We start from the raw sequence: 72,089 nt of genomic DNA, 5'->3' as shown, positions 1-72,089 counted from the left end.
TACGCCCAGCGTACTCAGTCGGATGCAACTTGTCTGACCGATACTCGAGTGCCACCAGTCGACGTACGCCCCGCGTAACTCGAGTACGCCCCGCGTATTGAGTACGCCCTGCGTAATTTTAGGTTACGCCCCGCGTAATCCCAGACCCTCAGCCTATAAATAGAACTCGGATTCAGCCATTTTCTCTTGTTCAAACTCTTCCCTCTCTCTATGTTTTGCCTCGATTTGCGTGCCAATCATATCCCGAAGCCCCGGTATCATTACCGAGCCCCGAAGCAAGATCCGAAGCCCCGAGGATCCCGAAGAGCGTTATTCCCGAGCTGAAACGCTGCCCGCGAGGAGCCCGGTTTTGTGAAGATCTTCCAGATCTACGGAGAAACACCTTTTCTGCAAGCCGTAGTGCTGCCCGATCATCTTCTGATCAAGTGAGTGTGTAGTTATTTTCATTCCAACGCAATATTATGAAGTATTTCCTATAAAATACGTGTTATGTGTATATATTTGGTTGTTATACGTGTTAGTGTATATTCACTCTCTTCTATCTTATAGATCTGATGTATTCTCTATGAAATACGTGTTATGTGTGTATGCCTCATCTGTTATGTGGAATATGTATTGCTTAAAGCATGTTATACAGGTTTTTAAACAATGTATAAAAATGTATATTTTTATCTACTAATATGTTGGGTAGAACATGGGTAGGTAATTGGTGTGTAATAAACAGATGAGAGGCCTCGGTGTTATTGGTGTTATTCTAGTCATTCAGCAGAGTATGGATGACGACCACAGACTATTCTAGACTGTCCTGTGGAACACTAGCAGGCTCATTACCTGTAGGTGTTGTGAACGACGTGTTCACCGGTGTACTCTATCCCCCACATGGTTGCCTTTAGGACACTTATTGTTGAGGAAACCCCTCTGCAGTGATGTCCGTCCCGATGAAAAATCCTGAAATAGGTTCCTTATAATAGACGTTATTTTTAGGAACGTAAGATGAGGATAACGGGAATGGATAATCGGGTTTATTGTTGATTGTTGAAATTAAATATAATTATTGTGGGTTGAAAACCCTATATGCTCACCAGGCTCCCAAGCCTGACCCACTCAGTTGATTTATTTTACAGGAAGTGGCGCAAGAGCTTAAGATGGGCGAACATCAAGTTGTTTTGTTTACAAGTCTGTATATGTATATATTTGTTGAATGACTTGTAATGCTATCGTTTATGCTTTATGATCTGTATCGGAACATGACATCCCGACTTTTGATTATGAAATGAAATCATATTTCTTTATGAAATGTTTTGATAAATATCTATTTTATCATGTTTTGTTTTTGGGAACAAATTCCGCATCTCTTTTAAAATTAAAAGGATTTACTCTGAAAATTATTTTAAAAAGCATAAATGAAATCGGTCTTTTCTGACCGAGATTTTGGGGATGTCACAGTTGGTATCAGAGCATTAGTTTAAGCGAACTAGGAATTTGTAGGATTTCTAAACTTAAACTTAGCATTCTAAGTGGAGATTGCGAGGTGTGTGTCTGTTGGATTTTAGACACAAGCACTAGTTTATTTTAGGAAAGTTGCCTAAAATGCTTTTATGTGCTAAATGTTATATGTTGTCATATATGATATTATTTGTTCGGATCTACAGTTTATTGCCAACCGGATCTGAAGGTTTATGTGTTTAGGATTCTAAGCATATATGTACGATATTAGAACTAGCATGTAATCGTTTGGAGTAATAAGGTGAATCTATTCGGTGTATAGATCAAAATGGTGAGAACAAGAAGCGGAGTTGGAAATGCTGATGAAAACAGGAATCAACCGCCTGTAAATCAACAAGTACCTGTCGTAGCTGCTGCACCTGAGCCGATAACAATGGCTGGTGTACAAATGATGATTCAAATGATGTTGGATCGTCAGATGGAAGAAACAAGACGCCTGCTTAGGCAGAATCGTGAAGAACCGTCAATTCAAGCGGAAGAGCCCGAGGAGAATGGAGGGCAGTCTGAAGGAGAAAACTTTAGTGGGATCATTGGTCAAGACGAACAACTAGTGGTTAGACGCAATAACCAGTATGGAGGAAATGATGGTCGTGGGTGCAAGTATAAGGATTTCATGGCATCCAAACCACCATGCCTATCCGGAAGCCCGACGCGGGTGCAAGTTATGGACTGGGTCTCTGAAATGGAGACTATGTTTGAAAGTTGCGAATGCAGCAACAAGCAGAAGACCGCTCTTGCGATCCCTCTGCTAAAATCTGGCGTGTTGAGTTGGTGGAAGCTGTTAGCTGACTCTATGCCCAAGGGAGAAGCAAGTAAAATGTCTTGGGAAGACTTTGTGGAACAACTGAAGCTACAATACTGCTCCGAGCAGGACCTTCTGGAAATCAGTAATGAGTTTCAGAATTTGAAGAAAGGGAAATTGAGCGTTACTGAATATGCTACAAGTTTCACGGAAAAGATGAAGTTTATCCCATATTTGGTGCCAACAGAACTCTCTAAGGTCAACAAGTTTGCCCTTGGACTACCAACGGACTATGGTCCAATGGTTAAGCAAGCAACCACATTGAAAGCCGCCATCTGGGCTGCTAGAAATGTTGAGACCCAGATCAAGGAAAAAGGTCTGGAAAGGTCAGAGGTTGGTGAGAAAAGGAAAATCGATGGATTCTCAGCGTCCAACAAGAAAAGTAAATTCTCGAAGTCTAGTTCGAGAGGAAGTGGAGGAAAGGTAGAGGCGAAATGGTGCGACAAGTGCAAGAAGAAGCATCATGGGAAGTGTGGCGGGGAAACCACATGCTTCAAATGTGGAAAGCCAGGGCATTATGCCAACAACTGCACCTTCACCAAGAATGTTTGTTATGGTTACGGTGAGGAGGGGCACATCTCAAGAGATTGTACGAAAAAGAAGGAAGCAGCAAGACCCAACATTCCGCCAATGCCAAAGGCGAGAGCATTCCAGATGACACTGGAAGCTGCTAAAGATGAAGCTGATGTCGCTTCTGGTACCTTTCTCGTTAACAATTTGGATGCCCAAATTTTATTTGATTCTGGAGCCAACTACTCCTTTATATCACATGATTTTGGTAGAAAACTAGCTTTGCCTATTGTGAGACTAGATAATGCTTTATTAGTTGAAGTTGCTAGTGGCAAGTTTGTACCTGTTAGCCATCGTATGAAAAACATTTTAATTGATTTGAATGGGAGTAAGTTCCACGAGGAATTATTACCTATAGAACTTAATGGTTTCGACATTGTTTTGGGAATGGATTGACTTAGTGCCAATGATGCCGAAATTTTATGCAAGAAGAAAATAGTGAAAGTGAATCCGCCTGGAAAGGAATCGTTTATGGTGTATGGAAATAAACGCAGAGTAAATTCTGGAATCATTTATCTAATGAAAGCCAGAAAATGTTTGACCAAGGGGTGTACATCATACTTAGCATTCGTGATCGATCCTAAGAAGGAAAAGAAGGTGATGCAGAATATTCCTGTTGTGTGTGATTATCCGGAAGTATTTCCCGAAGATCTTCCTGGATTACCGCCCGATCGACAAGTAGAATTTCGTATTGACTTGTTGCCCGGAACAACGCCAATTGCAAAAGCACCTTATCGATTAGCACCGACGGAGATGAAGGAGCTGATGATGCAACTTCAGGAGTTATTGGACAAAGGTTTCATTAGACCTTGTTCATCACCCTGGGGAGCTCCGGTGTTATTCATAAAGAAGAAAGATGGAAGCATGAGGATGTGCATTGATTACCGAGAGCTGAATAAGGCAACAATAAAGAATAGATATCCGTTGTCGAGGATTGATGACCTATTCAATCAACTACAAGGTTCAAGTTATTTTTCAAAGATCGATCTAAGGTCAGGATATCATCAGCTAAAGGTGAAAGAGCAGGGTATAGAGAAGACTGCGTTCAGAACTAGATATGGACACTGCGAGTTCTTGGTTATGTCGTTTGGACTAACCAATGCTCCGACAGCATTCATGGATTTAATGAATAGGGTTTGTAATCCGTTCCTTGATAAATCCGTGATAGTGTTCATAGACGACATTCTGATTTATTCAAAAAGCCAGGAGGAGCATGGCAGACACTTGCGAGAAGTGTTAGAAGTCTTGAAGAAAGAGAAGCTGTATGCTAAGTTCTTCAAATGTGATTTTTGGATTCGTGAAGTCCAATTCTTGGGTCACGTGGTCAACCAAGAAGGGATAATGGTTGATCCAGCAAAGATTGAAGCTGTAATGAAGTGGGAACAACCGAAAAGTCCCACGGAGATTCGAAGCTTTTTAGGATTAGCCGGATATTACCGAAGGTTTATCCAAGGCTTTTCTTCGATTGCTACTCCATCGACAGCTTTGACCCACAAAGGAGCTGCTTATGCTTGGAGTGAGAAGCATAAAGAAGCATTCGAGAAGCTAAAGAAGAAACTATGCGAGGCACCGATACTTTCTCTACCCGATGGAGTTGAAGACTTTGCTGTTTATAGCGATGCGTCTGGGGTTGGATTGGGTTGTGTTTTAACCCAAAGAGAAAAGGTGATAGCATATGCGTCTCGACAACTGAAAGAGCATGAAAAGAACTACCCGACTCATGATTTGGAGTTGGCAGCGGTAGTTTTCGCTCTGAAAATATGGAGGCATTACCTCTATGGAACGAAGTGCAAGCTTTTCACTGATCATAAGAGTCTCCAATATCTCTTCAATCAGAAGGAATTGAATATGAGGCAACGACGTTGGCTAGAATTACTTAAAGACTGCGACTGTAAGATACTTTACCACCCTGGTAAAGCCAATGTTGTCGCTGATGCTCTCAGTCGGAAAGTCAATCTTGAAAGGAGAAGGCCAAGAGCGTTGAGAATTGAAGTTGTCTTGACTATTTTGGAAAGTATAAAGAAAGCTCAAAGCGAAGCTTCTGAGAAGAATGACCGAAAGGAGGAACGTTTGGGCAAAACGTTGGTGTTCGGTGTAAACAGTCACGGACTGAAGGTGTTCCAAGATCGGATTTGGATACCTAAGACAGGAGGAGTCAGAGATCTTCTGATGGAAGAAGCTCACAAGACCATGTACTCGATTAATCCCGGTAGCACTAAAATGTATAGGGACCTGAAACCCTACTACTGGTGGCCGACAATGAAGCTTGACATTGCGAAGTATGTGGCGGAGTGTGTGACTTGTGCGAGAGTCAAGATACAACATCAGAAACCGTACGGGAGTTTAGAACCATTTCCTGTGCCTATGGGTAAGTGGGAAGACATTACTATGGATTTTGTCACTAAACTGCCCAGAACAAAGAATGGTCACGACATGATTTGGGTGGTCGTCGATCGATTCACTAAGAGTGCGCATTTCATAGCAGCCAGGGAGAAATGGTCTATGGAAAAGCTTGCGAATTCTTGTGTGAAGGAAATTGTAAGACTTCACGGTGTTCCACTAACAATTGTGTCGGATTGTGATAGTCGTTTCACCTCAAGATTTTGGAAAAGTCTACAAGAGGAATTGGGTACCAAGTTGTGTTTATGTACAGCTCACCATCCGCAGACTGATGGTTAGAGCGAACGGACAATACAAACACTTGAAGATATGTTGAGAGCGTGTACCTTGGAATTCCTAGGTAATTGGGATGAACATTTACCTTTGGTAGAATTTTCCTATAATAATAGTTTTCACTCGAGCATAAAGATGGAACCTTATCAAGCTTTTTATGGACAGAAGTGTCGTACGCCGTCTTGTTGGCTTGAGGCTGGGGAAAAGCAGTTTATGGGGCCGGAGATAGTCCATCAAACTGTTGAAAAGTTGAAAATAATTAGAGAGAAAATGTTAGCAGCTCAGGATCGTCAAAAGAGTTATGCTGACAAAAAGCGAAGACCGATGACTTTTGAAGTTGGAGATTCGGTTTTGCTTAAAGTCTCACCGTGGAAGGGACTTATAAGATTTGGAAAAAGGGGAAAGTTAAGTCCAAGGTTTATCGGACCGTTTAAAGTTCTTCAGAGGATTGGGAACCAAGCTTACAAGCTCGAACTACCAGCAGAACTGAATGGAATTCATAACACTTTCCATGTCTGTTATTTGAGGAATTTCACGGGAGAAGTTCCCGACATAATTCCACTTTCAGAGTTGAGGATCGATGAGAACAAAAGGTTGATTGAGGAACCAGAGGCAATTGTTGACCGAAAGACTAAGAAATTGCGATGTAAGATGGTGGAGTTAGTGCTTGTCCGATGGAAACACACGAATGGGCCAAATCTCACCTGGGAGACGGAGAGTGACATGAGGAGTCGCTATTCGCATTTGTTTGCTGGTGTGTGATTCCGGGGACAGAATCATTCTAAGGTGGAGAGAATTGTAACGCCCGTGTTTCTGGGCTTTCCATTTTTAGCAATGTAATAGTCTAGGTTAACCTTTGTAACTAAATTTGAAATGATAAAAATGTATTATTTGTGAATTATGTGAATTATGTGTTTATTGTCTTGATTTTTATAATTTAATGAATTAAGAATAAAATAAGCGTCAAAATTATAGTGTGAGATAAGCCCGACATCTTTGCATAAAGTTTTAGTGGTTGAAACAAGGATTCCGGAGATATAAGGAATGCCAAAATCCGAGTTATAACGAAGAAGTTATGATCTGTCGAAGTTTTGCGATAGAACCGGCACGACGCTGAGTGACGTAAAATATGAATTTAAGATAGAGCGATATTTAGCCTTAGCGATCTAAACGAAAGTCGTAGATTTCGTTAAACCGAGAGCGTGCATAAAAGGAATGCCCAAATCTGACTTCGTATGAGGAAGTTATGATTTTCTGAAGTTTCGACGTGGCAGTATGCAGCCCGAATACTCGATTTGAGATCGAGCGGTTTTTAGCCTAAACAATCTAAATGAGAATCGAAGATCTCGTTGTTAGTAGCGAAACGATGACAAGTTAGGCGAGAACGGACGTCAGACGAAGAAGTTATGAATTTATAACGAAGTGTTTCTGTCCCGGCCTTCTAAAAATAAATAATAAAAATAAAATCAAAATTAGCCAACGGAGTCTAAATGAAAGTTGTAGAGTATGGTCTGACCTTCGCGTGGATATAAAGAACGTTGAAAACGGAGCTCGTATGCGAAAGTTACGCGATTTAGAAGTTCGACGAGTCAATTACGCCCCGCGTACTCAGTCGGATGCAACTTGTCTGACCGATACTCGAGTGCCACCAGTCGACGCACGCAGTGACGTCAAAGTACGCCCCGTGTAACTCGAGTACGCCCCGCGTACTGAGTACGCCCCGCGTAATTTTAGATTACGCCCCGCGTAATCCTAGACCCTCAGCCTATAAATAGAACTCGAATTCAGCCATTTTCTCTTGTTCAAACTCTTCCCTCTCTCTATGTTTTGCCTCGATTTGTGTGCCAGTCATATCCCGAAGCCCCGGTATCATTCCCGAGCCCCGAAGCAAGATCCGATGCCCCGAGGATCCCGAAGAGCGTTATTCCCGAGCCGAAACGCTGCCCGCGAGGAGCCCGGTTTTGTGAAGATCTTCCAGATCTACGGAGAAACACCTTTTCTACAAGCCGTAGTGCTGCCCGATCATCTTCTGATCAAGTGTTATTTTCATTCCAACGCAATATTATGAAGTATTTCCTATAAAATATGTGTTATGTGTATATATTTGGTTGTTATACGTGTGAGTGTATATTCACTCTCTTCTATCTTATAGATCTGATGTATTCTCTATGAAATACGTGTTATGTGTGTATGCCTCATCTGTTATGTGGAATATGTATTGCTTAAAGCATGTTATACAGGTTTTTAAACAATCTATAAAAATGTATATTTTTATCTACTAATATGTTGGGTAGAACATGGGTAGGTAATTGGTGTGTAATAAACAGATGAGAGGCCTCGGTGTTATTGGTGTTATTCTAGTCATTCAGCAGAGTATGGATGACGACCACAGACTATTCTAGACTGTCCCATGGAACACTAGCAGGCTCATTACCTGTAGGTGTTGTGAACGACGTGTTCACCGGTGTACTCTATCCCCCACATGGTTGCCTTTAGGACACTTATTGTTGAGGAAGCCCCTCTGCAGTGATGTCCGTCCCGATGAAAAATCCTGAAATAGGTTCCTTATAATAGACATTATTTTTAGGAACGTAAGGTGAGAATAACGGGAATGGGTAATCGGGTTTATTGTTGATTGTTGAAATTAAATATAATTATTGTGGGTTGAAAACCCTATATGCTCACCAGGCTCCCAAGCCTGACCCACTCAGTTGATTTATTTTAGAGGAAGTGGCGCAAGAGCTTAAGATGGGCGAACATCAAGTTGTTTTGCTTACAAGTCTGTATATGTATATATTTGTTGAATGACTTGTAATGCTATCGTTTATGCTTTATGATCTGTATCGGAACATGACATCCCGACTTTTGATTATGAAATGAAATCATATTTCTTTATGAAATGTTTTGATAAATATCTATTTTATCATGTTTTGTTTTTGGGAACAAATTCCGCATCTCTTTTAAGATTAAAAGGATTTACTCTGAAAATTATTTTAAAAAGCATAAATGAAATCGGTCTTTTCTGGCCGAGATTTTGGGGATGTCACACGCTTCATTCAGGGCCACCAATAATCAGGATGAAGATCCCTATACATCTTCGTAGCCTCGGGATGAATGGAGAACCTCGACTTGTGGGCCTCCTCCATCAACACCTGGTATACACTGTCCTAATATGGCACCTAAACCCGCTGATGCAGAGTCAACAATCCCCGACTATTATAATTGAAGGAAGCCACCTGTCCCACAATGCACTCACTCTTCTGGTGCTCTTCCTTCATAGCCTCTGCCTGAGCCTCTAGAATCCATTCCAACAATGGAGTAATCATGGTCATCCTCAAACATATATCTCTGATCGGAGCCGCGACGACCATGAGGTTGAGAGCATCGACCACCACATTGGCCTTCCTTCGGTGATAAACGATCTCACAATCATAATCCTTCACCACATCAAACCATCAACGTTGCCTCATGTTCAGATTCGGTTGATCCGTCAGATACCTCAAGCTCTTGTGATCCATTTAAATAGTACAACAAACCCCATAGAGGTAATGCCGCCAAATCTTGAGGGTGAAAACCACGACCCCCAACTCTAAATCATGCGTCGGATAATTCTCCTCATGAGACTTCAACTGCCTCGCAACGTAAGCAATCACATGACCTCGTTGCATCAATATTGCCCCCAAACCGGAGATCGAAGGATCACAATAAACCAAAAAGTCATCAACACCCTCAGGCAGGGTCAAAATCGGCGCCTCACAAAACCACTTCCAAAAAGTCTCAAAAGCTGCCTGCTACTCAGGCCCCCAACGAAATGTCACCGACTTCTTGGTTAGTCGGGTCAATGGAACAACGATCTTGGAGAAATCCTGGATGAATCTTCGATAACAATAAGCCAGATAAAGAAAAATTTGAATCTCAGATGAAGACCTTGGAACCTCCCACTACATCACGTCCTCGACCTTGGCTGGATCAACTAGAATACCTATCTGGTGGACATGGTGCCCAAAACACTGCACCTCACTCCACCAGAACTCACACTTGGAGAAATTTGAGAAAAGTCTCTCCATCCTCAATATCTCTAGCACTTCCCTCAAGTGCTCCTCATGCTACTCTTGAGTCTTGAAATAAACCAAAATTTCATTAATAAATACTATCACAGATCGATCCAGCATTGACATGCACATGCGGTTCATGAGATAAATGAACACAAATGGAGCATTGGTGAGGCCAAAAGACATCACCACAAACTCATAATGACCATATTGATTTTGGATAGCTGTCTTCTACACATCCTCATCCCAGATCAGCATCTGATGATAACCGATTGCAAATCAATCTTGGAGAACCAATATTCATCCTAAAGCCGATTGAAAAGATCATTGATCCTAGGAAGGGGATAACGGTTCTTCACCGTTATCTTATTTAACTTCTGATAGTCGATACACATACAATGATACCCATCATTCTTCTTCACAAACAGAATCAGTGCTACCTAAGGCGAACTTCTCGATCTAATAAATCCCTTGTTTAATAGCTCCTGCAGCTGTGTAGATAATTCCTGCATCTCAGTTGGAGCCAACCAATATAGTGCTTTGGTCATCCGAGCCGCACCTAGAACCATATCAATCCTGAACTCCACCTGTCTCTCCGGAGGTACCCCTGGAAAATCCTCCGGGAATACATTTGGGTACGTCCGCACAATTGTTACATCATCCACGGTCACCTTACCTTTATCTTGTTTATCCATGACATAAGCGACAAAACCTGAACAACCTTGTTGAAGATAGGGTATGGCCCTCGCTGAAGAACACAAAATCGGCCCACGTTGCGGTCTCTCACCATGAATCACCGATTCTCCCCCACTTGAGGTCTGAACTAGAACTAACTGCTGCTCACAGTGGATCACTGCCCCATTAGGGCTCAACCAATCCATGCCCATGATAACCTTGTTCCTACGCAGAGGAATGGGAACCAAATTAACTGGATACTGCTCGTTAAATAACTGAAGAGTACAACCCCGATGAAACCTCACAACCAGAACCATCACACATCAACAATCTCAACAACAAGAGGGCAAACCAGCTCCCCTGGAGCTTTATCATATCTCTTGCTAAGCACAAGAGATACAAAAGATCGGGTAGCCCCGAATTAAATAATACCAAAGTAGAGATACCTTTCACAAGGAACGATCCTAAAATAAAATACATAGACATAAGCAAGCAATTTAATATAAATAAATTGATAAGGAGAAGATACATACCCATCACGACATCGAGAGCTGCACGTGCCTCCTCGGGAGTCAAGTGGAAAGCCCTGTTGTTTGCCATAGGTGCATCTACCCAACCCTGGTGGTCGTTAGTAATCCGAAGAGTCGCAGGAGCAGGTGCTAACACCGGTCCTGCTGCAGCCAAACTTGGACAATGGGCCTTCTTGTGGCCCCTCTAACTGGAATGAATGAAAATCAGGTTTGATCCCTGGGTGGTGGTAGCAGTACAATCGCTGCTATAATAACCCATCCCGTCACACTTGAAGTAGCCAGAACCACCACCACCGCCACTCCTGTACGATCCCTTCTGCATCTTGCCACATTTCCCGCGGTGAACATGACCCTGCTGGCCTCTCGATCTAGAGTATGTCACCTTGGGCTTCTTTCCCAAACTCCCTGATACCAAAACCTCATACGACTGCCTTTTCCTCTCGATCTCAAGATCTATCTCCCTCTCCACGGCTCGCTCAATCATATCCTCCAGCTTCTTGCAGGTGGACCGACTCACAAACTGCGGAATGTCACTCCTCAACATCTCATGATAATGTGCCTTCTTCATCTCCTCGTTCGCCACATATTGTGAAACTTGAAGTGCCCTCTTCCTGAACATCACTGTGATCTCAGCCACCGTCTCTGTAGTCTGGCGAAGATCCTAGAACTCCCGTGCCAACTGTTGCACCTCGATCACCGGTGTAAAATCAGCTTTGAACCGAGTCAAGAAATCATCCATGTCATCACATCAAATGCATCATCACCCATTGCACGCCATACCTCCTCCCACCAGTCTCGTGCCCTGTCCTTCAAAAGGAAGGAAGCTAATCTGACCTTGTCCCCCTTGGGACAACGACTGTGTAACAGCCCGAAATTCAGGTAAGATTTATAACCCTTCTATTTTGAGAGTTGGAAAGATGATTCCTTTAAAGTTGTGTGTTGGTTGTGAGTACGCTGGGCATAATGAGGCGTATGCCACGCGTACTCACGCGCTTATTTTGAACGCGGACTCAAATGGGTACGCTAGGCGTACCTAGGGTTATGCTGGGCGTAGTGTGCCCAGATGCAAGCCCTAATTTCTGGCTTGTGCACTATAAAAGGAACGTTTAGTCGTTTTCCCTAGCCACCATACCCCCTTGAGTGAGCCCTTAGAGTGCAGAAATCCGTGTTTTAGCTTGTGTGTGTGTGTTTTTGAGCTTGAAGGTACCTTTTTGAGGTGAAGAAAGAGAAGAGGAAACCATTGTTGGAGCTAGAAGTGGAAGCACAAGAGTAGATCCGAGTTCTACAATGGTTGGAGATCCCTTTTGAGGCGGAGGCTAGATCCTATTTTCACGGAGTCCGAGATTTTTGAGTTACCGAGTTACACGATGTAGCACCTGGTTCCCAGTACGTACTCCTAGCTATTTATTTTCTTTATACATATATATATACATATATATATATATATATATATATATATATATATATATATATATATATATATATATATATATATATATATATATATATATATATATATTGCCTTGGACTCGGCGAGTTGATGGGACAACTCGCCGAGTAGGAGTGGGACAAGGTGCAGGAGTTGGACTCTGGACTCGGCGAGTCGGTCCCCGGACTCGGCGAGTAGGCCCTGGTTGGGCAAAAACCCTAATCCGGGTGTTTGCACCCTATTTAAACACTCTATCTTAGCCTCCTTTGTCCCTAACACTACCAGAGAGCATTAGAGTGAGACCCTATCCCCCATATTGTTCTTAAGAGAGTTTTTGTGGCCTTGTGAAGGAGTTTGGAGCTTAGAAGAAGAAAGAGGTGGTTGAAGAAGTGCAAGGAAAGGAGTAGATCCGAACTCTACTCAGGGAGAAGCTTCCATTCAGGTAGAAAAGTCTCTAGCATGATCTTTAGATCATTAGTTACCATTTTTGTCCCAAATGGGTGGTTTTCAAGCCTTAAAACACCAAGCTCCATGTGTGGTGCTTAATGATCCGAAAGGACTTCTGATATGGACTTATTGGATGAATTAGTAGCATAAAGTTCCTGATGTGTGAGAAACAAACTAGTTTTAATCCTACTAACTTAGACACAAAATAAACACACGAAAGGCAGTGTACCTATCGATTAGTAATATAGTTCAAGCAAGTAGGGTATCGAACACAGGGAACGGTAAACAATTAAAATAAATGCTAATATTATCTAAATAAAACAAATAACAAAGAGGGTGGTTTCTCTAGTTTTACAAGACTAGAAACTTAATTAGAATAACCAACACACAAATTAACTAACTAGCAACTAAAACAATTAATTACCAACTAAATTCAATAGTAAAGAGGACTTCTGTTTAGGTACGACTCATTTGTTCCCATGGATGATTTTAATGTATCAGATTAATTCTTCATTGGCTACCGATTAAGATAATTAGGTTCATGTTCGCTATTCCTAATTCTTAGAAAACAAATTAACTCAAGCAATGACCAGTTGTCTAAATTAACGGGTTTCCTAGATTATTGATTCGGGTTAAGTAAGACTTGTAGTGGTTAACGAAATTGGCCCTTCAATTAACCTCTTGTCGATGTTCATCCAACAAGCTTACACATTAACTTACCTATCTTCTAGTTAATTCTAGTTTCACGTTCGTTATTCCTAAACATACAACTATGTGGTCACAATAAATCATATGAAATTAATAACTAAGAGATGTTCATACAACTTAATTACCGATTTATTAATAGAAGAATAGTTATTGTCAACACATAAGGTTCTTTAACAAGCTTAACAAAACATAATTACCAATCAAAATTAATCCTACTCAAATAATCAATCCATGTTCACAAAATTGTCTACCCTAACAGAAGAATAAGTTTTTAGCTTATGATTGCAGTAAACATAAACTCAAAAACGAAATCAAAGTATGTAAACATGATTCAAATCAACAAGTTACTAAGAATAAACCAAAATTGTCTTGATTCTCTTCACAATTGAATGTAGGGTTGATTCTTCAGTTCCTCACGACCTAGCAGCACTTCCAATCGTTTCTCAGCCTCCTAGGGTTTCTCTCCATGCTATGATATCGATCTGAAAGTCCCTTTATATAGATTTTCACAAAACAGAGGCTACTCGGCGAGTCCAGTGACCTACTCGGCGAGTCCGTCACTTAAAACCCGTGTACGGCAAGTCAGCGCGTCCAGAATCGCGAAAGTTCGATACAATTCGCTGAGTAATCGACCCTACTCGCCGAGTACGTTTCGAATCAGCATTTTCTCAAAACACGAAAGTCGTCCGAAATTGTGTCTACTTTTCAGAAAATTTTGAATCTCGTCAATCGGAGTTACGGTTCATGAGATATGGCCAAAAAACTGACGAGGGGTCAAGCTGTCCAGCAACATCCTTCTTTCTTCAAAATCCAAGATCCAAGCTTCCAATAGCTAGTTCCGCTTCATTTTCCTTTCGAGCATGTCTTTGTTGCTGAGAATGAAACATTTAATCTAATTAAGCATCTTTTGTTCATTAAATGAGACAAAATCAACATAAAGTATTAAGATCATGCATGAATTTTATAACTAAATATGCCCATATCAAGATACCCCACACTTGACTTTTGCTTGCCCCCAAGCAAAACTGAATTTTAACACATTAGAATCATATAAAACAATCCCAATCGAACCCAGCCATTATGCCAAGACCGCAAAGCAAGCATTTGTGTCTAAAATTTTCCTAATAACCCCCCATATTCCAAATACTCACAATCCTCATAAACATTCGCCCACTTTTTCCGAACAATGCTCATTTTATGCATCCCTCCGAATCCATCCTCAGAAAACCTCTTAAACTCAAGGTATTTTTGGTTGAGCAACCCAAGCATACATAATCTAGACAATTACAATTTATGATACCACATTGGAGCTCTTTGGAATTCTTCACTTCTTTGACATTTGCTCCTTAATTTCTTTGAATTCACCACCTTGTTGTTTGATTTTTCGTATCTTCAACTTTTTGAAGTTCTTCGGAATTTTCGATCTTCTAATTTCATACTTATTTTTGATGCTCCAAAAATTCTTCAAACTTTTCTCGTAATTCTCTCTCTCTCTCTCTTTTTAACATGTAACTCACTTTTTTTTTTCACTCAAAACCCTACATGCTTAAGCAGGGGCACTCAACTTCAACCTTTATTGGTTAACGATAATAATTTTCCTGGATACATTTCTGGTACACGATGCTAAACATATTGCATCCTTCAAACTAAGCGAGGTCGTATTTTTGTCCCATGATTTCACTGGAATAAGGAAGCCACAAATGCACTAGAAGGTATATAGGCTCAACTAAACATTTGGGTTTTCATGCAATCATCAAATATAATACTAGCGTGATCCCTAATTGCTTTACCAAAGTTTTCTAAATTAATCCTAGCAAATTTTATGCAAAATTTTAAAACTTAACTAGTGTAACCAACCAACCCCCTACCCCACACTTAATTTATGCAATGTCCCCATTGCATATCATGCATGATAAAGAACAATAAAAATAAGGAGAGAATTGGAACAAACTCCCCTGGGATAGTAGTGGTGAGGTTGATATCTATTCTCTTCAGCTCCATCTTCAATTGACTTTAGACATGGGAACAACTCATCCATGTCTTGGGTGTCAAAATCTCGTGTGGTACAGTCTTTATAAAAGCTCCAAATATAAGGGAAAAACTCTTGGAAATGCTCGGAAAATGATCTTCAAAGAATAGAACCAATGCCCATATCAAATGTCATCAAATCTTCAGCTCAAAAGTAAGAAGAATGAGCGACTCGTCGAGTAAGTATGTAGACTTGCCGAGTTGAAGCGTAAATGGCAGAAGAATCATGAATTTTCACATGGACTCGGCGAGTCCATAAGATGCACTCGGCGAGTAGACCGCTGTGTGACAAAATTTTTATTCTGCCCAAGTCCGTTTCTGATGTATGGGGGTTATATAAACTAATAATTTCCCTCATTTTTCTTTAGGTAATAAACACTATATAACCCTTCTATCAATTGGACTCATAGCTTGACTCAAAACTTCGTTTCCTCTCTCGCCTAGACTCGATTTCTCGCTTCATCAGCCTTGACTCTAGACCCTCACATGCATCCTTACACTCAAACTGAAAAGATCAAAAACAAAAACCAAGTAATAGAAAAACACATTAAAATAAAATAAAAAATCCTAAATTATCCTTAAACACTAGAAGTTTAGAAAGAAAAAGAAAAGAAAACTCTAATGACGGGTTGCCTCCCACAAGCGCTTCTTTTTGTGCGCGTCTTTAGCTGGACTCTCAACTTAATAAATTTCTAATAAACTCAATGCCCATCCATCCATTGCATTGAGTATTTTCTTTGGTGGACCAATTTGTAAAATTCGACTCTTTGCTTCAAAAATTGGCCAAACGAGCTTGAATTGATAAAACCCAAGAATATTGACAAGGGTTGGAACTGGTTGGATACTAATCATAAATGGATCGTGATTTATAAATTTCTCCAAAGTTGGAATCGTCACCCCATGCTTCGAAACACAAACCAAAAATACAGGGGGCCATGTCGTGTTAATGGTCAAGCCACGGGTTGGTTCCTGCAATTCAGCTTGTTCTTGTTCTTCATCTGACCCTTCTGCCAGCAACCTTTCCAGCTCCTCCAAATCTTTTTTTGGATTAAATTCTTCATCTTGTAACTCAGATGTCCCTTCTGTGTTGGGAAAGATGTTATCTAACCATCTTCCAAATTTCTTCAAATCTTCATCTGAGTCATACTCCTCATCTCCTTGCTCAATTTCCTGTACTGCTTCCTCAAGAAAAGCATCAAAAGCATCGAGATTTGGAAAATACATAATAAATAAAAATCAAAATAAAAAATTAAACTAAATAAAAAAATTAATCAACAAATAAAATAAAAAATGATAACAATTAGCAAATAAAATTAACTATTTAGAATCGTTCCCCAGCAACGGCGCCAAAAACTTGATGTGTGAGAAACAAACTAGTTTTAATCCTACTAACTTAGACACAAAATAAACACACGAAAGGCAGTGTACCTATCGATTAGTAATATAGTTCAAGCAAGTAGGGTATCGAACACAGGGAACGGTAAACAATTAAAATAAATGCTAATATTATCTAAATAAAACAAATAACAAAGAGGGTGGTTTCTCTAGTTTTACAAGACTAGAAACTTAATTAGAATAACCAACACACAAATTAACTAACTAGCAACTAAAACAATTAATTACCAACTAAATTCAATAGTAAAGAGGACTTCTGTTTAGGTACGACTCATTTGTTCCCATGGATGATTTTAATGTATCGGATTAATTCTTCATTGGCTACCGATTAAGATAATTAGGTTCATGTTCGCTATTCCTAATTCTTAGAAAACAAATTAACTCAAGCAATGACCAGTTGTCTAAATTAACGGGTTTCCTAGATTATTGATTCGGGTTAAGTAAGACTTGTAGTGGTTAACGAAATTGGCCCTTCAATTAACCTCTTATCGATGTTCATCCAACAAGCTTACACATTAACTTACCTATCTTCTAGGTAATTCTAGTTTCACGTTCGTTATTCCTAGACATACAACTATGTGGTCACAATAAATCATATGAAATTAATTGTAACGCCCGTGTTTCTGGGCTTGCCATTTTTAGCAATGTAATAGTCTAGGTTAACCTTTGTAACTCAACTTGAAATAATAAGAATGTATTATTTGTGAATTATTTGAATTATGTGATTTATGTGTGTATTTTCTTAATTTTTATAATTTAATGAATTAAGAATAAAATAAGCGTCAAAATTAAAGTGTGAGATAAGCTTGATATCTTTGCATAAAGTTGTAGTGGTTGAAACAAGGATTCCGGAGATATAAGGAATGCCAAAATCCGAGTTATAACGAAGAAGTTATGACCTGTCGAAGTTTCGAGACAGAACCGGCACGACGCCGAGTGACGTAAAACTAGCTTTGCCTTCATGACGTGTGGCTGCAGAGGTAAGTTGCAAACCATCTATGCCGTGCGTCAATTCCGAGGTGGAGCCGTTCGTTGGTGGAACACTCTTGGGAAGACTTTGAGCCCTAATGAGCCACTGCAATTGTCATGGGCAGAGTTCTTGGTGCAGTTTAAGCGCAAGTTCTGCTCGGCTCAAAATCTGTTGGAGTTGGAGAACAAGTTCCTGACATTGACTAAGGGCAGTATGTCAGTTGATGAATACACCAATAACTTCACCGATAAGATGGAGTTTGCCTTGCGTATCGTTCCAGACGAGCTGACGAAGGTGGACCGGTATGCGAAGGGACTCCCATGGGAGTATGAGGTGCCAGTACGTCAGGCACATACTTTAGAGGCAGCTATCTGGGCTGCCAAGTCTGTTGAGAACATGATAAAGGGGAGAACCACCAACAAGGTTGAGGTTGGTGAGAAGAGGAAGTTTGAGGGAACATCTGGTTCCGGCAAGAAAAGCAAATTTTCGAAATCTGATTCGAAAAGGTTTGGTGGGGGTAAAGGAGGGGAAGTGAAGTGGTGTGAAAAGTGTAAGAAAAAGCACTTCGGGAAATGTAGCGAGGATGTAACTTGCTACAAGTGTGGAAAGGTTGGACATTTTGCCAATGAATGTCCGAACAACAAAAGGATGTGTTTTGGTTGTAATGAAGAGGGGCATATTTTGAAAGACTGTCCGAAGAAGAAGGAGGCAGCTAAGCCCAACATTCCACCAAAGCCGAAGGCGAGAGCATTCCAGATGACACTGGAAGCTGCTAAGGATGAAGCTGATGTCGCTTCAGGTACCTTTCTCGTTAACAATTTTCCTGCCCAAATTTTATTTGATTCTGGAGCCAACTACTCCTTTATATCGCATGAATTTGGTAGAAAACTAGCTTTGCCTGTTGATAGACTAGATAATGCTTTATTAGTCGAAGTTGCTAGTGGCAAGTTTGTACCTGTTAGCCATCGTATGAAAAACATCTTAATCGACTTGAATGGGAATAAGTTCCACGAGGAATTATTACCTATCGAACTTAATGGTTTCGACATCGTGTTGGGAATGGATTGGCTCAGCGCCAATGATGCCGAAATTTTATGCAAAAAGAAGATAGTTAAAGTAAACCCGCCTGGAAATGAATCGTTTATGGTGTATGGGGACAAGCGCCGAGTGAATTCTGGAATCATTTCCCTAATGAAAGCCAGAAAGTGTTTGACCAAGGGATGTACATCATATTTAGCATTCGTGATTGATGCTAAGAAGGAAAAGAAGGTGATGCAGAGTATTCCTGTGGTGTGTGATTATCCGGAAGTATTTCCCGAAGATCTTCCTGGATTACCACCTGATCGACAAGTGGAATTCCGTATTGACTTGTTACCAGGAACCACGCCAATAGCAAAAGCACCTTATCGATTAACACCAACGGAGATGAAGGAGCTGATGATGCAACTTCAAGAGTTGTTGGACAAAGGTTTCATTAGACCTAGTTCATCGCCCTGGGGAGCTCCGGTGTTATTCGTGAAGAAGAAAGATGGAAGTATGAGAATGTGTATTGATTACAGAGAGCTGAACAAGGCAACAATAAAGAATAGATATCCGTTGCCAAGGATTGATGACCTATTTGATCAATTGCAAGGTTCGAGCTATTTCTCGAAGATCGATCTTAGGTCAGGATATCATCAGCTGAAAGTAAGAGAGCAGGATATAGAGAAGACTGCGTTCAGAACTAGATATGGACACTACGAGTTCTTGGTTATGTCGTTTGGACTAACCAATGCTCCGGCAGCATTCATGGATTTAATGAATAGGGTTTGTAATCCGTTCCTTGATAAATCTGTGATAGTGTTCATCGACGACATTCTGATTTACTCAAAAAGCCAGGAGGAGCATGGCAGACACTTGCGAGAAGTGTTAGAAGTTTTGAAGAAGGAGAAGCTGTATGCTAAGTTCTCCAAATGTGATTTTTGGATTCGTGAAGTCCAATTCTTGGGTCACGTGGTCAACCAGGAAGGGATAATGGTTGATCCAGCAAAGATTGAAGCTGTAATGAAGTGGGAACAACCGAAAAGTTCCACGGAGATTCGAAGCTTTTTAGGATTAGCCGGATATTACCGAAGGTTTATCCAAAGCTTTTCTTCGATTGCTACTCCATTGACAGCTTTGACCCACAAAGGAGCTGCTTATGCTTGGAGTGAGAAGCATAAAGAAGCATTCGAGAAGCTAAAGAAGAAACTATGCGAGGCACCGATACTTTCTCTACCCGATGGAGTTGAAGACTTTGCTGTTTATAGCGATGCGTCTGGGGTTGGATTGGGTTGTGTTTTAACCCAAAGAGAAAAGGTGATAGCATATGCGTCTCGACAACTGAAAGAGCATGAAAAGAACTACCCGACTCATGATTTGGAGTTGGCAGCGGTAGTTTTCGCTCTGAAGATATGGAGGCATTACCTCTATGGCACTAAGTGCAAACTTTTCACTGATCATAAGAGTCTCCAATATCTCTTTAATCAGAAGGAATTGAATATGAGGCAACGACGCTGGCTGGAATTACTCAAGGACTACGACTGCGAGATACTTTACCACCCCGGTAAGGCTAATGTTGTTGCTGATGCTCTCAGTCGGAAAGTCAATCTTGAAAGGAAAAGGCCAAGAGCGTTGAGAATTGAAGTTGTCTCGACCATTGTGGAAAGTATAAAGAAAGCTCAAGAGGAAGCTTCCGAGAAAAATGACCGAAAGGAGGAACGTTTGGGTAAAACGTTGGCGTTTGGTACAAACAGTCATGGACTAAAGGTATTCCAAGATCGTATTTGGGTACCTAAGTCAGGAGGAATTAGAGATCTTCTGATGGAAGAAGCTCACAAGACCATGTATTCGATTCATCCCGGTAGCACTAAAATGTATAGGGACCTGAAACCCTACTACTGGTGGCCGACGATGAAGCTTGATGTTGCAAAGTATGTGGCCGAGTGTGTGACTTGTGCGAGAGTCAAGACACAACATCAGAAACCGTACGGGAGTTTAGAACCTTTACCTGTGCCTATGGGTAAGTGGGAAGACATTGCCATGGATTTTGTCACTAAACTGCCCAGAACAAAGAATGGTCACGACATGATTTGGGTGGTCATTGATCGATTCACTAAGAGTGCGCATTTCATAGCAGCCAAGGGGAAATGGTCTATGGAAAAGCTTGCGAATTCTTACGTAAAGGAAATTGTGAGGCTTCACGGTGTTCCGTTAACAATTGTGTCGGATCGTGATAGTCGTTTCACCTCGCGATTTTGGAAAAGTCTACAAGAAGAATTGGGTACCAAGTTGTGTTTAAGTACAGCTTACCATCCGCAGACCGATGGTCAGAGCGAACGAACGATACAAACACTTGAAGATATGCTGAGAGCATGTACCTTGGAATTCCTAGGTAATTGGGATGAACATTTACCGTTGGTAGAATTTTCCTATAACAATAGTTTTCACTCGAGCATTAAGATGGCACCTTACCAAGCTTTGTATGGACAAAAGTGTCATACGCCGTCTTGTTGGCTTGAGGCTGGGGAAAAGCAGTTTATGGGACCGGAGATGGTTCATCAGACTGCTGAAAAGTTGAAAATAATTAGGGAAAGAATGTTAGCAGCTCAAGATCGTCAAAAGAGTTATGCTGACAAAAAGCGAAGACCGATGACTTTTGAAGTTGGGGATTCGGTTTTGCTTAAAGTCTCGCCGTGGAAGGGACTTATAAGATTTGGTAAAAGGGGAAAGTTGAGTCCAAGGTTTATTGGACCGTTTAAAGTTCTTCAGAGGATTGGGAACCAAGCTTACAAGCTCGAACTACCAGAAGAACTAAATGGAATTCATAACACTTTCCATGTGTGTTATTTGAGGAAGTTCACGGGAGAAGTTCCCGACATTATTCCACTTTCAGAGTTGAGGATTGATGAGAACAAAAGGTTGATTGAGGAACCAGAGGCAATTGTTGACCGAAAGACTAAGAAATTGCGACGTAAGATGGTGGAGTTAGTGCTTGTCCGATGGAAACACACGAATGGGCCAAACCTCACCTGGGAGACGGAGAGTGACATGAGGAGTCGCTATCCGCATTTGTTTGTTGATGTGTGATTCCGGGGACGGAATCATTCTAAGGTGGAGAGAATTGTAACGCCCGTGTTTCTGGGCTTGCCATTTTTAGCAATGTAATAGTCTAGGTTAACCTTTGTAACTCAACTTGAAATAATAAGAATGTATTATTTGTGAATTATTTGAATTATGTGATTTATGTGTGTATTTTCTTAATTTTTATAATTTAATGAATTAAGAATAAAATAAGCGTCAAAATTAAAGTGTGAGATAAGCTTGATATCTTTGCATAAAGTTGTAGTGGTTGAAACAAGGATTCCGGAGATATAAGGAATGCCAAAATCCGAGTTATAACGAAGAAGTTATGACCTGTCGAAGTTTCGAGACAGAACCGGCACGACGCCGAGTGACGTAAAATATTAATTTAAGATAGAACGATATTTAGCCTTAGCGATCTAAACGAAAGTCGTAGATTTCGTTAAACCGAGAGCGTGCATAAAAGGAACGCCCAAATCTGACTTCGTATGAGGAAGTTATGATTTTCTGAAGTTTCGACGTAGCAGTATACAGCCCGAATACTCGATTTGAGATCGAGCGGTTTTTAGCCGAAACAATCTAAATGAGACTTGAAGATCTTGTTGTTAGTAGCAAAACGATGAAAAGTTAGGCGAGAACGGACGTCAGACGAAGAAGTTATGAATTTATAACGAAGTTTTTCTGTCCCGGCCTTCTAAAAATAAATAATAAAAATAAAAGTCAAAATTAGCCGACGGAGTCTAAATGAAAGTTGTAGAGTATGGTCTGACCTTCGCGTGGATATAAAGAACGTCAAAAACGGAGCTCGTATGCGAAAGTTACGCAATTTAGAAGTTTGACAAGTCAATTACGCCCCGCGTAATTTGAGTACGCCCCGCGTACTCAGTCGGATGCAACTTGTCTGACCAATACTCGAGTGCCACCAGTCGACGCACGCAGTGACGTCAAAGTACGCCCCGCGTAGCCTGAGTACGCCCCGCGTACTGAGTACGCCCCGCGTAATTTGAGTACGCCCCGCGTAATCCCAGACCCAGCAGCCTATAAATAGAACTCGAATTCAGCCATTTTCTCTTGTTCAAACACTTCCCTCTCTCTAAGTTTTGCCTCGTTTTGCGTGCCGTTTATACCCCGAAGCCCCGGTAATATTCTCGAGCCCCGAAGCAAGATCCGAAGCCCCGAGAATCCCGAAGAGCATTATTCCCGAGCCGAAACGCTGCCCGCGAGGAGCCCGGTTTTGTGAAGATCTTCGAGATCTACGGAGAAACACCTCTTCTGCAAGCCGTAGTGCTGCCCGATCATCTTCTGATCAAGTGAGTGTGTAGTTACTTTCATTCCAACACAATATTATGAAGTATTTCCTATAAAATACGTGTTATGTGTACATATTTGGTTGTTATACGTGTGAGTGTATATTCACTCTCTTCTATCTTATAGATCTGAAGTATTCTCTATGAAATACGTGTTATGTGTGTATGCCTCATCTGTTATGTGAAAAATGTTTTGATTGAGCAGGCTATACAGGTTTTGAAACTACGTATAAAAATGTATATTTTATCTACTAATATGTTGGGTAGAATATGGGTAGATAGTTGGTGTGTAATAAACAGATGAGAGGCCTCGATGTTGTTTTGATCCAGTCATCTAGCGGAATTTAGATGACGACCACAGACTTTTCTAGATAGTCCAGTGGAACGCTAGCAGGCTCATAACCTGTAGGTGTTAATGAACTTGGGTGTTCATTCGCTGTATTCCATCCCCCCCATGGTTGCCTTATTTGACTTATATTGCTGAGGAACCCCCGAAGCATGTGTAGTCGCCCCGATGAAATATTCTTAGACTAGGTCCCTTGTGATAGTATTTTAGGGACATAAAGTGAGAATAACGGGAATGGGTAACTGGGTTATTGTTGGTTGATAATAATTAATTTAATTATTTATTGTGGGTTGAAAACCCTATATGCTCACCAGGCTCCCAAGCTTGACCCACTCAGTTGATTTATTTTACAGGAAGTGGCGCAAGAGCTTAAGATGGGCGAACATCAAGTTGTTTTGTTTACAAGTCTGTATATGTATATATTTGTTGAAAGACTTGTAATGCTATCGTTTATGCTTTATGATCTGTATCGGAACATGACATCCCGACTTTTGATTATGAAATGAAATCATATTTCTTTATGAAATGTTTTGATAAATATCTATTTTATCATGTTTTGTTTTTGGGAACAAATTCCGCATCTCTTTTAAAATTAAAAGGATTTACTCTGAAAATTATTTTAAAAAGCATAAATGAAATCGGTCTTTTCGGGCCGAGATTTTGGGGATGTCACATTAATAACTAAGAGATGTTCATACAACTTAATTACTGATTTATTAATAGAAGAATAGTTATTGTCAACACATAAGGTTCTTTAACAAGCTTAACAAAACATAATTACCAATCAAAATTAATCCTACTCAAATAATCAATCCATGTTCACAAAATTGTCTACCCTAACAGAAGAATAAGTTTTTAGCTTATGATTGCAGTAAACATAAACTCAAAAACGAAATCAAAGTATGTAAACATGATTCAAATCAACAAGTTACTAAGAATAAACCAAAATTGTCTTGATTCTCTTCACAATTGAATGTAGGGTTGATTCTTCAGTTCCTCACGACCTAGCAGCACTTCCAATCGTTTCTCAGCCTCCTACGGTTTCTCTCCAATGGTATGATATGATCTGAAAGTCCCTTTATATAGATTTTCACAAAACAGAGGCTACTCGGCAAGTCCAGTGACCTACTCGGCGAGTCCGTCACTTAAAACCCGTGTAAGGCAAGTCAGCGCGTCCAGAATCGCGAAAGTTCGATACAACTCGCTGATTAATCGACCCTACTCGCCGAGTACGTTTCGAATCCGCATTTTCTCAAAACTCGAAAGTCGTCCAAAATTGTGTCTACTTTTCAGAACATTTTGAATCTCATCAATTGGAGTTACGGTTCATGAGATATGGCCAAAAAACTGACGAGGGGTCAAGCTGTCCAACAACATCCTTCTTTCTTCAAAATCCAAGATCCAGGCTTCCAATAGCTAGTTCCGCTTCATTTTCCTTTCGAGCATGTATTTGTTGCTAAAAATGAAACATTTAATCTAATTAAGCATCTTTTGTTCATTAAATGAGACAAAATCAACATAAAGTATTAAGATCATGCATGAATTTTATAACTAAATATGCCCATATCAGTTCCTGTGGTTTAAGTGATTGAGGTCCCCATTGAGTCTATGACCTCTTGAGGAGTTTGGTTTTGACCTTTTGAGCTTATAGGGCCATGCATTCCCGTAAAGTTTGCAACTTTACGTGATAAGCATGCTCAAGGAACATGGATCTATGGTTTTGAAGCGTTGCATGTCTCAGATTTGGCCTATATGGGAAATGGGTCATAGGGACTCGGCGAGTCCCAAGGAGGAACTCGGCGAGTTCCATGAAGATGGCCTTAGACTCGGCGAGTTGGATGAACAACTCGGCGAGCCCTATGAAGATTTCCTGGAACTCGGCGAGTTGTTCTTCAAACTCGGCAAATCGGGTCACGAGTCAGTTCAATCATCCCAAGTCACGAGTGAAGGGTGATTCAGTGAGTGGGAAGAAGGACTCGTTGAGTAGGACCGGGTTACAAGGAAAAGGAGTCGGCGAGTCTAGTCAAATGGACATTGACTTTGACCAAGGGGTTTACCTTGGGCCAAGGGAGGGTCAGTCTTTTGACCTAAGGGTATTTATGGGTGTCTAACCTATGTTTATGGTTTATAGCCGGAGGATTTGCGATCCAGCAGTTAGACGCTTAGCAAGCAGACTTCAGCAGCTACTTTCAAGGTGAGTTACCTTCTAGTAGGGTGGGTATAAGGCCACAATTCCGGCCCACCAGTAGGTGACGTCTGATAGATGATTGTCTTTGTGATATCATCTAGGTTTGATACTACCTTATATGTTATATGCTAGCATGATATGTTGTATGTGATAGTAGTAAAGTTCGGTTGTTAGGACCGAAGGGTAGTCAATCACCCCAGACACGTCTGACAGTATGTGCTTATATGTTGCATGCTGGCTTGTTATGTTATATGCGATAGAGGGAGTAGGAGGGGATCAGTCCCCGAGTTCGGTTGATAGGACCGAAGGGTAGTTCAGGAACCTAGATGTGTATGATAATATGTTATGTTATGATATATGTGATAGTAGCAGTAAGGGGTGAAATATTCCCCAAGGTTCGGTCGTTAGGACCAAAGGGTAGTCAGCACCCCAGAATGGCTTGACATGGGTAGTCAGCACCCCAGAATGGCTTGACACGGGTAGGTCGGCACCCCAGAATGGCTGTACCGGGTAGGTTGGGCACCCTAGAAATGCCTGGCAATATGTATGATATGTGATTGCATGGTATGTGGTATGATGGGGGAACTCACTAAGCTTCGTGCTTACAGTTTTCAGTTTTGGTGTCAGGTACCTCTTCTTCGAAGGGGAAGGAGCTAGCGTGGTAGCAGCACATCACACACACGCTTTGTATTCCGTGCTATGAGATCTTCCTGGGATTTGCACTCTGATTTTATTATGTTTTTATAAACTGGTTTCTAGAAACGCACATCTTTTATGAAATGATATGATCGGTGAATGTTTTGTTCTACTGTTTTGCTAAGTATGTGTATTTAAAAATGAAAATTTTGGCTCGTATTTCGGGATGTTGCAAGTTGGTATCAGAGCCCTGGTTTGAGGGATTCTGACACACCTTCGGGGGTTTCTGGACTCAAATCGAGGGATTAAAATAATTTGAAAAAAAATGTGTTTTCTAAGAGTACTTTTTAAGAAGAAACGAAGTGTGTGATGTGCGCGACTGGCCGAGCTCAAGTAAGTATTCCCCAATGTACCTATACAAGTTTATATATGTTTATCAGTTCCTGTGAAACAGCATGCTAGAATAGGACTAAGGATCTAGGAGTGATGCCTTATGTGCCTGCTTTATGTGCCTTAGTATATGAAATTGCATGCTAGGATTGAGTAGACAGCAGTAGGATAGCATGTTTTGGTTATGCTTGATAGCATGAGCTTAGCATTGTATGCTAGTACAGTTTCCCATTATGAGGATGGAATTGCTTGAGTAGCCTCCTATGTCTAAATGTTGCTTGCTTTGTGTTTTGCGGGACTCTAAGTGATGGGAGTTAGCCATTAGGTGAAGGCATCACGTCACATGCGAACAAGGTTGAATAATCTCAGAGTGCTAAACTTAGCCCTATTGCGCATCTCTTGTCTGAGTCTAACCATTGTAGGGTCGAGTCTTTTTCTTGAAGGATTATCTGAGCCTCGCCGCATGTGATGGTATTCAGGTGATGGCTAATTGGCATCACAAGGAGGCTTTCAGCAGCTGAGGAATGGATCGGGTATAGTCATAGGACTCCCTTGGGCAAGCCTAGGATGGGAGTAGCAGAAATTATTAGCAGTAATAGGGACTTGGTGGAGTCAAGGCAGTACTTGAGGAAAGTACAGATAGATGTGGAAGGTAGTATGGGCCTGTACTACTGGAAGTAGAGGATCCGTACTCGAATCAAGGAAGGCTGAGATGAGACCAGGAAACTTGTGGTAGTAGTGATCCCTCGAGATATATCAGTGTTCCTGACATTTTTATGTTGTGTTTCAGAATGGTGGTGTTGCGCTCTAGACCAGCAATTGGCAGTTCAGGAGAGCGATTGGGTTCGGGATCCGGTTCCGAGCCGGTAGATGAGGGGCTATGTGATTTCATCGCATCAGAGATCACCAGGGGCATCCTTGAGTCGACCCCCATTATCTTCGGGTCGATCAAGGAAGGGATAGTTGAGTTGATGGAGGATCGCCTCCGAGCATTCAGGAGCGACATGGCATCTGGCCAGTCGGGATCCCACACACTGTCCTTTAAGGACTTCAGGGGCAGTGGTGCGCCGGATTTTCACGGGGCGAAGGACCCCATAGCTGCCAGGCGATGGATCGCCGACATTGAGTCTACACAGATGATTAGCTTCTGCCCTGAGGGGTTGAAGGTGAGGTTTGCGGCAGGGTGTTTACGAGCTCGAGCTAGGGATTGGTGGGAGTCCGTGAGTGACTCGTTGGGAGCCTCGGCTGTCGAGGCTATGACCTGGTCGGACTTCGCGACCAGGTTCAGGATAGAGTTTGCACCGGCTGTCGAGCTTCAGCAGCTGGACAGGGAGTTCTTGGATATGAGGCAAACGAGGGAGACTGTGGCGGAGATCACCGCCAAGTTCCGGGAGAGGGCATTGTTGGTGCCCCAGTATGCGGGTGATGAGGACATGAGGAGGACCCGCTACCATGACATGCTCCGAGCGGATATTCGAGAGCATGTCAGTTTTTCAGCTTGCCCTACCTTAGACTATATGATTGCCATGGCGAGGGAGAGAGAGATAGATCTGGAGCACATCCGGAAGAGGAAGACAGAGGAGGGACAGACAGGAGGGGCTTCGGGGAAGAAGCCCAAGGGATCAGATGGTAAGCCGAAAGGCCAGTTAGGACCGTGCCGTTGCAGGAAATGCGGCAGGCCTCATGAGGGGGCATGTAGACTGGGATCGTCAGGCTGCTATAAGTGTGGCAAGTCGGGGCGGTGATAGATTGCGCACAACAGCTAGTGCGGATCAGGACCCCAAGTGGGGGAGAGTTTGCGATCCATGGCGAGAGGCCACATCGTGGACCCACAGTATGTTCAGCAGTGAGAGCTAGGTGCTACCTTCAGCAGGGTTGCACAGGGTATGTTGCGTATGTTGTGGATACCCAGGAGGCGGGTAAGGCGATGGTGAACGAGGTTCCAGTGGTGCAAGACTATGTTGATGTGTTCCCGGAGGAGCTTCCTGGAATACTTCCGGAGCGACAGGTAGGGTTCAGGATCGACCTAGTCCCTGGTGCGGCTCCGATAGCCAAGGTACCGTATCGGTTGGCTCCTCCTGAGATGCAGGAGTTGCCTACACAGCTACAAGAGCTGTTAGACAAGGGATTCATTAGACCGAGCAGTTCACCCTGGGGAGCCTCGATCCTGTTTGTGAAAAATAAGGACGGGTCGCATCGGATGTGTATAGATTATCGGGAGCTGAATAAGGTAACGGTGAAGAACCGTTACCCGCTTCCGAGGATTGATGACCTCTTTGATCAGTTACAGGGGGCATCTTGGTTCTCCAAGATTGATATGCGTTCAGGTTATCATCAGATGAGGTTCAGAGAGGAGGATGTGCAGAAGACCGCGTTTCGAACGTGTTACGGCCATTATGAGTTCGTGGTGATGTCGTTCGTTCTCACCAATGCTCCTACTGCGTTCATGGACCTCATAAACCGCGTGTGCAGACCGATGCTGGATCGGTCTGTGATAGTTTTCATCGATGATATCTTGGTTTATTCCAAGACGCAGGAGGAGCATGAGGAGCATTTGATAGAGGTTTTGGAGACTCTGAGGAGGGAGAGCTTGTACGCCAAGTTCTCTAAATGTGAGTTTTGGTTGCGCGAGGTGCAGTTTCTTGGGCACCTCGTCAACCAGAACGGGATTTCAGTAGACCCGGCCAAGGTGGACGCCGTGATGAGATGGGAGGTTCCAAAGTCTCCATCCAATATTCGGAGTTTCCTAGGATTAGCAGGCTACTATCGGAGTTTCATTCAGTATTTCTCCAAGATAGCCGTGCCCCTGACACGGTTGACTAGGAAGGTCGTGGTCTTTCGATGGGGGCCCGAACAGCAGTCAACATTCGAGATTTTGAGGCAGAGATTGTGCGAGGCACCAATCTTAGCCCTACCCAAGAGCGTAGAGGATTTTGTGGTATACAACGATGCGTCCATTTCGGGGTTGGGCGCGGTGCTGAAGCAGAGAGGGCACGTTATAGCCTACGCTTCGAGACACCTGAAGCCTCACGAGGCGAACTACCCGACGCATGATTTAGAGTTGGGGGCGGTGGTCTTCGCCCTCAAGATTTGGAGACATTACCTCTTTGGAGTTCGGTGTACCATTTACACGGACCACAAGAGTTTGAGGTACCTCATGAATCAGCTGAATCTGAACACGAGGCAACGTCGGTGGTTGGATGTGGTGAAGGATTATGATTGTGAGATCCTTTACCACCCGAGGAAGGCCAATGTGGTGGCCGATGAGCTTAGCCGCAAGGCGGCACCGATCAGGGATAATTGCATGCGGATGACAGTGGTGACTCCACTTTCGGAACAGATTCGGGAGGCCCTGCAAGAAGCCCTGAAGGAGGAACATCGGAAGAGTGAGCGCATAGTGGGTCAGGTTTCCTCCTTCGACTATGATAGCAGGGGATTATTGACATTACACCGCAGGGTATGGGTGCCATACCTCGGAGGCATGCGCCAGGTCTAGATGGAGGAGGCGCACAAATCTCGATTCTCCATTCACCTCGGGGCGACGAAGATGTATAGCGATCTTCGTCTGGACTATTGGTGGCCCTGCATGAAGTGGGATGTGGCCTGGTACGTCGAGCGGTGCTTGACCTGCAGGAAGGTCAAGGCTGAGCATCAGAGACCGCACGACAAGATGCAACCGTTGGATATTCCGTTGTGAAAATGGGAAGATATTACGATGGATTTTATCACAAAGCTTCCCAGGACTGCGCGAGGAGTGGGTTCTATATGGTTCATCGTGGATCTATTGACCAAGAGCGCCCATTTTATTCCGATTCAGGAGAGCATCTTGGCCGAGAAGTTGGCCAAAATCTATATCAGGGAGATAGTGGCGCGACACGGGGTGCCAGTATCAGTGATTTCAGATAGAGATGTGCGTTTTACTTCCAGGTTTGGAAGAAGTTTCATGATGAGTTGGGCACTTGTATGCATTTTAGCACTGCCTTTCACCCGCAGACGGATGGCCAGAGTGAGCGGACCATCCAGACACTTGAGGATATGTTGCGGGCATGCGTGCTGGATTTCGGTGGTAGTTGGGATACTTATCTTCCTTTAGCTGAGTTCTCATACAACAACAGCTACCACGCGAGTATTAACCATCCTCCATTCAAGATGTTATACGGACGGAGATGTAGGACCCCGATATGTTCGGGAGAGGTTGTCCAGAGGGTCATGGGAAGCACTGAAGTGGTGCTCCAAACGATAGAGAAGATTCAAAAGGTTTTGGTTGCGCGAGGTGCAGTTGTTGGGTTATGAGCATTCTAACACTCCTAAGTGTACATGCAACCCTAAATACCTTGGATCTATGTTTTCTCTATTATACATGCAAATATGAACATCCAAGGTATTATCCTAATCTAGCATACAAAACTATCAATATAACAAGATAGAATACATACCTCTTTGATGTAGAATGTCTTCATGAAGCTTGAGTGCCTAGTTCCCCAAGTGTGACACCTCAAATGGTTCACACAACACCATAAACACTTGGAATAACTTAGAGAGAATTCTACACTTCATGAAATCGGCTAGCCCTCTCTAGAATAATCTAGTGGCCGATTTTTGTCAAGAATAATATCTTTATATAGTGTTACAATTAGGGCAAACCCTAATTGTCATGACTTTCCATTTCCTTGGATCCATGGGTTCAAATACACCATGGAGCATCCATGGAGCATCATATGGGTTTTGGTCCAACTAGATAATCCATGGAGCATTAGCCCACTATACAAGTATGGATGATTTACACAATCAACCCATATATTTAATTAGTCTTCTTTTGATCACTTAATTAATCCTAGATTAATTCTTTATCAATACTAATTAAATAATCTTATTATTCTTATTATTAATATACTAGAACTTATAATATATTAATAACCATAAGTGTCTTATTTCTCTCATTTTAGTCAATCCAAGTGCATGATGCCATGCAACCCAAATGGACCATGCCGGGTCGGGTCAAGTCTTACCAATTATAGTTATGGACTTTGACATTAATCCAACAATCTCCCACTTGGATAAGTCTAAAACTATTATTGCGTATGACTTCAGGAACCAACTGGCAATCGTAGCTCTCAAAATCTTCTGTCGAACTCTGACCTTGTCGATAAACGCTGACCTTTGTCAATGACTTGTCCATTAGATAAGGGATCATATATTCCTCCATTCTAGATATCATATGGACCGAGACATGGATTATAATCATTCTCTCTGTCCATTTGTTGTTTCCCGATTTCCGACTTATGATGACTAACTAATTGAACAAATTAAATCAGTCCTGGCCCGGCCGAGCACTTCCATTTGTCATCATCAAATCATCGAGGGGCCCACAGATATCGCTTTTATCCCGAAGGTAAAAGGAATGGATAAACTTCAACTCATATGGCTTGTTCTACTACTTGTTGAATCATACGCAAAGACACGTTTTATAACATCGAGTTACCAATGCGTTTTCGTGCAATCAATGTATTATCAACTCATAGTAACAACTCATATCTCTAGGTTTGAAGAATATAAGATATTATCGTCTCATGATCACTCGTGATAAAATCCATGAAGTGATTCCAATGAGCGCGGGTTGAATCCAATACTCAGAACTTATGAGCACTCATGAGTGTTGTAGCCCTTCGTCCAACACCTTAGACCTCTACAAGCCAACCCATGACAGTCTTAATTCATATCTACTTCCAACATATGACCGACTGTGGATGGTTTGAATAACTTAGTCATTTCGGAAGAATAATCTAGTTTATTCGGGAAGTCAAAACATGCAAAGTGAAACACAATAATAATTGAATCAACTATGGTATCAAAACCTATGAACATAAATAAAACACCTTTTATTTATCACCATATTATTCATTGTATATTGTTTCAGCTATCAACTTTATTCTTGAATTTAAAACAATAGTTGTCCCATGCTCCAAGCATGTACACTATGTTTTCTAAACACTAGTCATGCCACACACCAAGTATGCATACTATGTTTGTCTATGATCGTTACTTTGTGAACTAGATCAATTGAACATAACTTCAATGATTCTCTTTTCACACTCCCAAATCCTTACTGTAAATACAAGAATTCCAAATTCATGTCATTTACTGAAATCTGTTAGATTCTAAACTTATATGCATTGATCCTCTTGTAATGATTATGCACAAAGTCAGAAAGACTTGGCAACAATCATTACAGAGTATTCCAAAGGAGATCAATTCCTTGGAAACATCCTTCTTGCATTAAGTTTCCTTAATCTTACATAGATTAAAAATTCTAACTTTGAAACATTTCCATATTCCATTTTGACTATCACTTCTGAAAAAGAGTTGCCTCCTTACAGATTATGTCAATATGGTCCTTCCAGAATTATCACTATACTTCTAACTATCCTTGAGCAACCAATCTTTGGTAAACCATAGATTGTCCTCGACAATTGTTTAATCCTTTTAGTCATATCCAGTTCTAAACCTTTTCCCTTCTTAATGCCCCAGGCATTTTGAAAATTTTAGAAAGGATGAATATAGCACATGTAATCGATCCTATATCCGAAGCATATGGGACACGATTCATGATGTCTCACATAAAGACTAAACCAATCTTTTGCTATAACATTTCCATTTCTATTTGCCAAGTTCTCATAATTCAGATTATGAAAAGGGATGCCGTAATCATAATCGAATTTTAGAACGCAAATAATGGACCCATATACAAAATTTCCTTATGTTGAGTCATTCCAACATGAAATTCATATATATCCTTGACTAAATGATTAAAACCTCACGATGAAGTATAATTTCCTCTCCCTTAATTATAGCAAAACAACTCTTTCCCAATTGAAACCTTTTGTTTTCTATAATTAACATTGCTAACTTGCAATACTTATCATAATTATCATGCTCCCACTAACACTTATGCTCCCACTAGCTTTGACATGTACTCAGAAATCAGCTAGACTTCTAGAAATCAATACTTCATTGACTTTCTTACCAAAGTTCAGATTTCTGATACTAGATTGCTTTGATAAAACTTTATCAAAATCATACACCTTCCCTTAGATAGCACACTTGTGTGTCTAAACAATTATGAAGAGGGATGCCGTAATCATAATGGTTAGACCTTTTTTGCCACTTCTCACAAGTCCAGGTTAGTGTGCCGGTAAACCACACACGCTCCACTAACGACTTTGAGAATGCAAATATCACAACTGCTATCTAGCTAAAATCTACTTAGTGAAAGTGTTTCCTCACCATCATTTTCATTAATCGGAGAGAAACCTTATGACACTTAGATTTGCTGGTGTATGTGTTCTTATCCATGTGAATTGTCAAAACCATAGTCACAAGACAAAGATAATGACAAATCCAAACTCATATGGACTGAACTCAATCTTAATTTCTTGCCACCTGGCAGCTCAAGGGCCTGCCATTGCTTCCAAGTTGTTGTGCAACCAATTGAGAACTCTAAGAACTCAACTTTAACTGGAATGGGCACAGACTATGTCAACACGATAGGTTATAAACCTCAAGTCGTGTGCTAGTGAAGAACTTCAGGTTTTATTCTTGATTAGTTCTTGAGACTTTCAAGACCTTTAAGACTCCCACTGTCCTCTTGACCTATAAGACTCCCTTGTCAAACATCCAAGAGATAGTGTGGATTCTAACCAAGACAAACACTTCACACAATTGGCCTAAGTTGGTCTTTGTTTTATCCAAAACATCACAACTTACCAACTTCAAATGAACAAGAGTAAGACACTTTTACTCTTACATTTGACACGTGTTTTAAACCTTCTTAAATACATGTCACTCAAATTACAATCTTGGAGTATGACTCTAAGACTTGTATTGGAACGAAGTATGACTCATCTTCTTGATTTAACCATTTCAACAATTCAAGATCCCTTCTTCTTAGTCATAAGAATGCACTAAGATTTTCCTTGGAGAACTAATTTTGATATGGTTTCTTAATCATTAAGATGATCACAAAACTGATACTAAAGTACTCTCCCATCTTTTCAGATTTGAGAAACTTTTATCCTTCTGCCTAATTTGATTCTTCTTATCCGCTCTGCCATGCATTGGAACCTTTTCCAATGTCTCAGAGTTACACTTAAGCTTGTAAGTATAATCATATTTACTGAGCTTTAGTAAACTATGACGAATAGTCTTATCAATCTTTTGTGGTGGACTTAATCAGTGCACATGACTATGTACTCGATCCCTTAGTCCATTACTTGACTCACACATCCATGTGAACAAGTAATTAGTCTTAATTTTTCCAATACTTGAAAGTTCTCATTCATCATGCTATACAACTTGCATGATTGCAAGTTCCGGTCCAATTCAGACTTGGGTGATGAGAATCTTTCCTTTCTTTGGTAAATTTAGACATTACCACAAATGAAAGAATCAATTTCATATTTCCACTCTTGCTATTAATGGAATCATATAAGCAACAATTTTTCCTCAAGTGCCATTGTAAGGATATTTTAAAATAACTAAAATCAAAAAATTTTCTTTTATTTTAAAACTATGCGGAAAACTTATCCTTACAATCCATATGAAAACTTGTTGTTATCTATTCCTAAGCAATATCTCATAACTCCTAAGAAGTAGCTCAAGAACCTGCTCTACGCGATAGAAATCCATCTATGCGATCAGATTCAGCATATTCTTTCTTTAAGTTTCTTCATTTTTCTTTGATTCTTAAAACATCACCATGTGACCCAGTCACATCATGTATCATGAATCTCAGAATAGAAACTTAATAGAGTTAGATTAGTGGACTTTACCTGAAGTAGAGTCAATCTTATTGACTTTAACATCCTTAGGTAAATTTGGCAGCTTCGCAACTAATGACCCTTCCTTAGGCAATATAAACATATGGACCCTTTGATAATGGTACACGGGACTATTACAGACTTAGCCTTTTTCTCTTTACCATTTGTTCAACCTAGTTGACTATGGTCAATCCCTTTTCTTGGGAAGAGAATGCTTTTTTTGTATTTCCTGTGTCACATTGTCAATGTCCATCAAGTTTTGAGGAAGTTGATCTTAACAAATAAATAAGATCATTAAGGGTCTTGTCATAGTCTGTTTCATAGGTGTTACAAAAGAACTCACTATGTGACTTAGAAAGTAGTTGAACCACCAACTTTCTCAAGACTTTGACACCCAACTCTCCCGGCTTGTCAATATGTGACTACATCTCCAAGATGTGATCACACCTAGACCTTGCCTTGCCAATAGGGCTTGAGTGACCTTAAACTTTTCAAGAACTTGTGGGGTAGGGAGAATAATTTGGAGGAGTTGAAAGAAGTATGATTTCCAAAGGACATCATCTTCATTAGGAAAGCTTGTTTCAAGAGATTTGGGAAGATCATAAATGTCTAAACCAGACATCTTTTGGGAGATATTCAAGATAGTTGATTTTAAAGTCCTTAATATGCCACCCAATATGAAATATTAAGGCTAGGACCCAACAAACTATTTTATAACTTAGAAGAGGTATGCCGTAATCCAAGCTATAAAACAATTTGAAGGTAGGTGAATGGCGATTCACCAATTTCCACCAAGATAAACGAAATGTATTATTAAGTTTTAATTGGTTTTGAAACTCCTAGATCTTTTGAGATTCATTGAACTGTTCAATGGCATGTTTCAATCTCGAGTGTGCCCTTCAGGTTTTGTGACTGGGATGCCGAGGATCACAAAACAAGGTGTGAAGTAACCATGCAAATTACTTGGTACCCTTAAGTGTTTACCCCTCAATCGATGTGCCGATTAACCACACACGCTCCATCGATACTATGATAAACATTAAGTCACCCTTTGCCTACCTTGTTAAATACGAGTTAGTGTGCCGGTTAACCACACACGCTCCACTAACCGACTTAAACAAAGTGCAAAGTGTAATTTCATGGATTAGCACCTTATTCACATTTTCCTAAGTAACTAAGATTGGGTATTATTAAGAGTTTAGTTACTTAGTATTTATCATTAATACTTTTAATGAAGGGAGAATTATAGTCTCGTCAAACCCGTTCGGCTAACGACCCTCCACCAGTCAAGCAAGCGGTGGGTGAGAGTGGACACCCATTAAGTTGCCATTTTATAGGCAACAACCTTATACCCACCTTATAGACCGGCTTCGTGAATGAGGCGTACTAGCGGTAAGACTGACTTTACTCTTATACATATATATATATATATATATATATATGTATATATATATATATATATATATATATATATATATATATATATATATATATATATATATTATTAACTTATAATATTATAAAGTATAAGGGTTGAATTTTAACTTTTAAAATTCTAAAGGCTAACTTGGAATTAAAGTATTCATAAGTGAAAACTTTTCAAATTCCAAAACTTGAGGGAAAGTTTTGAAACTATTCAAAACTAATTAATTCCATAACTTATGTGTTTAAAGTAGTTCTAATCCAAAAACTCTTCAAGTTCCATAACTTATGGAAGACTTTAAACTAATAAAAGAATTAACTTTTCTTTATTTTATAACTTATGGAATTAATTAAGGTTACACTTTTTTTTTATTATTATTATTTTTTTAATGAAGAGACTCTTGGTCCTCCATAACTTGAGGACAAATTATGGAGTCATAACTCCATTTAATTAGAACTAGACTCTTCATTTTTTTTTTTTTTTGTAACCTTTGCCAACTTTTATGAGTTTTATGAAACTTAAATGTGACTTTTCATATAACTTGAGGACAAGTTACAAAAACACATTTTAGAACCAACTCTTAGATTAATTTGGATTGAAAACAACTATTTCATTCAACTTTTCTATTAATCTAAGCAACTCATAAGAAAAAGATAATTCAAATCAAACTTTTTCATGTAATTAGTCTAACCTTTAAACTAATACAAAACATGAATCTATTGACAATTATCTTTCAAAATGGATTAGCATGAACATTACCACATTAAAAAACAAGTTTATAAGTTCAAAAACAACTTAGGGTAATGTTCCTAGTCCATTTCTAGCCAAAAAACTCGAAAATATGCTGTCTGGGGTCCAACTCGTCGAGTGCATGAACAAAACTCGGCGAGTTGGATGCATTTTGCCTTGGACTCGTCGAGTCCCTTCATGGACTCGGCGAGTCTGCTGGGCTGACAGCATCAAAACTCGATTTTTCAGCTCCATTTGCAAGTATAACAAGAAAACAAGCCTAGGCTTTGATACCACTGTTGGGTTATGAGCATTCTAACACTCCTAAGTGTACATGCAACCCTAAATACCTTGGATCTATGTTTTCTCTATTATACATGCAAATATGAACATCCAAGGTATTATCCTAATCTAGCATACAAAACTATCAATATAACAAGATAGAATACATACCTCTTTGATGTAGAATGTCTTCATGAAGTTTGAGTGCCTAGTGCCCCAAGTGTGACACCTCAAATGGTTCACACAACACCATAAACACTTGGAATAACTTAGAGAGAATTCTACACTTCATGCAATCGGCTAGCCCTCTCTAGAATAATCTAGTGGCCTATTTTTGTCAAGAATAATATCTTTATATAGTGTTACAATTAGGGCAAACCCTAATTGTCATGACTTTCCATTTCCTTGGATCCATGGGTTCAAATACACCATGGAGCATCATATGGGTTTTGGTCCAACTAGATAATCCATGGAGCATTAGCCCACTATACAAGTATGGATGATTTACACAATCAACCCATATATTTAATTAGTCTTCTTTTGATCACTTAATTAATCCTAGATTAATTCTTGATCAATACTAATTAAATAATCTTATTATTCTTATTATTAATATACTAGAACTTATAATATATTAATAACCATAAGTGTCTTATTTCTCTCATTTTAGTCAATCCAAGAGCATGATGTCATGCAACCCAAATGGACCATGCCGGGTCGGGTCAAGTCTTACCAATTATAGTTATGGACTTAGACATTAATCCAACAGCAGTTTCTTGAGAAGATTCAGCAGTTGCGGAAGTGTTTGGTGGATGACTCGGCAGTGGTGCCTTTGGAGGATATTCTGGTCGATGACAGTATAAATTACATCGAGCGGTCTGTGGCAATCCTCGACAGGAAGTCGAAGGATCTAAGGAACAAAAAGGTGGAACTCGTGAAGGTGCAGTGGCAGCACCGGAAGGGTTTGGAGTGGACTTGGGAGCCGGTGAAAGAGATGATGGAGCACTACCCCGAGCTGTTTCGGGATCGAGCAGCAGACTTCGAGGACGAAGTCTAAGAGAAGTGGGGGAGATTTGTAGCACCTGGTTCCCGGTACGTACTCCTTGCTAATCCGGGTGTTTGCACCCTATTTAAACACTCTATCTTGGCCTCCTTTGTCCCTAACACTTCCATAGAGCATTAGAGTGAGACCCTAGCCCCCATATTGCTCTTAAGAGAGTTTTTTTGGCCTTGTGAAGGAGGTTGGAGCTTAGAAGAAGAAAGAGGTAGTTGGAGAAGTGCAAGGAAAGGAGTAGATCCGAACTCTACTCAGGGAGAAGCTTCCATTCAGGTAGAAAAGTCTCTACCTTGATCTTTAGATCATTAGTTACCATTTTTGTCCCCATTGGGTGGTTTTCAAGCCTTAAAACACAAAGCTCCATGTGTGGTGCTTAATGATCTGAAAGGACTTCTGATCTGGACTTATTGGATGAATTAGTAGCATAAAGCTCCAGTGGTTGAAGTGATTGAGGTCCCCATTGAGTCTATGACCTCTTGAGGAGTTTGGTTTTGACCTTTTGAGGTTATAGGGCCATGCATGCACGTAAAGTTTGCAACTTTACGTGATAAGCATGATCAAGGAACATGGATCTATGGTTTTGAAGCATTGCATGTATCAGATTTGGCCTATATGGGAAATGAGTCATAGGGACTCGGCGAGTTCCATGAAGATGGCCTTAGACTCGGCGAGTTGGATGAACAACTCGGCGAGTCCTATGAAGATTACCTGGAACTCGGCGAGTTGTTCTTCAAACTCGGCGAGTCGGGTCACGAGTTAATTCAATCGTCCCAAGTCATGAGTGAAGGGTGATTCAGTGAGTGGGAAGAAGGACTGGTTGAGTAGGACCGGGTTACTAGGAAAAGGACTCGGCGAGTCCATGCCATGACTCGGCGAGTCCAATCAAATGGACATTGACTTTGACCAAGGGGTTGACCTTGGGCCAAGGGAGGGTTAGTCTTTTGACCTAAGGGTATTTATGGATGTCTAACCTATGTTTATGGTTTATAGCTGGAGGATTTGCGATCCAGCAATTAGACACTCAGCAAGCAGACTTCAACAGCTACTTTCAAGGTGAGTTACCTTCCAGTAGGGTGGGTCTAAGGCCACAATGCCAGCCTACCAGTAGGATACGTATGATAGATGATTGTCTTTGTGATATCATCTAGTTTTGCTACTACCTGATATGTTATAGGCTAGCATGATATGTTGTATGTGATAGTAGTAAAGTTCGGTTGTTAGGACCGAAGGGTAGTTAGTCACCCCAGACACGTCTGACAATATGTGCTTATATGTTGCATGCTGGCTTGTTATGTTATATGCGATAGAGGGAGTAGGAGGGGACCAGTCCCCGAGTTCGGTTGATAGGACCGAAGGATAGTTCAGGCACCCATATATGTATGATACTATGTTATGTTATGATATATGTGATAGTAGCAGTAGGGGGTGAAATAGTCCCCAAGGTTCGGTTGTTAGGACCAAAGGGTAGTTAGCACCCCAGAATGGCTTGACATGGGTAGTCAGCACCCCAGAATGGCTTTACATGGGTAGGTTGGCACCCAGAATGGTTGTACCGCATAGGTCGGGCACCCCAGAAATCCCTGGCAATATGTATGATATGTGATTGCATTGTATGTGGTATGATGGGGGAACTCACTAAGCTTCGTGCTTAGAGTTTTTAGTTTGGGTTTCAGGAACCTCTTCTTCAAAGGGGAAGGAGTTGGCGTTGTAGCAGCACATCACACACACGCTTTGTATTCCACGTTATGAGATCTTCCTGGGGATTTGCACTTTGATTTTATTATGTTTTTATAAACAGGTTTCTAGACACGCACATCTTTTATGAAATGATATGATCGGTGAATGTTTTATTCTAATGTTTTGCTAAGTTTGTGTATTTAAAAATGAAATTTTTGGCTCGTATTTTCGGGATGTTACAGGTGAGTCTTCTCACTATACGTTACCTAGAGTGGTATTATGAGTTGACCGGAGAGTCTTATGTGTTGTGTATGATATTGTGTGCCATGTATGAGATTATGTGCTATGTGATGTAGGTATGATATATAATTGTATAGACCGGACCGTAGGGTCCAACGAGACAGACCGGGTCGGAGGGCCCAACGAGCTATGACTAGACCAGAGGGTCCAACGAACTATGGGACTGGAGGGTCCCGCTGAGACACATCGACCGAAGGGTCGTACAGTAGCCTCGAGTGGCGTATGTGTTGTATGTGGTATTTTGGGGAACTCACTAAGCATTTATGCTTACAGTTGTTGTGTTATGTGTTTCAGGTACTAGCAAGGACTGTGGAAAGGCGCCCGCGTGACTCGTACACACAGAGAGGAGATTTGATTTATGATCTTGGGATGTGTTTTGATTTGATAACTATTGTGGAATACTTTTTGAGAATATTTTATATATAAATTTGGTTGTTGAAAAATGAAAAATTTGTTTTGAAAATATCATCGTTACAAGTTGGTATCAGAGCCTTGGTTTGAGGGACTCGGATGCACCTTCGGACGTAACTGAACTTAAACTAAGGATTTGAGAAATTTTCAACAATAAAAATAAATTTTCTAAAAAGAGTAAGAGGTTTAGAGACAACCAGAGCAGAACAGTGTGTACGCTTAGCCAGGGCCTGAACGGTGAAACCCCAAAATACCCTTACATTATGTGCTATGAGATATGGTATCTGATGTTATGCATGCTAGAGTAGGCTAGGTATTCATATTAGGACTAGAGTGGCCTGATTTGTGATGCCTTAGCCTAGGAGATTACTGCTGCTATGAGATGCCTTGAGAGTGAGTATGTAGCAGTTAGGAGCTCATGAGAGGTCTACCAGAAGGTAGCCAATGCCTGGCAAGAGTAGAGTACTTGCGATCCGAGATCCAAGGAGGAGGACTTGTGGTGAAAAATGATGCGGTGTGGTCGGTAGTATAGGCCCGTACTACTGAAGACACCGGATCAGTGAGTAGCCAAAGTAAGAATCCTTAGGATACTGGAGGACGAGTAGGGTTGCGTTATCGAGTGTGAGTATGCTCGATCAAGTTTCTGATGTTTTTATGTTGTATTTCAGAGATATTATGGTTGGGACACTACACACACTTGGGAGCAGCGGTGTCAGCAACAAGGAGATCCGTCGGTTGATTCATGAGGAGGTGGCTGCGGCCATACGGGCTGAGATACCGGAGATGTTTGGGTCTATCAAGACCACGTTGATTGAGACTTTTGATGAGCGGTATGCCGCTCTTACTGATGTTGTTGTTGCTGCAGCCACTGTAGATGTCGCGGCTGCCAGGCCGCAGGGGGAGATTCCTTGCTGTATCAGGAGTTCAACAACACGAAGCCACCCGAGTTTGATGGGACACAGGATCCGATTGCTGCTATGAGATGGATTGAAGATGTTGAGGGATGCTTTTACACTTGTTCGTGTCTGGAGCATTTGAGAGTGTGGTTCGCACTGAACCAGCTTTGCCTGGGGGGCGAAGGACTGGTGGAAGTTCGTGTCAGCAGATTTCACCCCAATTGAGCTTACTAAGGTGACCTGGGAAAGGTTCAACACCATGTTTCGTGATGAGTACGTCCCCCCTGTGGAAAGGAAACGAATGGCTCATGAGTTTTTGACCCTCAAGCAGGGTACTGATTCAGTTACTGTAATTACGCGGAAGTTTCATGAGAGGGTGATGTTTTGCCCTGAGCAGGTGTCTACCGAGCAGGCTCGCATGAGCCGGTATCTGAGTGTTTTGAGGAGAGATATTCGGGAGTTCGTGGCGAAATCAACTTACCGAACATTTGATGAGCTCCAGGAAAATGCCCGGAAGAGGGAGATAGAGCTGGAGACTCAGGCCATGGAGGAGGCAGAGTCTCAGGGGAAGGATCGGCGACCGGCACAGTCTCAGCCGGCAGCCAAGCGGGCCAGGCCCGCTGATTCGAGATCTAGGAGAGCGAAAGGCCGCACTTGTGGGAAGTGCGGCAAGAGTCACGAGGGGTCGTGCAGAGCGGGAGTATGCTACAAGTGCGGGAAGGAGGGGCATATCGCGAGGGATTGCCCCAAGGGATTTTCTGTTTGCTTCCATTGCAACCAGATCAGCCATCAGAAGGCCGAGTGCGCTCAGCTACATCAGGGATCAGCGTAGGGATCTGCGCCTGCTGCTAGGGCTACCGAGGTTCGGCAAGGTCGAGGCGCCCAAGGCTCGCGAGAGAGCCTTCCAGTTGACAGCGGAGGAGGTCCGCGCAACACCTGACGTTGTGGCCGGTATGTATTCTTCTCTCTATTTATTTTGAGTCTGAGATATTATGCTTATGTTATGTTATGCGTAGGTACCTTTCTTGTGAATTTTGTACCTTCGTTAGTGCTATTTGACTCGGGAGCGAGTCGATCTTTTGTGTCGTTAGCTTTTAGTCATCATATCAGTATTTGTCGAGAGGCATTGAGTCGACCTCTACGAGATTCTAATAGATAACGAGCGAGTGGTGTATGCCACGGAGGTGATTCAAGGATGTAGACTTGAGATCTTCAGTGTGGGGTTCCCGATCGATCTAGTCCCAATTGCAACGGGGGACGTATGTGTTATAGTGGGCATGGATTGGTTGAGCCAATTTGGAGCTATTACAGACTGCGAGCGTCAGTTGGTGACGATTCGAGACCCTAGTGGGGGGTACTTACGGTGTACGGTGAGGGTACCCATCTTGACTCAGCATTTTGTTCGGCTGCTAGGGCGAGGCAGAGTTTACAGCAGGGCTGTAAGGGGTTTGTGGCCTATGTGGTGGACATGCGAGCGGCCGTTGGGAGGCCAAGTTATTTGATGAGGTCCCGATTGTGCGGGAGTTCCCTGATGTTTTCCCCGAAGAGTTGTCGGGTGTGCCTCCCGAGAGTCAGGTGAAGTTTCGTATCGACTTGGTACTTGGGGTGGCACCTATTGCCAAGGCACCCTATCGCCTTGCGCCGCTCGAGATGCAGGAGTTATCCTTGAAGCTTCAGGAGCTGCTGGGAAACGGGTTTATTAGATCGAGTAACTCACCTTGGGGAGCGCCGATCCTTTTGTCAAGAAAAAAGATGGTTCACACCGGATGTGCATTGATTATCGGGAGTTGAACAAGTTGACAGTCAGGAACCGTTATCCATTACCGAGGATCGACGATCTGTTCGATAAGTTTCAAGGAGCGTCTTGGTTCTCCAAGATAGACTTGAGGTCGAGATATCACCAAATGAGGGTTCAGGATGAAGATATCCAGAAGACAGCGTTCAGGACTCGTTATGGGCGTTACGAGTTCGTGGTGATGCCATTCAGGCTCACCAATGCACCAGCATCGTTTATGGATCTCATGAACAGGGTGTGCATGCCGATGTTGGATTGTTCGGTGATTTTTTTCATCGATGATATCTTGGTGTATTCGAGATCCAGAGAGTAGTATGAGGAGCATTTCAAGGAGATCCTCGGAGTCCTGAGATCGGTGAGGCTTTACGCCAAATTCTCCAAGTGTGATTTTTGGTTACAAGAGGTCCAGTTCCTAGGGCACCTCGTTAACCAAAAAGAGAGATTGGTCGATCCGGCCAAGATCGAGGCAGTGATGAGTTGGGAGGTTCCGAGGTCACGTATCGAGATTAGTAGTTTCCTAGGGTTAGCTAGCTATTATCGAATATTTATCAGGGATTTCTACAAGATCGTCGTGCCACTCACCAAGTTGACCTGGAAGGGTGTTGCTTTTTCATAGGGTCCGGAGCAGCAGACCTCATTTGAGACACTTCTCCAAAGATTGTGCGAAGCTCCAGTGCTCCCAATCCCGGAAGGGATGGATGATTTTGTGGTGTACTGTGATGCATCGATACCAGGGTTAGGAGTGGTGCTTATGCAGAGGGGGCATGTGATAGCATATGCATCGAGGCAGCTGAAATCTCATGAGTCGAGGTATCCCACCCACGATCTGGAGTTAGGGGCAGTGGTGTTCGCTCTCAAGATCTGGCGCCACTATTTGTATGGGGTTCGGTGTACCATATACACGGACCACAAGAGCTTGAAGTACCTAATGGATCAGCCCAACATGAATATGCGCCAGATGAGATGGTTGGATGTGGTAAAGGATTATGACTGCGAGATCCTGTACGACCATGGCAAGGCTAATGTTGTAGCTGACGCCCTAAGCCATAGGGCGGAGGGCTCCCCAATGCGAGATGTTTGCATGATATTGACAGTGATGACTCCGGTGTGGTACACCATTCGAGGGGCCCAGGCGGAGGCCGTGAAACCAGAGAACCACAAAAGGGAGCGAGTGATCGGGCAAGTATCAGAGTTTGTTACCGATAGTCGAGGACTTATAACCTTTCAGGGTCAGCTTTGGGTACCATTTGTGGGTGGAACGCGTACCACCTTGATGGAGGAGGCGCATAGATCGAAGTTCTCGATCCACCCCGGGGCCACTAAGATGTATTTGGACCTGAAGAGGGAGTATTGGTGGCCTTGTATGAAGGAGGATGTCACTTGGTTCGTAGAGAGGTGCTTGACCTGTTGCAAGGTTAAGGTCGAGCACCAGCATCCATATGGTAAGTTGCAGTCGTTAGAGATTCCTGAGTGGAAGTGGGAACAGATTACCATGGATTTTGTCACTAAATTGCCGAGGACTGCTAGGGGTGTCGCTGCAATTTAGGTGATTGTGGACAGGTTGATGAAGAGCGCTCACTTCCTTGCCATCAGTGAGAGCTCTTCTGTAGAGAGGCTGGCAGAGTTGTACGTGAGGTACGTGGTATCGCGGCATCGAGTACCGATCTCGATTGTCTCAGATCAAGATGTGCGTTTCTCTTACAGATTTTGGAAGAAATTTCATGAGGAACTGGGTATGAGGCTGCATTTTAGTACCGCATACCACCCACAGACTGACGAAAAGAGCGAGCGGATGATTCAGACACTCGAGGACATGCTTCGGGCATGTGTACTGGATTTCTGCGGGAGTTGGGACACGTATTTGACCTTGTCTGAGTTTTCGTATAACAACAACCATCACTCGAGCATTGGTATGCCACCCTTTGAGTTGTTGTATGGAAGGAGGTGTCGGACCCCCATTTGCTGAAGTGAGATAGGGAAACATGTGATGGGTAGTACAGAGATAGTGCTTCAGACGACAGAGCAGATACAACAGGTCAGACAGAGGTTGTTGACCGCTTAGAGTCGCCAGAAGAGTTATGTGGATAGGCGACGATCCGAGATCGAGTTCTAGGTCGGTGATTTCGTGCTCCTGAAGGTATCTCCTTGGAAAGGAGTGATCCGATTCAAGAAGAAGGGCAAGCTGGGTCCCCGGTATATTGGGCCGTTTAGAGTGATCGTGAGGGTGGGCAGGGTAGCGTATCGCTTGGAGCTACGTGCGGATTTAGACCAGATTCATGATACATTCCACGTGTGGCAACTGAGGAAGCGTATAGCCGACGAGTCGACAATGGTACCACTGGAGGATATCCAGGTGGACGCGAGTCTCAATTATGTCGAGAGGCCGATTGCAATCTTGGATCGAAAGATCATGGTTTTGAGAAACAAGGAGGTGCGCTTAGTTCAGGTTCAGTGGCAACATCGGAGGTGGTCCGAGCTGACTTGGGAGCCGGATTCGGAGATGTGGGAGCAGCATCTGGAGTTGTTTTCGACATGAGACTTTGAGGGCGAAGTCTGGTTCTAGTGGGGGAGAATTGTAACAGCCCGAAATTCAGGTAAGCTTTATAACCCTTATATTTGGAGAGTTGGCAAGATGAGTCCCCTAAAGTTGTGTGTTCGTTGTGAGTACGCTGGGAGTAATGAGGCGTACGCCACGCGTACTCACGCACTTATTTTGAGTGCGGACTCACCCAGGTACGATGGGCGTTCCCAGGGTTACGCTGGACGTAGTGTGCCCAGATGCAAACCCTAATTTCTAGCTTGTGCACTATAAAAGGAACATTTAGTCCTTTGCCCCAACCACCATACCCCCTTGAGTGAGCCCTTAGAGTGCAGAAATCCGTGTTTTAGCTTATGTGTGTGTTCTTGAGCTCGAAGGTACCTTTTTGAGGTGAAGAAGGAGAAGAGGAAGCCATTGTTGGAGCTAGAAGTGGCAGAGCAAGAGTAGATCCGAATTCTACAGTGGTTGGAGATCCCTTTTGAGGCGGAGGCTAGATCCTATTTTCATGGAGTCTGAGATTTCTGAGTTACCGAGTTACATGAGGTGAGTCTTCTCACTATACGTTACCTAGAGTGGTATTATGAGTTGACCGGAGGGTCTTATGTGCTATGTATGATATTGTGTGCCATGTATGAGTTATGTGATATGTGATGTATGTATGATATATAATTGTATAAACCGGACCGGAGGGTCCAACGTTTCAGACCGGACCGAAGGGTCCAACGAGACAGACTGGGGCGGAGGGCCCAACGAGCTATGACCAGAACAGAGGGTCCAACAAGCTACGGGACTGGAGGGTCCCGCTGAGACACATCGATTGAAGGGTCGTACAGTAGCCTCGAGTGGCGTATGTGTTGTATGTGGTATTTTGGGGAACTCACTAAGCATTTATGCTTACAGTTGTTGTGTGATGTGTTTCATGTACTAGCGAAGACCATGGAAAGGCACCGGCATGACTCGTCCACACAGAGAGGAGATTTGATTTGTGATCTTGGGATATGTTTTGATTTGATAACTATTGTGGAATACTTTTTGAGAATATTTTATATATAAAGTTGGTTTTTGAAAAATGAAAAATTTGTTTTGAAATCTCATCGTTACAGACTGGTGTAGAAAGCGTTATCAACATCTGCTAACCAACACCTGCTCGAAATAGGGTCTTTTACCCCATGATAATCCGGAGCTCCACAAGCCCTAAATTCCTCGAATGTCAAAGATCAAGCTCCTGCTAGTGCCATGATCTCATAACGAAACAAGCTCAATCGTTCATCCAAAACCTCTAGGATACCCTCCTTGACCGAGCAGAATATCACATGAGTCTGATCGAGAATGCAACGAGTAATCTCTGATGAGAGAAACTCCCTATTTTATTCATCGAGCTGTCCAACTCCAGATCCTGAGTCTAAATCCTCCGTGCCACTAGAACTGCCAATAGGTCTGCTCTGCAATACCACCATACTGAAAATAGACCATATAAACCATTTTAACGCACACATAGAAATATATATCAGAGGAATCACAAGTCTACAAGCTCCTTGATTTTATCGCAGCTCTCCTTGAATCAAATATAGATCCTTTGCTTCCAGTAGTACGGGCCCATAATACCTTCCACATATATTCATACTTTCCTCAAGAATTGCTTTGACTCAACCAAATTACTCTATATCTATATAGTCTTCCCTCACAGATAAGGTTCCCAACACTAGACCTCATCCTAAGTTTTCCTAGTGCCATTATCTCATAACGAAACGAGCTCAATCGCTCATCCAAAACCTCTAGGATACCCTCCTTGACTGAGCGGAAGATCACATGAGTCTAATCGAGAATGCAACGAGTAATCTCTGATGAGAGAAACTCCCTAGTCTACTTATTGAGCTGTCCAACTCCAGATCTTGAGTCTAAACCCTCCCCGACACTAGAATTTCCAATAGGTATGCCCCGCAATACCACCATACCAAAAATAGACCATATAAACCATTAGAACACACACAAAGAAATATATATCGGAGGAATCTGAACTCTACAAGCTCCCTGATTTTATCGCAGCTCTCCTTGAATCGAATACGGATCCTCTGCTTCTAGTAGTACGGGCCCATACTACCTTCCACATCTATCCGTACTTTCCTCAAGAATTTCTTTGACTCAACCAAGTTACTCTATATCCATATAGTCTTCCCTCACAGATAAGGCTCCCAGCACTAGACCTCATCCTAGGTTTTCCTAGGGAAAACTCCATACCATTCTCCGCCATCAACTACAGAAGCAACTCCAGCTAACTTCCTCTAACTAGCTCATGAATACCAGTACATATCTCTAAAACTAAATAATTCTTCGAATTAGAGGTATCACACTACAACGGTTGGATTAAAACTAGAGTTTTGTAATAGAGTTACAACCTAACCCTCTAAAATTATTTAGTTCCCATAATATGTAACTTAGCATATTTGTTAACTAGTCAACTGAAGCCAGTTAGAACTCATAAAAGCACAAAGCAAGCAACATATGAGCATCAAGTATCAGAACCAAGTATAAAATAATAAGGCCAACCTATCACTAACTGATCAGTACTAGCATGCAAGTCTATAAGCTCATACAATAGGCATACAAATGCATCTCTCCTAGCATTCTATTATGCAATAACTAAGTAGATCCTTAGCCCTAACTAGTATGCGATTCACTCACAAATCAAAGCATATTAAATAATATGTATGGATGATTTGGGAAAACTTAGTTGAGATCGACTGATTGCATGGAAAAACCTTCTCTTAAAATATGTTTCTTTTGAAAAACTTTAATAAATCCTCAGTTTGAATTCAGACACACCCGAGAGAGTGCCCAAATCCCTCAAACCAAGGCTCTGATACCAACTTGTAACGTCCCAAAAATATAGTCCAAAATTTTCATTTTTAATTTAAGTAAAACAATATTCCAATTATCAACCATACATCCCAAATAAAACAAATGTATCAAATATCATAAAATCAGAGTAAAATGTCAAGTGTGGAATCCATGTGGTGTGTGCAATGCAGTCATCCCAAGCTCTTCCCCTTGGAACCGGAAGTACCTGAAACATAAACTAAAAACCGTAAGCACAAATCTTAGCGAGTTTCCCAAACTACCCCATACCATACATAATAAATCACATACTAGGCCCCCGCCCTACATCATGCCTCGCTCGACATCGGACCCCACCCGGCATCGAGCCTCGCTTAGTTTACATATCTGTTATTTTCATGCCTCACCTGTCATTGGGCCTCGTCCACTGTACACATACAATATATATCATATAATCATGCTAACTCATATAGTGATCATAAACACTAGTATATGTTCTAGTCCTCAAGCCTCCCGCCCGATATACATAACAACACATAACACATGCAAGGGTCACGCAAACTCCTAACATCCTAGCATAATCAATAAGGGTCGGAATTGGTTCCTTAGACCCACTAAACCCAATGAGGAAACTCACCTAGAATGCTGAATCTCACTAGAAGAAATCCCTAGTTGCTTCCTTGATGACTCCCCGAGCTATCAGTACAAAATAACACCCAATTAACACTTGGGTTCCAATCTATATCCAACAATCCATACTTTGGGTAAAACCACTAATTTACCCCAATCCTAGCTTGAATAAAAACTGAGGCCTAAATCCATAAACCAAAAAGGCCCAAAACCAATTGATCCACTAAGGCCAACTTATGGTCTAAATTTCCAAATTGGGCCCAACCCCCATATGAGCCTTACCCTGAAGCCCAATAATATTCCTTAGCCCAAAAGCTTGATTTTAGATGGCCCAAAAGGTCTAAAGCAATAAGGTCCAAGGAAGTGGCCTAACCGAGGCCCAAAAGATGTGAATCCCAAACTGATTGAGTACGTAGGGCGTACTCAGTATACGCTAAGCGTACTCACTGCATAGCTTGTATGTTTGTACGCCCAACGTACTCCTTCATTAATGCATTTCTTCCATTAAGCTATTAATGCTTAAGTCTAATGATCCAAAACACATATCTGAGTCCTAAAGAGTATCTAGAACCTTAAAGTCACTGACTTGGTGACTTTGCATGCCCCAAAAGATCCTAAATTCGATTTTTAACATTCTACTTTCATAATAATGTCCATAACTCATGGATGAATGGTTCTAAGATTCAAAGATGACAACTTTATGACTCTAGGACCAAAACAGCACCAAGAGTAGCAACTCTAAGCTTCAGAAATGATAATAAACTACAAGATCTCATCTATTGGACCAAAAAGGGTCCAAAACTCAAAAAAGGGGATCTAAGCTATAACAAAACAAGTTCAGATCTTTATACCTCAAATGAGTGCCAAATGATAATGATAACCTGGATCTACAAGATCCCACTCTTCCAATGAAGCTTCAAGACGATCTCCTTCCTTCAAACACCAAAAAAACACACCCAAAAGACCTTTTAAGCTCAAGAACACTCAACAATGGAGTTAGGGTTTCGAGTATAGGGCTAGGAGGACAAGGAAGCTGAATAAATGAGGGTTTCATGCCCATAAGGATAATTATATAGTGGCCAACCCCAGAAATCAGGGTTTTCAAAAGTCATTACGTACGCCTTGCGTACACTTTTCTACGCCCAATGTACACCTACGGTTCCCTGATCAAGTCTTCGCATGAGTACACTAAGCATAATACTTGGTACACCCCGCGTACTCGCTTCACAGCTTGTATGCTAAGCGTACCTTGTAGTACGCCCCGTGTACAACTCAAGGACTAAATTGGCAATTAAATAATACAATGGCAAAAGGGAAACTTACCGGGATTCAGGTGTTACAACATGATAAATTAATTAACTAATTAAATCTAAACTTATATACTGGAAATGCAATTATTCTAATATTCAGGCGAGGAAATGTGGAGAATTAACACATGAGGAAATTACTATCATTACTAAAGCTCTAGATTTAGCACATAAAACCGTCATAGATGGCATGACACCAATATCCGAAATATTTTCCCTCGAGCTCTAATATAAACTCAACCATTCTTTTTTGACTAATTGTTTTTTTTTTTCAGAAAATAAAATTGACACTATGAGTTTGTTATTAAACAAAGGGCATACCCGTGTTCCTGTGTATCTAGGAAGACTAGAAAATATAATTTGTCTTAGTTTAGTAAAATGTTTAATCAAATTTCGAGCTGAAGATGAAGTTCTAGTTAAGAATCGCAGTATCCGGAAAATCAGAAGGTACAATTTGTGATGGCCTAAAACCATATTGTTATTTTCTGCGAAATTTGTTCAACTAGCTATAAATTAAAGAAATAATAAAAATAAAAATATGGACAAACGTTTATATACTGCAACATTGTTCTTCATATATTCTTGAGAAAATCTTAACCTTTTTTATAAAAAATTTGGTTTTAATGGTTTTTCTTTTGTTGTTGTGTAGATATTTAAAAATCGTTTTCATCGATTTTTTTTTGGTAGAGAATTGAATTCCACAATAAAAGAGATTTTTGGAAAAACAATGTAAAAATAAGAAAAACACTAAATGCGAAGGACCATGTCACATCAAATACAATCTGTAATTTGACGTTGACCTCAATGTGAAATTTGTAGCTCTTTCATAAAATGAAAATTTTTATATATGATCTTAATAAACAACAAAATATCATTTTAAATTAATTTTTACCAATTAACTATTATACCCTTATTATAAAGCTAATTTTACAATATCATATATTCTTCATAAATTTTCAAAATATTATATTTATCCAAACTATTATTTTAATCAATTTGAATAACATAAATATTAATCCAAAAAATTAACATAAAAGCCTAATTAACTATATTTTTTTTAAGAAAAATGCCGCAAAACCAATTTTACTAACAAAAAAAGAATTGTTTAACTAACAAAAAACTAAGTTTATAACATAATAAACTATACTCAGATTCAAATCATGTAATTATTGTTATGTGGAAGCGGAAGTATGACTCCTATGAAAACAATAAATCCATTACCCATATCTTATATTAAGTTGATACCAATGATAGAGACCCATAAAATAATGACCAAAATGAATTAGTAAACATTTGGTATTTCTAATGACCCAATATTATATAACCATTAAGGCGCAAACTATGGTCCATCTATGGCCTAATTTTCCAAATTAGGTCCAACTTCTCATATGGGCTTTACCTCAAAGCCCATTAATTATTCTACTTCATTTACTTGATCTTGGATGACCCATTAATAACCTAATCATCAAGGCCCAATAGAAAGGCCCAACAATAAACCCAAGTGAAAATAGGGTTTCACATAAAATGACAATTAGGGTTAAGTGTTTCTCACTTAATCCATTAAGTCCATCATTCTTCTAAATAAATCATATGGTGTGATTGGACTTAATATACAATTCAATTCCAATGGCCCAAATGTGGGTCTCGATAAGTCCAAGCCCATAAATCTAATATTAGGGTTTTCTAAACCCTAATTAGGGTTTCCAACCCCATCTTAGCCCAATAGGCTCAATAGCTAGGTCATTTGATCAATTAAGGTTCATTAGGCCCATTAGGGCTTCACTAGGCCCATTAGTCTCATGTTTGGGCTTTTAGGCCATTTAGGGCTTTATTGGGTCCATTAGAGTTTATTAGTCCCTTTGTCCAAATATCCAAACGAGTCATAAACCAAACAAGGCACACCCCCACCTGACGCGGCGGCCGGTGGTGTTTTTGAGTTTCTTTCCATTATTCTATTTTTTGTTACAAACTACAATGAAAATATCAAATGTACACACACTAAAATACACCCACCGACGGTGGTGCACGGTGGCAGCCACCAGCTCATGGTGGTGGTGGTGGTTGTTCTTGTATTCTGACCAAGCTACACACAGACACATCATAAGCGAAGGTAATGCACACACCCACGTTAGTTTCTTGAAACCAAATCCACTCACCCTCCTGGTGGCGATGGGAGATGACAGTGGCAACAGTTAACGACAACATCTAGTGGTTAGCGGCGGTGGTCATGGCAAGAACATATCACCGGCGGGAAGGGAAGAATGGTGGATTATGAGTGACAAAAACAAGGTTCAGCCTTCACTGAAATGAAAAGGAGAAGTCGACACTGCTGAGGACCGTAGCCGGACGTCCGACGGTGGTTTCTCGTCCTCTTTGAAGCGAAACAGCGATCACGACTCTCCCGTCGTTCTCAAACCACACGTCCACATCCATAGCTTCGACTCCGTTCTCCAACGGTTCTCTCTCTCTCTCTCTCTCTCTCTCTTTATCTCTCTCTCGGCTGTTCACGACGTTCGGTGGTGTTTCAATGGTGATTCAGTGGTGCAAGGTGGCGATGAGGAAGCTAGAGGCAGAGGTTGGATGGAGGGGATACAAGGTGGGTTGGCGGTTGAATCAAGGTTCCTAAGGTTAGGATTTGGACGCAAGATAAATACCGACGCTCTACAAAACTGATTGCCAACATGGCAGAAATGATCCCTCCTTTCCCTCTTTCTTTCCAATGTAACACAATATTTATCCTTTCTACCATGGCTTTGAAAATATTCTTCAAATTAAATCCGATAATTACCATTTAAACCCTTAACATTAAAATCCTTTACACCTTAGGTACAAAACTTACCAAACAGCCCCCAATATCTTAATTATGACAAAATCAACCCTTCCACCTCATTTCCTTTTAAATTAAATCCAAATAATTACCACGAAGCCCCTAACTTCAAAAATAATTATAAACTGTGAAAAGTCCTCTCTCTCTCTCTCTCTCTCTCTCTATATATATATATATATATATATATATATATATATATATATATATATATATATATTAAAATATAAATTTTATAAATTCATTATATCTTTTCAAAAATTAGAAAAAGATAAATCTAACAGATGAAATCTAATCGTACATGAGCCTAATGGGCTAAGATTACATGAAGAAAAAAAAAAAAAAAAAAAAAAAAAGTCAAATCTGGCTATTAACACTACAAAAAAGTTGATATAGCCATAAAGAAAAAATTCAAAGCAAAGAATTGAAATCCTTTAGCTAAACATAAATAGCTATAATATTTGCTACAAAATTGACAATCACATTCCGTATTAATTTTTCTCATAACAAATATTTTTGCTACACAATTAACAAATAACAAATATATGTTCCATAGTAAATTTTGTAAACAAATTCCATAACGAATTACGTAGCTCTATTCTCCTAGCAAATTCCATAGCCACACATCACTAGAAGATTTTGTTAGCGTATTACATATTGTATACTAGTGAATTACATAGACATATTCCGGAGCAAATTCCATAGACATACTTCAGTAGCAAATTTCATGGATATTTTCATAACAAATTTTATAGACATATTTTCGTAGCAAATTACGTAGCTATATTTTCGTTGCAAATTCCATAGACATATTTTAGTAGCAAATTTCGTAGGCATATTTTCGTGACAATTTTTCATAGCAAATTTTGTAGCCAAATTTTCGTAGCAAATTCCATAATAATATTTAATAAAAAATCTAATTATGAATTACATCATACCAATAAATGAAAACATAATTAATAGAAATCAAAACAAAAGTTATCATAGAAAGGAAAAATAAATCTTGTTTGATACATCAAACAATTAACTAGGGGTGAGCATTTGGATCGGTGGACCGATCCGGACCGGTGAACCGGACCAGACTGGTTTTTTGGACCATCGGGCCGGTTCTTGGTTCTAGGAATCCATCAAAACCGGTCTGGTTTTTTTCTCGGTTTGGTTCGGTTTTTACCGGGTTTAGAACCGGTTGGACCCGATTTAAAAAAAATTTGTAATTTGTGAAATTTTTTAAACAATCATAACTCATTCGTTTTACGTTGGATTTACACGTGATTTTTTCCAACATTTAACTTACACTTTGTAAATGAATTTAGACTATAATTTTATTGATTTTGGTATTATATTCAATGAGCTATAGTCTTTCAAAGTTGAACTATCAAAGCTGAAAATTTTCAACTTTTCAGCAACATTTTTAAAAAAATTTAATGTGTAAAAAATTTTAAACAACCATAACTCATTCGTTTTAAGTCGGATTGACACGCGGTTTTTTCCAACGTTTAATTTACAGTTTGTAGATAAATGTAGACTATAATTTTGTTGATTTTGGTATTATATTCAATGAGTTACATTGTTTTAAAGTTGAGCTATCAAAGCTGAAAATTTTCAGCTTTTCAACAAGATTTTTAAAATTTTATAATCTGTGAAATTTTTTAAACAACCATAACTCATTCGTTTTAAGAAACGGATTGATCTGAGGTTTTTTCCAACATTTAGTTTACAGTTTGTAGATGAATTTAGACTATAATTTAGTTGATTTTGGTATTATATTCAGTGAGTGACAATCCTTCAAAGTTGAGCTATCAAATGTGAAATATTTCAACTTTTTATCTATTATTATAGACTATAATTATGAATTTTATGTATCTTTGAAATATAAATCATATGAAAGGGATGATGGTGAACTTGTTTTTATATGTTAGTTGCTTTTATTTGGAAAATTAAATTTGTAAGTTATAATATTCTAATATCAATGTAGATTAGTTATGCATGAAACGAAAATGTAATCATTTTTATAAGTTGTATCCTATCAATCCCAATAATATATTCGTTTTAACGAGTTTCATCAAACCCAAAAATTTATTTTAACGACTTGTACTATATGCAATTAATGTTATATCGGTCCAAATGGGTCCAAGAACCGAAAAACTCGGACTCGAACCTGGAACCGGATCCGGACATGGACACGGCTCACCCAGTCCGGTCCACGGTCCATAATATTCTCCATAACCGGTCCGGTCCAAGAGCCGGTCCGGTCCGGTCCGGTCCGGTCCGGTCCAAATGCTCACCCCTACTCTGATATTGAACAATACCTTGAAAACAATAATTTTGTCAACATTTTATGATTTGGGGTTTTTTTAAAAAGTTTAAATTTCTTGTGATTTTTATGGATGTTACACTACAGGAGGACTGCAATAATAAGTGATTGTAAGATTGTGGGAGAACCACAACATTCACACGTTATGTATGTTATGTATGATATGTGGTATGTTAGGGAACTCATTAAGCATTGTTCTTATGGTTTTATGTTTAAATGTTTCAGGTACTTCTGGTTCCAAAGGAAAAAGCCTGACATGATTACATCGGATCCACTAGCGATTCCACATTTATGATTTTGTTTTTACTATGGTGTTATTTTGAAATGCATTCGATACTTTTGACTATGTTTTGGGAATTAATGAATGAATGATTTGGTTGAATTAAAAATGAAAATTTTACCTTGTATTTTTGGGAAGTTACAGGAAGTCATGGGCCACTTAAAGCATTCAACAATGCGGGTACACGGGTAGTGAATTGTGTAGTTCCCATGGGATAGGATGCACAGAGAGACTCATCCCTATCATAGGATGCTTTTGGTGATATCTATCGCTTTTGGTGATATGTGATGCATTTGGTGATGTGTTATTTTTGTTGATATGTGATGCTTTTGATGATATGTGTTGCTTTTGGTGGTATGTGTTGTTTTTGGTGGTATGCGATGCTTTTGGTAATACATGTTGAATTTGTTGTTATATGCGTTGTATATGTGAGTAATAGGTATTTGTTGCTCAATTTTATTTTTGATAGGGTTTCTAGGTTACATAACAAAATATTTACACAACAGAACTATAAAACTATTTTATGGGCACATGCAATCTAGAGATATATAACATTTTCTCATTATAGCAACATACTATGAAAAACTTATCTAACATATGTATTATCAAAAATCACAAACATTAGAATATATACCTTTGAGTATTACCGAAAATATTCAAGCTTTGATCCTCCAGTATTCCTTGGAAAGCTAGCACTAATAGTATGAGTACTGTTGGGTTTTGATCATAAGACATCCTATGTGCTCATACAAACCCTAATGCTTGGATCTAGGTTTCTCTATTGTACATGCTTTGAATCCAAGACTATAAACCCTAATTCTAGCATATATATAATCATATTAACATGAGAATAAGTTTATAGTGTTACCTTGATTGTTATGTAGCAATAACAATCCCAAGTCTCCTTGTATTGACTTTGGAATGCTTAGAGTCACAAGTGTCACTCCTCTAATGGCTTACAAACACCATAAGCAAATGGAGAAGGTATAAAGAGAGAAGTGAGAGGTTAGAATTCGTATCTAGGACCTCTTGGGAAGGGATACACGAATTCATGGCCCTAGGGGTGTTTATATAGGTGTAGAGATAGGGTTTCAGTCATTATCCTTATCTAGTTGATTATCCATTAAGCAACCAATAAGATAATCCTTGAATCCTTATCATACTCGAATTCTAAGGGATTTACACCTCAAATTCGTTCACCATATATATAAGATAATCCTTACCTTATTTTGTAACTATCACATAATTACAATTCAGCCCCTCTAGTTTAATTAATTACATTTGATCACAAAACTAATTCTTAATTAATTATTGACCAATATTAATTAAACAAATATGATTTCTCCTTTAATATATTATTCCTATAACATATTAATAAATCATATTATCCTCTCTCTCTTTATTCATTTCTCCAATCAAGTTGCTTTGGTGAAGGCAACCCAAAAGGACCATGCACCATCGGGTCAAGTACATACCAAAATAGTTATGGACTTAGACACTAATCCAACAGTCTCCCACTTGGATAAGTCTAACAACTATTCTGCGTATGACTTCAGATCCTGATCTGCAATCGTAGCTTTCCAAAGCCGCTGTCAACTCTGATCATATCAGATACGCGTGTCCTTAGATAAGGGATCATATATTCCTCCATTCTAGATATCGTATGAGATATGATTTCAAATCATTCTCTTTGTACTCTATCTCGATTTCCGATTTATGACGACAGACTAATTGAACAAATCAAATTAGCCCTAGCCCGGCCGAGCATTTACGTATGTCATCACTAAACCATCGAGGGGCCCAAAGATATCGCTTTTATCCTACTTTGGATAAAAGGAACGGATAAACTTTGATACAATGTTCGCTTGCACTCACTAACCAAATCACACACAACAATATGTTTTATAACACCAAGTTACTAGTGCGTTTACATATTATCAATGTGCAACCGATTCGCAAGATACAACTCACACATCTCGGTTTCAAGAATATAAGATGTTATCGTCTCACCAATCACTCGTAATAAAATTCATGGAGTGATCCAAGTGAGCGTGGGTTTAATCCAATGCTCAAATCATATTCATAAGCACTCATGAACGTTGCAGCAAACATTTGCTTATGTCTAATACTCTTCTAGACAATCCACACACCAATTCACGACAGTCTTCATTCATATCTACTTCCAACATATGAACGACTGTGGCCCGTTTGAATAATTCGATTATTCTTAATAAACTCAATTATTCTGGAAGTCAAAACATGCAAGGTGAAACACAAGAATAATACTAATCCCATATGGCCTCAAACCTTTGAGTATAAACAAAACACGTTTTATTTATCACCATATCGATTACTCATTATTTGTCGTTTCGGGTAATCAACTTCGCATTTTAATTCCAACACTTGTCCCATGCTCCTAGTATGCACACAATGTTTACCTATGGTTCTTACTTTTGCGAAATAGACAAATTGAACACATTTCCAATCATTCTCATTTTACAACACCAAATCCATTTTCTTAAGTGTAAGAATGTCAAATTCTTGTTATTTATAGAATATACTAGATTCTAACACTTTATGCAACGATCCTTTTGTAATGTCACTGCACCAAAGTCTCAAGGACTATTGCCAATGATATTACAAATTCCTTTATCGGAGATTGTTACAAGACAATTCCTTAGATATGATGTCTCTCACTCAAAGTACATTCCTTTGAACATCCTTTCGCATAAAGTTTCTAATCTATACATAGATTTTACTTCCCAACATGGACACACTTCCATATTTTCTATATGACAACTCATTCTTAATAGAATCTTATCTATTCGTAATTATGTCGATATCGTCCATCCAATATGGAAACACTTCCATAATTTCCAATACTATACTTCCAACTACTCGCAAGCGACCAATCCTCGTCGAACTTTGGATTGTCCTTTGATAGTTGTTTAATTATTTTAGTCAAAAACCAATTCTAGTCCCTTTTCCCTCTAAATGCACTATACATTTGGAAAATTTTAGAATGGTCAAACATTAAAGCATTCGCAATCGATCCTATACCCGAAGCGTATGGGACACGACGCATAATGTTTTATTTGCTATGTTCTCAAAACTCGAATTGCGAAGAGGAATGCCGTAATCACAATCGACATTTTAAGAACACACTATGTACCTTTGACTAAATTTATTAACATTCCACAACCTAATCCTTTAGATTTGAAATGAAGCATAATATTCTCTCCCTTAATTATAGCAAAACAACCTTTCAACTCTTACAACTTTGCAAAGTATGACTCTTGTTTTCTATAATTAATATTGCCAACTATGCAATACGTGCCTTAATAATCATACAATCATAACATTTATGCTCCCACTATCATGATGATTATTATAAAACATAACACTTATGCTCCCACTAGCTTCGACATGTATTCATAAACATCTTAACTTTCAGAAAAACAATACTTATTGAATTTCTTAAGTTCATGTTTCTAATACTTAGTGCTTTGATAATCTTTTATCAAGGCTTCTTGAACTTATACACTTTTGCCTTAGATAGTTCATATGTGTGTCTTAACAATTAAGACTAATTGCCAAACCTCACAATTCAAATTATGGAAAGGGATGCCGTAACCATGATCGAATTTGAGAATGCAATTTTACAATCACTATCTTTTAAAATCTTTCTTAGTGAAAGCATTTTCTCACAATCATTTTCATGAAGGAGGAAATCTTATGACACTTAGATTTAAACGGTGTATGTGTTCCTATCCATGCGAATTTGTTAAAACCAAAGTTTACGACAAATTCAAACTCATATGGATCGAACTTTCTTAATCTTGATTTCTTGCCTTATGGTAGCACAGCTGCCCACCACGTCTTCCAAGTAGTTAAGCATCTTACCTTTTTCCTATCAATGTACCTTTCATTGATCAAGGTCCTTGCCTTTTACGCATTCAAATGAGAACTCATAGGACTCACATGCATAATTAACTCGATTGGATTGGCACAGAAACAAAATAATGTCTTTACGATAGGTTGTAAACCTCAACTCGTGTGCTAGTGATGATCGATAAGGTTTATTTGATTTGTTCTTGAAACTTTTCGAGACCATTAAGACTCCCACTGACTCCTTGACATATAAGATTCTTTTGTCAATAAACATTTCTTGACAAACAAATTTTCAAGAGTTAGTGTAGCTTGTATCAAAACACTTCATAAATTGGTCATAGTTGGTCTTTGTCTTATCCAAGACATCACAACTTTCCACATTTGATGAATGTTATAAACCTTTAATACTTTTTACTCATTGTCACAATCTTAACTTTAAGGCTTGTTATTGGAACAAAGTATGATTGTCTTCTTGATTTGACCATTTCATCAATCTTTGATTCCTCTTCTTGGACATACAATTGTACCAAGACTCACTTAGAGGATCAATTGAGATATGGTTCTTAATCATTAAGACCTATCATAAAGCATAAAAGCCACTCTCCCTTCTTCTTAGAATGGAGAAACTCTTATCTTTCTGCCTATTTGATTCTTCTTATTCGTTTTGCTATTGATCTAAACCCTTTAATCAATTCAAAATCACACTTAATCTTGTAAGTATAATCATATTTACTAAACCTTTAGTAAATGATGACGAATATCTTTGTTACTCGTATGGTGAACTTGATCAACACACAACTTTGTGTACTCGATCTCCTAGTCCTTCACTTGACACTTTGTCAACGAATTAGTCTAATTATCAAATATGAAATTTCTCATTCATCATGCAACCGAGTTGCATGATTCCAAGTTTCTGTCCAATTGAAACTTGGGCGATGAGAAACTCTCGCTATTTGGTAAATTCTTGACTTTCCATAACACAATAAGAAACAAATCCATTATTGCTAACAATTTCAACATCAATTTTTCATACACGCCATTGTAAGGATAAATAAATAAAGTTTAAAATCAAAATTTATTTTATTGCGGAAAAATTTGTCCTTCACAATGCAACTCATTGAAAAACTTATGCGAATACATCTTTCTTAGCAATCTAATTCTAACTCTAAGTAGTAGCTCAAGAATCTAATCTTCGAGAAACGCAATCGAAATCCATTCCTTCACGGTTAGATTCTGCTCACTTCTTCCCTTAAGCTTCTTTTCTTTTCTTTGATCCTTCTAAACATCAATTGTAATCTTATCACATTATGTATTCAGAACCTAGAATGAAGCTTAAAAGAGTTAGTCAATGGATTTTACCTAAATTAGAGCCATACGTTTCGACTCTCCCATCTCTTAGATCTCTTAGGTAAATAGGGCAGCTTCGTCTCCAATGCCCCTTCTCTTGGCAATAAAAGCAAATTGACTCTTTTTTGGAACAACACATGGAACTATTTCAGACATCGCCTTTCTCTTATGATCAAACTTTTCGATCATTGCATGTCTTTCATTGCCATTGTCTATATCCATAGAGGTCTCGAAGGCAGATTCACCAATCAACTTTGCTTTTCTATTGCGCCAAACCATTGCTGATTCAGCAGCAATAAGCATATAGGTGAGATCCATAAGGGTCACGTCGCGGTTCATCATATAGTACTCTCTTACGAACTCACTATATGAGTTAGGAAGTGATTGAAGAACCCAATCAACATCCATCACTTCACCGACAACGGATCCCATCATTCTTAATCTATCAATGTGTGACTTCATCCCTAGGACGTGTGCACACACCGAATTTCCTTCTTTATGTTTTTCTTGCCAAAAGGGCTTGAGTGATATTGAACTTTTCAATTTTACAATCTTGTGGGTTAGGGAGAATAATTGGAGGAGGAGGAGGAAGTGAAGCATGATTTCTTGTTCCTCGATCGAATCGTGGAATATCATCTTCATGTGGAATGCTTGTTCCACGGGATTTGAGAAGACCATAGTTGTCGAACTTTGACATCGGGAGAAAAACGAATTCAAGTTAGTTGATTGATTGAGTCCTTGGTAAATCACCCAAATGAAATTCCAAGGCTAGGACCCAACACAATATCCTACAACTCGGGAGAGGGATGCCGTAACCCAAATGCAGAACATTTGAAGGTAAGTGAATGACGATTCACTAATTTCCACCATGAAAAACGAAAAAGAAATTTAAGTTTTAAATTTATGAAAACTCCTAGATCCTTTGAGATTCATTGAACATTTCAATGGCATGTTTAAATCTCGATATGCCCCTCTTGTTTGTGACTGGGATGCCGAGGATCACAAAGCGGGTGTGAATAACCATGCAAACTACATGGTGCCCTCACATGTTACAATCACCTATTCGATGTGCCGGTAAACCACACACGCTCCACCGAACTATGACAAACATTGAGTCACCCTTTGCTACCTTTGCTTAGAACCATTTAGTGTGCCGGTAAACCACACACGCTCCACTAACGTCTTCGCAAGGGCACAAAGTGTAATTTCATGGAATTGCATCAATTCACTTTTGCCTAAGTAACTAAGATTGGGAATTTGTGAAACATTTCGTTACTCTGTATTTCATTATACTTATAATGGAAGGTTTCGTCCTATCCTACCCATTCGGCTAACGACCCTCCACTAGTCAAGAGTGCGGTGGGTAAGAGTGGATACCCATTCAATCGCCATTTTATAGGCAATTTCCTTAAACACCCCTTATAGACCAGCTTCGTGAATGAGGCCTACTAACGGTAAGACTGACTTTTACTTATACATATATATAATGTTAGACTTTTAATGTTATATATAGTATAGGGTGTACTTTATACTTTTAAAATACTATGTGGTTAACTTTAATAATTACACTTTTAATTCAATTAAATTGTTAACCTAAACTTTTATGGATTTATTAAACCTCTTTTAATTATACTCCTTAATTAATTAATAAAACCATAAAGGGGTGATTTGAACTTTTCAAAACATTACTAGAGTTTTAGAATTTAACATTTCTAATTAACCTTTTAATCAACCTTTAAATTCCAAAACTTGAGGGCAAGTTTTGAAACATTTCAAAACATTAGGGTTTTAACTATTTAAATTTCAAAACAACAAAACTTTTGGGGTTCAAATTTAAACTATAAAACCTAAAGGGATAAATTGAAACTATTTCACAAGATAATTCAAATCTAAATTACAAATAATCAAACTTTATCTAATAAAACAAGTGATTATCTAAATTTTGACAATTATCTTCTATTTTGGTAAGGATAATCACATAATAATGAAAAAATTCGGATTTTATCACAAAAGCAAGTTTATGGTAATTATCCAAAACCAAAACAGGAAGAAAATCGCGAATCTGAGCTGTCAGACCCTTTGACTCGTCGAGTCCGGACCTGGACTCGTCGAGTACAGCTGACTCGGCGAGTTCACCAAGTGACTCGGCGAGTCAAACCTTCAAAACTCAAAAAAAAAAATCGATTTTCAGTGCTTATTACGATTAAATATGCATCAATACAATAGAAACCAATCTAGGCTCTGATACCACTGTTGGGTTTTGATCATAAGACATCCTATGTGCTCATACAAACCCTAATGCTTGGATCTAGGTTTCTCTATTGTACATGCTTTGAATCCAAGACTATAAACCCTAATTCTAGCATATATGTAATCATATTAACATGAGAATAAGTTTATAGTGTTACCTTGATTGTTATGTAGCAATAACAATCCCAAGTCTCCTTGTATTGACTTTGGAATGCTTAGAGTCACAAGTGTCACTCCTCTAATGGCTTACAAACACCATAAGCAAATGGAGAAGGTATAAAGAGAGAAGTGAGAGGTTAGAATTCGTATCTAGGACCTCTTGGGAAGGGATACACGAATTCATGGCCCTAGGGGTGTTTATATAGGTGTAGAGATAGGGTTTCAGTCATTATCCTTATCTAGTTGATTATCCATTAAGCAACCAATAAGATAATCCTTGAATCCTTATCATACTCGAATTCTAAGGGATTTACACCTCAAATTCGTTCACCATATATATAAGATAATCCTTACCTTATTTTGTAACTATCACATAATTACAATTCAGCCCCTCTAGTTTAATTAATTACATTTGATCACAAAACTAATTCTTAATTAATTATTGACCAATATTAATTAAACAAATATGATTTCTCCTTTAATATATTATTCCTATAACATATTAATAAATCATATTATCCTTTCTCTCTTTATTCATTTCTCCAATCAAGTTGCTTTGGTGAAGGCAACCCAAAAGGACCATGCACCATCGGGTCAAGTACATACCAAAATAGTTATGGACTTAGACACTAATCCAACAAGTACCACTAATTGCTTACATCCAATATCCTAGAAACCCTAAGAGTGATTTGGAGAGAGGAATGATGAAGGATTTTGGAAATCTTGCTTATATATTCTAGGGTTCGAAAATGGATAACAAGGGTTGTTATTTATAGTTGATAGATCTTTAGGACAAACCAAATTTTTAATAACTAAATAATATAATTTAATCCATTATAGGCTATTATCCTCATCAACTATAGGAGGCTTGTAGAACCCTTCTGGTTCATATCTAAACCGTCCAAGCCATGGAGGATTCTAGAATGTCTTCCTTACTTAATAGTTAAACAATTGCAATTCACCCTTGCAACTGTTAAATAATTCTAATTAGTCCAAAATTAATTTCTAATTAATTCTGATTAAATCTAAATGAATTCTTAACAATTTCTAATTAATTTATTAATCCTATAATAAATTAACAAATCAGTTTCCACTTTCCTAAAGTTGCTCCTGACTATTTCTTGTTATTGAAGGTATCCTAAAAAGGACTTTACATTTATTCCAAAAGTTTATATCAATTTAGTTATAACCTTAGACACTTACACTAAAAGTATCCCACTTGGATAAGTCATCAAATAGAATTGCAATTATAAACTTTGAATAACCATGAAAATATGCTCTCTAAAGCCACTGTCGAACTCTGAATCATATCAGACAATGACCCTAAGATAAGTGTTCAACTCTTCCTTCATTCTAAACGATATTGTATGGACGTGATACATAGATACAAATCGATCTCATTTTCCAAGATTTTGTTTCCCGATTTCTGATTTATGATGACCTTATTAGACTACGAATCGAACGTATCAATTTAGTGAAGGTTGGGCCCATCACTATAATGTCAACATCAAATCACCAAGGGGCCTAAAGATATCGCTTTCCATTAATAGGCAATATGAACGAATAAAATTTGACTACATAATTATAACTGTTAGAATTATAGTTGAGGGACAACAAGTGTTAATAGATAATTACCTTATATATATATATATATATATATATATATATATATATATATATATATATATATATATATATATATATATATATATTCTTGTTTATATGGTCAATGAAATCATTTTGGAACGAAAAAAAATAAGTTCTCTCATTCCTCTCTCTCTGTTTTTTTCGCGTTCTAATTTCACATGGTATAAAAGTGATTGTGAAACCCTAATCCACTGCTTTCTTAATTTTTTTTCATCAAGATCACTACATCTCTGTTTCATGTATCAACTTTGAAGCCCTCCTTATTGCTGATCAATCCCTAGCATTGCCAAAGCCATTGTGAAACCCTAATCTTTTGCCTTCTCCAGTTAGTGTTCATCTTGATCACTACATCTCTACTTTGTGTATCAATCTTCGAATCCCTCCTTGTCGATCATTGATACCTAGGACAGTGACTCTCTATTTTATTTAACTCTACAAAATTATAATTGTTAGAATTGTATAGTTGAGGGACAACAAGTGTTAATAGATAATTACCACACACACACAAACACACACACACACATATATATATACATATATATATATATACATATATATATATACATATATATATATATATATATATATATATATATATATATATATATCCTTTTTTACACAGTCAATTCAATTTTTTTTGGGTATTTAACGTTTTATAATAAAAGTTGGGTATTTAAAGTTTTAACATATTTTAAACTATTTCAAATATTTTAAAGTTGGGTATTTATAAGTTTTACAATAAAACTATTTTCAACAAAATTGAGTTTTAACCGGTAAACCGGTAAATAATGTTTTTATAAAAATCAATTCATAAACATCGTATGTTATCTTTTAAATATTTTTTACTTAAAATCCAATTGATATTATCTTATGAAAAATGGTATTTGTCATGTAAAAACCATTTTTATACATAAAACATAGCATACATTCAACATGAAATAAACATCACAAGCATGCTTTATAACGTGTATAAACCAAACCATGCCTAGCAATAATTTTTGTGAGCCATCACAATAATTTTGAAGTCTTTCCTAAAGGACTTAAGGGAGAGTTTAAAAAGGTCTTTAAGATCCTACTTGCCAAGTCAACTTTTGCTTGCAAAAGGACTTCAAATCTTCATGTTATGAAAGTTGCAACACTTCAACCGTTAAGATTATAATTAACTCCAAAACCAAAAGTAGAAGCTTATGGTTGGGATTATGATCTTAAATGGTTAAGTTATCTTCAAGGTGGTCATTTCTTCATCTTTTTACATTTAAAAATAAATACAAGTAGTCTAACTAATTTATTACCTCAAATCTACAAAATGAAAAAAAAAACTTATTTATCTGTTACATCTTATGAATAAATAAATATCAAACATATACAACAAAAAGGTCCAAATGGCTTGTTTATACACATCAACATATCAAATATTATAACAAACAACTCTTTGTTTTTTCTAAGGCAACTTTTATATAACCAAAATGCATGAAAAATAGTTATATATAAAAATAAACAGTTTTAACCAAGAAGTTGCCGAAGAAGACAAATATGGATTTTTGTTAACCAAAAGAAGTCAACGCTTGTTTTCGAAAAACCAAAAATTATTAAACATAAAAAAATCATTCTAACATATAAAAGATGACTTTGATACCACTGTTGGGTTTTGATACGAAATATAAGTAAGACTTAAAAATAACAAAATTATTTTTAGTTCATAACAAAACCAAACCATCATGGATCCATTTATAGAGGTTAGATCGAAATAAAAACAACCATAGGATGTTTTAGAGATAACCTTTGAAGCCTTTAAACCCATTTGTGTAACATCCTGACTCCCATGTATAAATTTTACCGCTTTATATTCATATTTAAAGGCCTACTCGACGAGTTGGATACCCCAACTCATCGTGTTAAAACGAATATGGTCGTGTAACTTTAGCGATCTACTCGATGAGTTGGAGGACCGAACTCGACGAGTTGGAGCTAGAATATGAAACCCTAGTTTTTAGGGTTTGCACCCTATTTAAGGACCTTAGGTCCTTTCCTACAGCCTCCTTACCATCTTTTGATGGCCAGAAGCAATCCTAATCGATCTAAACCCTATTCTTGAGTGTGTGAGAGGCTAAAGTGTGTTTTTGGTGCATCTATTAAAGAAGTTAGAAGATTAAGTAGCTTGGAACGGGAAGAAGCTTGTAGATCTAGTATCTACATTGTGGTGGCTTGCATTTGAAGGTAAAAGGTCATTACCTTGACCTTCCATTTGTTAGATCTCCTCTTATGTGAGAATATGAACATTTTGGTACAATATGGGGTCACTTTCATATTTGAGCTTGTTACAAGTGCATAGTTTCAGATCTGGACTCCTCTAGGTCCTTATGGACGTAAAGCCTCAATATTTATGAATATTTGGCCCTCCTCCATGTCTAAAACCTTATTCTAAGGCTAGTATGAGTGACAATACCCTAGAAGCCTGGATCTACAGTTTGGAGCTTAGGTTTCATGTAAAAGCATTTGAATGAGAAATTGAAAGAAGGGACTTGACGAGTTGGATAGCCAATTCGATGAGTTGAGATGAATTTTCCCATATTCTGGATTCTGCATGAACTCGGTGAGTTAGAGAGGTAACTCGACAAGTTGGTTTAGGTTTTCCTAACATTCTGGACACTGCATGGACTCGACGAGTTGTCTTGAAACCCGGGGAGTCGACTGGGGTTTTTGACGATTTCTTGAGTTCTATAGGAACTCGATGAGTCAGTGAGCTACACTCGACGAGTTGGGTCAACATGGACTGTCGTCCTTGACCGCTGACTTTGACTTTGACCAAAGGTTGACCAGTTGACTTTTGAGGGTATTTTAGTAAATTGGGTATTTATAGAAGTGGATCATTGGTGGTTTTAGGTGTTGGCGTTGGAGCCGTGTCTCGGGATTTTGACATTCCAGTTCCGATCAACGTTGTGAGGTGAGTTGTCCTTAGTATAATAACAAGGTTGAAGGCACCAATGTCGTCCCTTTTTGGATTTGTATCTGGGTTTATTTCATGTTGATATGTTAGTGGCTTGTTAGGTCGGTATCGTGGTATATAGGATGATGCTATGCTAGTGACCCGTTTGGTCGATATACTGGTATATAGGATGATACTATGTAGTGACCTGTTAGGTTGGTATCCTGGTATATAGGATGATGCTATGATTAGTTATCTGTTAGATCGATTTCACTGTTATATATGCTAGCGTATGATATTTATGTGCACATGATTGTTGATTGGCGTTTGGGTTAAGGAGGTCATTCTTTGTGCTATATGCCAACATACACAGGGTGGACCGGATAGACTACAAACCCGGTTAGGGCGTACTAGCCAGGGTGAAGGCCCGATGAGCAGTCCGGATAGGCTGAAGGCCCTGAGAGGCGGTCCAGACATGCTGATGGCTCGAAGAGCGGTCTAGATAGATTGATGGCCCCATGAGGCGGTCCAGTCAGGCTGATGTCTCATTATGCATGATGTTTGTTATGATATGGTTATATTTGTATTGTGTTGGTGTTGGGTTTTGAGCACTATAACACTCCTATGGTGCACATGCAACCCAAAATGATTTGGATCTATGTTTTCTGTAATTATACATGTATTTTGTTTTACCAAAAACATTCTCCCTCTCTAGCATACAATCGAAGCTATATAACATAAAACTGTGGTTTGTATGCTTACCTATTGAGTAGGGTAGAGTTCTTTACCTTTGAAAGCTTGAGCAACTCAAGTGTGATGCCTCTAATGGTTCAAAAACACCAATATGCAAGAGGAGGCTTTAAGAGAATATGTTACTTGACTCCAAAGAGGGTGTAGCTGATTTTGGCTTAGGGGGGTGTCTATTTACATTGTGGCAAATGCTAGGGTTACACTTTGTAAACCCTAATAACCCATGACTTTCCACATTCTCATGCTCCATGGGTTTAACCTCCATGGACTATACATGGATTAGTTTATTGGTTTAGCTCAACTATAAAGTCATGGATCATTAGTCCACATTACAAGAATCATTTATTTACATAATCAATCCCCATATATTTAATTAGTCTCTTTTGATGACAAAATTAATTCCAAATTAATTCTTGATCAATACTAATTAAATAATATTAATATATTAGACTTGTAAAATATTAATAAATCACAAATAACCTTATTCTCAAAAAATCATCCTATCAAATTTCACTAGTGAAGGCAACCCAAAAGGACCATGCTACTATCGGGTCAAGTACATCCCAATCATAGTTATGGGCTTAGACACCAAATCCAACAGTCTCCTACTTGGATAAGTCTAATAACTATATTTGCCAATGCGACTTCAGGATCCGACTTAGCAATCGCAAGCTTTCAAAAGTCGCTGTCAACTCTAACCCAATCAGTGACACATCCTTTAGATAAGGGATCATATAATCATCTGTTCTCAAGATATCAACTGGACAAATACATGGAACAATGTCATACTTATTGTCCAACAGTTTGTTTCCCGATTTCCGATTCGTCTGACATAGAACATAACTGAACACATCAATTTAGTTCTAACCGGGCCCGACACATAAGTCAAAACAGAATCATCGAGGGGGCCAAGATATCACTTTTAATCCTCTTAGGATAAAAGGGAACATATAAACTTTGACACTATATGCTTGTACTAACTACTCATTAAATCATGCACAGTGACACATTTTATAACATCAAGTTATTGATGCGTTTTCATGCCATCAATGCACAACTAACTCATAGTCAACAACTCATATATCTAGGTTTGAAGACTTATATGATATTACCATCTCATGATCAATCGTGATAAATTCCATGAAGTGATTCAAGTGAGCGCAGGTTGATCCAATACTCAAATCTTATTTTAGAAGTAGTCATGAATGGTGTAGCAAACTTGTTGCTATGCCTAACTCCTTAGACAATCGTACAAGCCAACCCATGACAATCTTCTTTCATACCTACTTCGAAAGTATGATTGATCGTTGATAGTTTGAATAAATCTTATTATTCTGGAAGTCAAAACATGCAATGTGAAACAATAGTAAATAATTGACACAGGACAGTAACTTTACTTGTAAATAAAACTCCTTTTATTTAAATACCATATGTCAATTACAATTTAGCTATTACAAGTTTCGGTTTATCTAATCACTAAAACTAATATTGTCCTTTAGACTAATTCCCCTCACATGCTACAAGTGCTTAACCCTAGTCAGTCCCTTTGTGAGGGGATTTGTTGGGTTGTCCTCTGACGATATCCTCTTCACAACGAGGTGCCCTTCTTCTACTTGATGCCTTATAAAGTGTTACTTTCTGTCGATATGCTTGGATCTTCAATGATCTCTCAGTTTCTTGGTTAAGGCAACTGCCCATTCGTTATCGAAAAAAATTTCCATAGGCTCCTTTATGGATGGAATAACTCCAAGGTCTCCGATGAAGTTTTTCAACCATATTTCCTCCTTCGATGCTTCGCTTGTTGATATGTACTCTGATTCAAATGTTGAATCAACTATATTCTCCTGCTTGGAACTTTTCCATGTCACTACTCCTCCATTTAGGGTAAATATCCAACCCGATTGAGAGTGGAAATTATTTATGTCGGTCTGAAAGCTCCTGTCGCTATATCATGTTACTCTCAAGTCATCACTCCCACCAAGGGTAAGGACCCAGTCCTTAGTCCTCTACATGTACTTAAGAATATTCTTAACCGTAACCCAATGAGCTTTACCAGGGTTCCCTTGATATCTGTTGACCATGCTCAAAGCAAAGGCCACATCAGGGTGAGTACAAGTCATAACATACATGATCAAACCTACTATAGAAGCATATGGTATATGACTCATTTCTTCTATCTCAACCTCTATACTCGAACTCCGAGTCTTACTCAGTTTGGTATTTCCTTGGATAGGTTAGTCACCTTTCTTGG

Source organism: Lactuca saligna, chromosome 9, assembly GCF_052625555.1.
Source record: "Lactuca saligna cultivar CGN05327 chromosome 9, ASM5262555v1, whole genome shotgun sequence".
Classification (NCBI taxonomy): domain Eukaryota; kingdom Viridiplantae; phylum Streptophyta; class Magnoliopsida; order Asterales; family Asteraceae; genus Lactuca; species Lactuca saligna.
The sequence above is the reverse complement of the archived record's forward strand: the minus strand, read 5'-3'. Positions refer to the sequence as shown.